General features: G+C 42.9%; 3 protein-coding genes across 8 annotated transcripts in view; 2 read left to right on the top strand and 1 right to left on the bottom strand.

Moving 5' to 3' along the window:
• Positions 1-4,499: 4,499 nt before the first annotated feature.
• ANKRD40CL (ANKRD40 C-terminal like) lies at positions 4,500-11,021 on the top strand. 2 transcript variants are annotated; one of them, XM_025363292.1, is made up of 4 exons: positions 4,500-4,594; positions 5,045-5,184; positions 8,484-8,644; positions 10,558-11,021. In XM_025363292.1, the coding sequence occupies exons 2-4, from the start codon at positions 5,145-5,147 to the stop codon at positions 10,699-10,701; spliced, it is 345 nt and encodes a 114-aa protein (XP_025219077.1). In that variant the 5' UTR covers positions 4,500-4,594; positions 5,045-5,144; the 3' UTR covers positions 10,702-11,021. The 2 variants fall into 2 exon arrangements, with proteins under 2 accessions (XP_025219077.1, XP_025219076.1); XM_025363291.1 differs by having other exon boundaries at positions 4,513-5,184; positions 10,558-11,009.
• A 4,538-nt stretch (positions 11,022-15,559) lies between these two features.
• LUC7L3 (LUC7 like 3 pre-mRNA splicing factor) lies at positions 15,560-50,527 on the bottom strand. 5 transcript variants are annotated; one of them, XM_025361306.1, is made up of 12 exons: positions 50,240-50,527; positions 34,930-34,996; positions 31,595-31,634; positions 30,836-30,980; positions 30,356-30,430; positions 28,268-28,372; positions 27,257-27,418; positions 26,073-26,356; positions 25,051-25,211; positions 21,130-21,270; positions 20,919-21,024; positions 15,560-19,569 (listed from the first exon to the last, which is right to left on the bottom strand). In XM_025361306.1, the coding sequence occupies exons 1-12, from the start codon at positions 50,336-50,338 to the stop codon at positions 19,536-19,538; spliced, it is 1,419 nt and encodes a 472-aa protein (XP_025217091.1). In that variant the 5' UTR covers positions 50,339-50,527; the 3' UTR covers positions 15,560-19,535. The 5 variants fall into 5 exon arrangements, with proteins under 5 accessions (XP_025217091.1, XP_025217094.1, XP_025217090.1 ...); XM_025361309.1 differs by lacking the exon at positions 20,919-21,024 and having other exon boundaries at positions 21,077-21,270; positions 50,240-50,506; XM_025361305.1 differs by having other exon boundaries at positions 15,563-21,024.
• A 10,816-nt stretch (positions 50,528-61,343) lies between these two features.
• ANKRD40 (ankyrin repeat domain 40) overlaps positions 61,344-71,357 on the top strand; it is a 14,627-nt gene continuing 4,613 nt past the window's right edge. The window contains exons 1-3 of the mRNA XM_025361864.1: positions 61,344-61,727; positions 68,459-68,607; positions 69,303-69,788. Of these exons, the coding sequence (XP_025217649.1) occupies positions 61,594-61,727; positions 68,459-68,607; positions 69,303-69,788 (769 nt within the window). The 5' untranslated portion in view covers positions 61,344-61,593. The remainder of the gene's footprint in view (positions 61,728-68,458; positions 68,608-69,302; positions 69,789-71,357) is intronic.

The raw sequence follows: 71,357 nt of genomic DNA on the forward strand, positions 1-71,357 counted from the left end.
ACTAGCCGGGCGAGGTGGCGGGTGCCTGTAGTCCCAACTACTCGGGAGGCTGAGGCAGGAGAATGGCGTAAACCCGGGAAGCGGAGCTTGCAGTGAGCTGAGATCCGGCCACTGCACTCCAGCCTGGGCGACACAGCGAGACTCCGTCTCAAAAAAAAAAAAAAAAACAAAACAAAACACATAGACACAAGAGTATTGATTGCAGCATTGTTTGTAATTGCAAAATATCAGAAACATACTAAATCCCTATACATAGGCTATTTGTTGAATAAACTACAGAATAGCCACACTATTGGATGAGAGAAGTGAGAAAGGTCTCTATGAACTGATATGAAATGATTTCCAGGATACATTATTTTGTGAAAAAAAGGCAAAGTAGAAAAGACTATATGTAGCATCTTTTGTGTAAGAAAGGAATAAGAAAAAAACTGTTTTTGTTTTTGTTTTGATACAGAGCCTTGCTCTGTCACCCAGGCTAGAGTGCAGTGGCGTGACCTCAGCTCACCACAACCTCCGCTTCCAGGGTTCAAGTGATTCTCCTGCCTTAGCATCCCAAGTAGTTGGGAGGTGCCCGCCACTGTGCCTGGCTAATTTTTGTATTTTTAGTAGAGACAGGGTTTCACCATCTTGCCCAGGCTGGTCTCGAACTCCTGACCTCGTGATCTACACGCCTCGGCCTCCCAAAGTGCTGGGATTACAGGCGTGAGCCACCACGCCCGGCCAAAAACGTATCTATTTAATTTTGCAAAAAGAAACATAAAAAGGATAAGTCAGAAACGAGTGAGATTAGTTTCCTACAGGGGATAAATAGATGGGGATGAAATGGAAGGGATAAAAAAGTAAAACGACACTTTTTAAAATATCAATGTTTTGACTCTACCTACAGAACCATTTAATGATTAATATGTTCAAGAAATAATAAATTGACCAGGCACAGTGGCTCATGTCTGTAATCCCAGCACTTTGGGAGACCGAGGCAGGCAGATTGCTTGAGACGTGGAGTTCGAGACCAGCCTGGTCAACATGGCGAAACCCTGTCTGTACAAAAAACACAAAACTTAGCCGGGCATGGTGGTGCAACCTACTCAGGAGGCTGAAGCACGAGAGTTGCTTAAGCCCAGGAGGCGGAGGTTATAGTGAGCTGAGATCACGTCACTGCACTCCAGCCTGAGCAACAGAATAAGATTCTGCCTTAAATAATAAATAAATAAATAAATAAATAAATAAATAAATAAATAAATAAAATCAACTGGGAAAATTCCTCATATACAAACAGAAACAATGAACCTAAATATATTTCAAATGAACAATTCTGAAACTTTCTGTGTATTGGACTGAGCAAAGGAGTAAATGTATCAAAGACGTTAGGAGCCAGATTTCACCCTTGGGAGAAGAGAGTTTCAATATGAAACTGGAGACAGCTAGGCCAGTAACACCAAGGATTTTGGCAACCACCAGAACAGGAGAGCGGCATGAAACAGATTCTTTCTCAGAGCCTCCAGAAGGAATCAACCCTGCCAACATCTTGATCTTGGGTTTCTGGCCTCTACAACTGTGAGAGAATAAATTTCTGCTGTTTAAAATAGAAAGAAAGAGAAAGGGGGAGGAAGAAAAGAAGGCAAGCAAGCCAGCAAGGGAGAACCCTTCGGTGTTGGAATGGAACTGGAAATATGAAGTTGTTCTCTTAAATACACACACACACATAAAAGAGGAAACTAAATAAATTAGATTGATTTTAAAACATATATCTATATACAGAAATAGATGCACGCGTTTATGCGTTTATGTGTTTATGTGCGTATGTGCACGTGTGCATGTGTGCTCCTAGCTCTGCACACGGGAACAGCCTAGAAACACTGACATCTCCATGGGAATGATCACACCTGTGCCTCATGGAAAAGAACCTGGCTCCTTGAAGAAAGGCCTGATTGCAGGGCTGGGGCAGGGAAAATATAGTGGAACCCAGAACATCTTGATGTGCCAGGAAATAAGAAAGCGCTCACAGGCCGAGTGAAGGGGCTCACGCCTGTAATCCCAACACATTAGGAGGCCAAGGAGGGCAGATCATTTGAGGTCAGGATTTTGAGACCAGCCTGACGAACATGGTGAAACTCCCTCTCTACTAAAAACACCAAAATATATTACCTGGCCCTGGTGGTGCATGCCTGTAGTTCCAGCTACTCGGGAGGCTGAGCCAGGAGAATTGCTTGAACCTAGGAGGCGGAGGTTGCGGTGAGCTGAGATCGCACCACAGCACTCCAGCCTGGGCAACAGAGCAAGACTCTGACTAAAAAATAAAATAAAAAAAGAAAGTGCTCACAAAATAATGGGGATATGTCAAAGGATATGGGAAACAGCTGTTAGGACAGAATGCTGGACAACGTTGGGATGATTAAAGCATCAAAATAGATCATGATAGTGATGGATTATGACCCACTGAATAAAATAAGAATCCATGAGTTCACAATGATAATAAATGAATGAATGGATGGGAAGAAAAGCTCTTTCTTTTTTTTATTCTTTGTAGAGATGGGGTTTCACCATGTTGGCCAGGCTGGTCTCGAATTCCTGGGCTCAAGCAATCCTCCCACCTTGGCATGAGCCACTACTCTTGGTACGACTTTCTGTAAGTTTGAAATTATATCAGAATTAAAAGCTGCCTCTCACAGGCTCACACACACGCAAAACTAATACATGGGTAAAAGGGCCCACTAAATGCCCAGCATAATGAATGGAACAAGTCATATGATAAGGCCTGTGTGGCAGTTGATTGTCCCCCCCAACACACTTTGCTTTCTTCCTTCCTAATCTACCTTGATTTTTAGTACCAGTAGATTTTTTTTTAAACTAGAACATGTAATACTTTAATTTTAAACATTAAAATTCATTAAAAGGCCAGGCACGGTGGCTCACACCTGTAATCCCAGCACTTGAGGAGGCCGAGGCAGGTGGATCACCTGCGGTCAGGAGTTAAAGACCAGCCTGGCCAACATAGCAAAACCCCATCTCTACTAAAAAAAAAACAAAAATTAGCTGGGCACGGTGGCACACACCTGTAATCCCAGCTATTTATAGGGAGGCGGAGGCAGGAGAATTGCTTGAACCTGGGAGATGGAGTTTGCAGTGAGCTGAGATCCCGTCATTGCACTCCAGCCCGGGCAACAAGAGCGAAACTCCTTCTCAAAAAATAAAATAAATTAAAAGAAGAAAGTGTGTTCCCCTAAATAAGAAAAAAATGAGTGTTGTTGAGTGAACATGTGAGTGAATGAGTGAATCAGTGAACGGGGAGTGAATGAATGGACTGAACAGGTGAGCAAAGTGAGAATGAACTGAGGCTTCCCCTCAAGTGCCAGACCTTTTTGTCTACAGTTTCCCTGCACCTGTAGCCACACCCACTCAGGGGAGGAGGCCCAGGATGCCTTTTTTATGGCTGACCACACCCTGGCAGCCAGGCTGGCCAAAGTGCATTTTCTCAGAGTCCAGGCCAGGGGATCCCTGCTACTTCCGCCTCTCCATTGCCCCACCCCACCCTTCCCCTGTTCTTGCAGAAAGACACACCAGCGTGCTGGGAAGACAGCGTCAGCCTGGCAGCCAGGTGACCCAGGTCGGGTGCCAGGCCTGTGCCTGACTGGCCACGTGACTAGTGGTAAATATTTCACTTCCTAAGGCCTCAGTTTCCCTGTTTGCTCCTTTAAGCAGTTTGGGCAAATCAGTGGCTCACAGTCTTGGCTGCACATTGAAATCAGCTGGGAACCTTTTGAAGGTTCTGGGGCTCTGATTGCATCCAGACCAACTAAATCAGACTCTTTATAGGGTGGGACCTGGGCATCCACAGTTTTTAAAGCTTCCCAGGTGACTTCAATGCACACCACGTTTGAGAGCCGGTGGGCTACGATCTCCATAGCTGCCTCCGGCTTTTTTTGTTTTGTTTTGCTTTTGTTTTGTTTTGTTTTGTTGTTGTTGTTGGTTGTTGTTTTTTTTTTTTTTTGGTGTTTTTTTAAATTTTACTTATTTATTTATTTATTTTGAGATAGAGTCTTTCTCTGTCGCCAAGACTGGAGTGCAATAGTGCGATCTCGGCTCACTGCAACATCTGCCTCCCAGGTTCAAGTGATTCTCCTGTCTCAGCCTCCTGAGTAGCTGGGATTATAGGCGCACACCACCACGCCCAACTAATTTTTTGTATTTTAGTAGAGACGGGGTTTCACCGAGTTGCCCAGGCTAGTCTCGAACTCCTGAGTTCCAGCAATCCACCCACCTCAGCCTCCCAAAGTGCTAGGATTACTGGCGTGAGCCACCATGCCCAGCCAGCTCCCTCTAGTTTTTTGATGCTGAGGCCCACCCTGATGCCCCGTCTGTTTGCCTGTCTTTTGTCATTGGAGGGTTAAATGAAATGTGAGTGTCACCCGAACATCTGGGTTCCTATCTGTGCACCTCCTCCTGTCTTCAGGCTGCCTTTGAGGCAGCAGCCTCACTGGGGACTTTGACCGGCCCCACCCATTCTTCACTGAACCTCCTGCTCCAGCCTCTGCCTCCTCCATTTTGATGTCTAGAATCAGGGGATCCAGGATCATCAACAAGGTCATTTTCCCAGGTATGGAAGGGTCTTTCTGCTTCTTTCTTGTCATGCACAGCTGCTAAGGAAGGGGCTGGGAGAAAAGACAGCGAAATGGGGAGGAAGATTCCATTCAAACCAAGAAACAAAGTGTTTGGTTTTTCTTACCCCTGATGAAGAAGCTACCAACCTTTTCCAAGGAGGTCCTGGCCTCCTTCTCAGGTCTGACTGGGTGCCTGCTGTGCCTCTCAGGCCTCCCCTCTGAAGGGCACCATTCCCTTGGGTGGGTACTACTGGTTTGCACCATCTTCCAGTGGAGACAGCCTAAGAAGGGAGTCTGGAGCCTTGAACTTCAGTACCTTCCTTCACTGGCCTCACCCTGTGCAAATCATGCCACACTCTGGAGCCTCCTTTTCCCTGTCTATAAAATAAAAATGACCCTGCGCTATCTCACTGGGCTGGTAAGAACACACTGTTGTTGCCTTGCAGACAGGTGTGCTGAGGCTGTAGAAAGTGCTTTTCATTTGGTTGGGAGCTTGTGCATAAATGCGAGAGGGGCTGCACATCTGACGGACTACAGAGGTGACTCATGGCTGAACCGGAACAGGATATCGGGGAGAAGCCAGCAGGTGAGTCTGGGAGTCCTGTTCCCAACATGGTCCTCAAGGAGGATGGGGCAGGGGGCTGGGGAAGGCTGGGACAGGGGTGAGGCTGTTTCCAGCAGTGCCCCGTGTCCTCCCCCACTCTGCCAGTGGGGTAGTGAAAAGCAGAGCAACTAGACCAAAGGTCCTTTCAGAAGGAAGCAAGTGTCTATAGCGACAATAAATAATAATAGCAGCCAGCAATTACTGGTGCTTACCACTGCTAGGAAGTTGTACTTTGTCATCGACTTCTTACGATCTGGTGAGGTAGGATGGTTAACCCCATTTTCAGATCAGAGAGGGTATATAACTTGCCCAAGGTATCAAATTTGCCAAGTGGCAGAGGAATTCAGACCCAAATCTGCCTGAGTGCAAAGGGCATGCTTTGTGACCTCTATGAGACCCTGTCCATTCACAGAGCTGGACACTGATCACAGAATAAAATGCTTTCAAACCTAGTGGAGGGGGCAGGGAAAGTTCTCGGGCTGTGTGTTGGGTGAGTTAGCAGTGAGGCAGGAAGGCCTCCTTTCAGGTCAGGTACAGGTATCTGTATCCGGTATCGGTATCAGGTCAGGTACTGGCAGGTGGGCTGCGGCCCAGCTGCTACAGGGGCTGCCTGAGAAGGGGCCACAGCCCTGAGCCACCTCCAGGGTCCAGCACTGAAAGGCAAAGAGAAGACTGCAGATCCCCGCTCACTAGGGGAGGGGACATTATTCCTGTTCTGGGAAGGGGCTGAGTTGGGCAGGAGCGTCTCTTCTCCTTGGAGGCATTTGGCAGGGTGGCACAAACAGGGCTGACTTCATAAGGCTATAATCAGTGCAGTTGCCCAGGGCCTTGCATTCAGAAAGGCCCTGGCTTGGGGTTCAACATTCTGTGGTTGTTGACTTGAAATGTATCATAATTTTAGCCTTGAACGTGTTTTGTGAGTGGAGTCAGATGGGACAATGGAGCATGTGCCAGGGTTGGGAGTTGGAGCCTCAGCTCATGCGTATGGTCTCCACACCCAGACCAGCCCCACCACTGCTGTAACCCTCTGCCAGAGTCCCTCATTCCGCTGTCACCTTTGCCCAGGCAAAACAAGGATCAGAAGTTGAGGAGTGGCAGGCAGCCCTGGACACACTCACCCACCCCCATCCAGCTAGTTGGCGCGTTCCAGTGGGGAGGTCGCAATACCTTGGGCGTCACCCATTTGCCCTGGGTTACAGCAGCGGCTGTGAGAAGGGGAAATTGGTTTCCTCTTCATTTTCCTTTTGCACTCGGCTCTGCAAATTATGTAGTTGGCCCTGGTCACATCCATGTCTGGCCATTTACCAACCTGAACAAATTACTTCCCCTTTCAGCCTCAATTTTCCTGTCTGAAAATGAAAATAATAATGTCCATACCCCACAAGATTCTTTTGCGGACAGTGAGGATTTTCTCTTTTCCAGAATTCAAGTCTGATTATGACAGCTCTCTGCTAAAAACTAGAATGGCCTGGTGGTGTTTTAAGACAAAGACCAAAACCTTTCGTCTAGACCAATGCTGCCCAATAGAAATGTAACGCAAGTCACATATGTAATTTAAAATTGCTAGTAGCCACGCTTTAAAAAGTAAAAACAGGTGAAACTAATTTTGATAATATACTTCGCCCACTATATACAAATCATTATATCAACATATAAGTATGAAAATTTTTTATTGCCTCCAAAATCCAGGGTATATTTTACCTTATTGCGTATCTTATCTCATGTGACAAGGAGCTACGTAATTGGACTAACTGGCCCCTGCCAGCCTGTCTGACACTCAGTCCCCCTGTGCTCTCTGCCCTGCAGCCATCCTGAACTCTCCACAGGGTCCTGTGAAAAGCTCTTCACCTCCTCTGCCCTCTGGATCTAGTTAAGCCTATTCGTCCTTCAGATGTCAGCTCCAATAATCAACCTTCACGGAGGCCTCCCTTGACCCCTAACATGCTTTCAAAGTATTGTGTATTGCACATTCATCATGCCCCCCCACAACTGATTTCCCATTTATTAACATCTGTCTCTTCTACTAACCTGCAAACTCCAGGAGGACAGAGACATCTTTGGGATTTTTGAATATTATTTCCCCAGGCCTTAGCCCAGTGCCTGGTGCAAAGCAGGCTTTCAACATGTTCAGTGGATATTGTAAGAAAGAAAGAAGTACGCAAAAGGCCTGGCATATGCAAAGCGCTTTAAATATTCACTCCTTTCCCTTCCCTCTGGGTGAGAAAATCTCTCCTTATAAAGGCACCCTCCTCACTGTGTATCTCTGCTAGAGAACTGAAGACATAAAGCACTCTGTGCCAAAAATATTTAAGTAAAAACTTGAGCTAAGCACAGAGATTATAAATATTTCTTCCCCAGATTACGCACCATTTAAAAATACTGTCTCAGCTCCTTTTCATGATTTGGGTGGTGATTAAAGAAAATTACTCTTCAAGACTGAAAGTCATTACTGCCCTTTTCCTGACTTGCCTTTCCCCTTGAGAAGGGGAGGATAAGCTGCAGGGCAGGAAATGGAAGTGGGGCATCCTTGTCCTTTGTCCGGCGGACAGCCAACTAGTGAGGTACTGCTCCTTCTCAGCTCTCTCCTGATTCTTTCGCCAGTGAATATAAACAACAAGGCACAAATCCACACTTGCCAATGGATCCAAGTGATAACAGGAAACCCAACGACATCTGTCTAGGTGAAGACTCAGCCCCTACGTGACCATGTAGCAAAGCCAAACTGACATTCTGGTTTCCATTTGGACTTTTAGTTCATACTGTATCTTCTCAGGACAGTTAAGTTGGAATACAATGCCATTGTCCTAAAAGATGCTAGAATTATCCTATTTCTGGAGGAGTGGGGGTGGTGGGTAGGAATCTCAAGAGCTATTTGCTCCTCTGCACAGTAGCTTCTTTAAGGACACCAGGGCCCCCAGGGCTATACATTTCCCTGAAGCTTACCAGATAAGGTATGGGCGCCTGCTATGTATTGCCCAAGGGTGATGTGTTTAAATATCCATTGCATATTTTAAATCCTTGGCTGGCTTAAAGCTGCAAGCTTTCTGTTTTCAGTGGATATAATGGGGGCATACATCCTGGAGCTTGCCCAACATTCCAAGAAAAGAAGCCTCAGCTAATGCAAAGTGTGTATGTGCCCGTGAAAGCTCCATGTCTACTTAACATTCAGTTTTTAGGATTATTTATGCCATAATAATAGATATGAAAATCTCTAACGGGTATTTTGTTTCCTTTACAAATTGTATTTGAATTTATGGGTGATTTAGAGCTTGTGCTTAAAGTCAGAATTCAGAACCCCAAAGAAAATGACTTCATTGAAATTGAACTGAAGAGGCAAGAACTGAGTTACCAAAACCTACTAAAAGTGAGTTGCTGTGAACTGGGGATTAACCCAGAACAAGTGGAGAAGATCAGAAAGCTACCAAACACACTGCTCAGAAAGGTAAGAGTTAAGAGTTTCTAAATGCAGAATCACAGTGGGTGACATCATGTTCTCGGAGCCAATCGTTTACACTTTTGCATTTCATGACACCAGAAATCCTGGCTGCAGAATGGCCAAACATGGTAGCTAGGTCATTTTCAATCCCGCGCTTTTAAGATTTGCACATCTAATCCATAAACCTTTTGAAAACCTCTGAATGGTCCGATCACAGTGGCTCACGCCAGTACAATCCCAGCACTTTGGGAAGCCAAGGTGGGGGGATCACAAGGTCAGGAGATGGAGACCATCCTGGCCAACATGGTGAAAACCCGTCTCTACTAAAAGTACAAAAATTAGCTGGGCATGGCAGCGGGTGCCTGTAATCACAGCTACTCAGGAGGCTGAGGCAGGAGAATTGCTTGAACCCAGGAGGCGGAGGTTGCGGTGAATGAGCTGAGATAGCACCACTGCACTCCAGCCTGGTGACAGAGCTAGACTCTGTCTCAAAAAAAACCAAACCTCTGAATGACAAGTGACTCCCCAATTTAAGACTTTAGTCGAGTGCTTTTGGCCCTACCGATCTCTGCAAAACTGACTGGTTAACATAAAATGACATAGTCCTCAGGAAAGAAAACACAAACCCGTCCTTGTTTGCTTAGCAAAGCGTGGGTTTGCTAAGCATTTGAAATATTAGCAAACAAAAATTGTTTTGCATTTTTATATATTTCCCAGATTCAAAATACAGATCTTAATTTTTAATTTTGGAAAGGAAATCTTATTTCTTTGAAAATTTTTCTTTAAAGCTTTCAAAATTCCTTTGGCAATTTTTTTGTTTTTTATTTTTTTGAAACAGGGTCTCACTCTGCCACCCACAATGGAACGCAATGGCATGATCATAGCTCACTGCAGCCTCGAAATCCTCAGCTCAAGTGATCCTCCCATCTTAGCCTCCAGAGTAGCTGGTACTACAGGGACACACAACCACGCTCTGTTAATTTTTTTTTTTTTTTTTAGAAATGGGTCTTGCTATATTGCCCAGTCTGTTCTCAAACCCCTGGTCTCACCCTCCTAAGTACTGGGATAACAGGTGGTGAGCTGCTGTGCCTTTGGCAATTCTTACTGGCTTCTTGGCTGATAGTGTATATTCCTTGTAAACATGTCAAAGGATGATCATGCCTTCCAGATACCTTAACAATAAAAATCTGCTGGGTGTGGTGTCTCATGCTTGTAATCCCATCACTTTGGGAGGCTGAGGTGGGTGGATTCCTTGAGCTCAGGAATTTGAGACCAGCCTGGGCAACATGCTGAAACCCTGTCTCTACAAAAAGAATACAAAAATTAGCTGGGTGTGGTAGACTTGGGAGGCTGCAGTGGAAGTGGAAGGACTGCTTGAGCCCAGGAGGTTGGAGCTGCAATGAGCTGTGACTGTGCCACTACACTCCAGGCTGGGTGACAGAGCAAGACCCTGTCTCAAAAACAAAAAAAAAACAAAAAAACCAAAACACCAGAATTGTCTTATAGGGATCGGGCGCAGTGGCTCACACCTGTAATCCCAGCATTTTGGGAGGCCGAGGTGGGCAGATCACCTGAAATCAGGAGTTCAAGATCAGCCTGGCCAACATGGTGAAACCTCCCTACTAAAAATACAAAAATTAGCTGGGCATGATGGCGTGTGTCTGAATCCCAGCTACTCAGGAGGCTGAGGTTGCAGTGAGCAAGTGAGGCAGGAGAATCACTTGAACCCAGGAGGCAGAGGTTGCAGTGAGCCGAGATTGCATCATTGCACTCCAGCCTGGGTGACAAGAGCAAGACTCCGTCTCAAAAGAAAAAAAAAATATGGGTTCAGAACCCAAGATGCTGAACAATATTAATATTAAGTCTTTCTATTACATTCAAATTTATTAAGTATGATATAATTTCTTTTCCACATTAAGGATAACGACATTCGAAGACTGCAGGACTCTCAGGAAGTGGAACTCATTTTAATGAAAAATGGAAGCTCCGGATTGACAGAATATATACCATCTCTGACAGAAAGGCCCTGCTATAATAGCAAAGCTGCAAAAATGACTTATTAAAGAATCCCAGGAATGGCCGGGCGTGGTGGCTCATGCCTGTAATCTCAGCACTTTAGGAAGCCAAGGTGGGCAGATCACCTGAGGTCAGGAGTTCTAGACCAGCCTGGCCAACAATATAGTGAAACCCCGTCTCTACTAAAAAAAATACAAAAATTAGCTAGGTGAGGTGGCACACACCTGTAGTCCCAGCTACATGGGAAGCTGAGGCAGGAGAATCGCCTGAACCCGGGAGGCAGAGGTTGCAGTGAGCTGAGACTGCACCACTGCACTCCAGCCTGGCAACAGAGCAAGACTCTTTTGAAATAAATAAATAAATGAATGAATAATCGATCCTAGGAATAAAAAACTGAAATCATTATTTCATAAATAATGAAGTCTGGATGTATATACCAATTTGCCTAACTTCATGTTTGAACTGTGAGAAATTATCATGTTTCCTCATCTCCAATTTCTCTGGGCTAGGAGAAGAGTTAAGTTCAGGGTTTTGACAAACAGCTATAAAAAACATCGCAAGGTATATTTACAACAAGGGTAGTTTATTTTGTAGAGTTGTGCCCCAATCCTGATGAGTATAGGTGTGCTTTATGAGATTCAGTCAGGACAAATGGCCAGGGTCTCTTCACGTGAACCCACATGGGCAGGGTGAGCTGATGGTGCTGGGAAAGCCAGGACCCACTTGGCAACACAAGTTCTATTAGTGTTCCTTTTTTTTTTTTTTTTTTTTTAAGACAGAGTTTTACTCTGTTGCCCAGCCTGGAGTGTAATGGCATGATCTTGGCTCACTGCAACCTCTGCCTCCTGGGTTTAAGCGATTCTCGTGCCTCAGCCTCCCGAGTAGCTGGAATTACAGGCATGAACCACCATGCCCGGCTAATTTTTGTATTTTTAGTAGAGATGGGGTTTCACCATGTTGCCCAGGCTGGTCTTGAACTCCTGACCTCAGGTGATCCACCCGCCTCAGCCTCCCAAAGTACTGGGATTACAAGTGTGAGCCACTGTGCTCAGGCCCCACTAACTTTTTTACTTTTTTTTTTTTTTTGAGACAGAGTCTTTTTCTGTCATCCAGGCTGGAGTGCAGTGGCGTGATCTCGGCTCACTGCAACCTCTACCTCCTTGGTTCAAGTGATTCTCCTGCCTCAGCCTCCTGAATTGCTGGGACTATAGGCATGTGCCACCACACCCGGCTAATTTTTGTATTTTTAGTGGAGATGGGGTTTCACCATGTTGGCCAGGATGGCCTCGAACTGACCCCAAGTGATCTCTTGGCCTCCCAAAGTGCTGGGATTACAGGTGTAAGCCACTGTGCCCAGCCAATTGTCCTCATTTTTAAACGTGTCCCCATACTATCACTTCCTGTTTACACTTTTTAAAATTCATCTACAAAATGGCATGATTTCTGAGTTGAGTAAATAATGCCTTTTTTTTTTTTTTTTGAGATGGAGTCTCACTGTCACCCAGGCTGGAGTGCAATGGCGCGATCTTGGCTCACTGCAATCTCCACCTCCCAGGTTCAAGCAATTCTCCTGCCTCAGCCTCCCAAATGGCTGGGATTACAGGCATGCTCCACAATGCCTGGCTAACTTTGGTATTTTTAGTAGAGACGAGGTTTTGCCATGTTGGCCAGGTTGGTCTCGAACTCCTCACCTCAAGTGATCTGCCCGCCTCGGCCTCCTAAAGTGCTGGGATTACAGGTGTGAGCCACCGCATCTGTCCAAATATGTTTTAAATTTTATTTTTTAAGACGAGGTCTTGGCCAGGCACAGTGGCTCACATCTGTAATTCTAGTTACTCAGGAGGCTGAGGCAAGAGAATTGCTTGAACCTGGAAAGTAGAGGTTGTAATGAGCCTAGATCGCGTCACTGCACTCCAGCCTGGGAGACACAGTGAGTCTCCGTTTCAAAAAACAAAAAAAGGACAAGGTCTCACTATGTTGGCCAGGCTGGTCTGGAACTCCTGGGCTCAAGTGATCCTCCCACCTCGGCCTCCCAGAGGGCTAGGATTACAGACATGGCCACTATGCCCAGTCAACAACGATTAACACCTTTGAGACTATTTTTAACATACCACTTACAGAGTAGGCGAGGCACAGCCCATACCACTGGTCTGTTAAATAAACCGAAACACCAGCTGGTGCCCTCACATACGTCTAAAGTGAGCTGTCATCACATCCCATGCTACATTCCTCCCTAACACACTCCCTAGGATCCTTCCAGGTCAGCTTCCTTGCCAAATTCTAGTTAATAACTCTGCTTGCACCTTGTACAGGCTCATGCAATGGCTTGACCCTATCTACCCACTTTTATTCACACACACCACACTGTCATTTCTTTACATACCTGTTCCTCCTAGACCATGAAGTCATCTCTAATCCTTGTGGGAGAGGTATACATAAAATACCAAAACTCCTTATGGCCAAAGCATAATGTCTTACTTGCATCCCAGCACATGCCGTCAGCCACTGTTCCTTCAACTCCAATTTCTCAGTAGTTCAACTTTGATGAAGAGCAGTGGACACATAGGCAGCACATCAAGATTTATCTTACCCAACTGTTCAAAACAGAGAAAAATGGTTCCAATAATAATAAGCGTGTCCTGTTTCATTCAGAAAATGTCATTTGAGACCATCTGCAACTTGCTCATTATTTGCGGCCTCCGGGAACAAGGTGACAGAAGCACTTCAGCAGAGTGCAGCTCAGTGTCTAAACTCCATTTTTTTAACTTTGAGGCCAGGCACAGTGGCTCACGCCTGTAATCCCAGGAGTTTGAGTTTAGCCTAAGCAACATAGCAAGACCCTATTTCCTTAAAAAAAAAAAAAAAAAAAAAACTTTGGGGGCACATATCACTGTCACCCAGGCTGGAGTGCGGCGGCACGATCTCGGCTCACTGTGCAACCTGTCTCACAGGTTCAAGTGATTCTCATGCCTCAGCCACCCAAGTAGATGGGATTACAGGCATGCATCACCATGACCAGCTAATTTTTTAAAAAAAATTTTGGCAAGGTTCTGTCATGTTGGCCAGGCTGGTCTCGAACTCCTGGCTTCATGTGATGTGTCCGCTTCAGTTTCCCAAAGTGCTGAAATTACAGGTGTGAGCCAACGCGCCCGGCCAAAACTCATTTTCTATAACACAAGTAAGTCTTAAGGCTGCAGATTATCAGTAAAACAAAATTTGAAAAGCTTTAAGAGTAATTTGATTAGTCTTCACCTCATGCATTGATTATAAAAAACTAATCCCTGAGTAGGGTGCAATTCCACTGATTTTATTTACTTATTTATTTAGAGACAGAGTCTATGTCACCGAGGCTGGACTGCAGTGGCGCGATCTTGGCTCACTGCAACCTCTGCCTCCTGGGTTCAAGTGATTCTCCTGCCTGTCTCCCAAGCAGCTGGGACTACAGGGGCCCGCCACCATGCTCAGTAATTTTTTTTTTTTTTTTGTATTTTCAGTAGAGATGGGGTTCCACTATGTTGACCAGACTGGTCTTGAACTCCTGACTTCATGATCCACCCACCGCAGCCTCCCAAGGTGCTGGGATTACAAGCATGAGCCACCGCACCCGGCCAATTCCACAGATTTTTAAAATGGCCTTAAGTGAAATTAATCAGGTACCAAAATGCCATCCTGAGAAGTCCCAGAACTATTTAGGTTGAAATATGAAATGACCTAGAATTCTTAGTTGTTCATAACCTCTGTGCACTTTTAATAGGGTGATTAGTAACTCACAGCCCTACCCCTTTCCACTCCCCTTTCAGAAGTCCTACGTACAAGGCACAGCCCTGAGGGTGCCACTGCTGCAGTGAGGACAGATTCCATAGTGGAGGGGGCTGAAGCTGCACCTTGGTGTATCCAAAGGTATCAGTTACTCCACAGCACATAGGAACACTCAGGGATGTGTGTTGGACGAACTCACAACCAAGCCCTATGCTCATACTGAGGGGATCCAAGTTTTACCTGGGGCATAGTTGAGGGGTAACAGGGCTACTGTGAACTGACGTAGGGCCTTAGTTATATAAGCCTTATGAATCTGCAAGTGCAATTCAAATTTCCATCACTTTCCTCTTTTTAAAGAGTAAACATTTTTGTGTTCACGGTACCCCTACTAAAATTAGAACAAGGCCAAAGCAGCAGCCTCTCTGAAGTGACAATCTAACTTGGGCCAGGGAAAGGAGTACAGCACAGTCCAGCAGTTTTCCTTCCCAGAATGGCATAAATCTGAGAAAAGCTTCTTTGGAAGCTGCTTAGACAGGAAAACAAAAGCATCAGCTCCCTGGCTGGCAGACAAGTAGAAATTATGTTAAGATGAAAATAAGATATCACACAGAAAACATACATTTAGGTCTTGTTTCTAGCTTTTTTTTTTTTGGAGACGGAGTCTTGCTCTTGTCGCCATTTCTAGCTTTTTAAGAACTACAATTAAGACCTCAATTTGAAGACTGGGCACAGTGGCTCATAGCTGTAATCCCAGCACTTTGGGAGGCCGGGGTGGGCCTGATCATTTGAGGTCAAGAGTTTGAGACCAGCCTGGACAACATGGTGAAACCCTGTCTCTACTGAAAATACAAAAAAAAAAAAAGAGCCAGGTGTGGTTGCACGCACCTGTAATCAATCCCAGCTACTTGGGAGGCTGAGGCATGAGAATGGCTTGAACCCTGGAGGCAGAGGTTGCAGTGAGCTGAGCTCGTGCCACCGCACTCCAGCCTGGGTGACAAGAGTGAGACCCTGTCTCAAACAAAATAAAACCTTAAATTGGGCACTCAAGAAACAGTATCTTTAAATTTGTCACTCACTGATGGTTTTATGAAATACACTACAGCTTATATATCTATTAGTAACTACCTGCACCAAGACTTTTTCCCATTCTTTTTAAATTTTATTAAGAAATATCGTACATACAAAAGCACATAAACATACAGCTTAAAAAAGAAAATGCCCACAGGGCTTCAGAAACAGACCCTCGCCCGTTCCTCTGAAGACCCCTCTCTGCCCTCATGATCACCTCTCCCTCCGTCAGAACGGCTAACATTACATGTTGTCTTAATCATTTCCTTTTATCATGTATTTGACAGCCTGTTTTTGACTTTCATCGAAATGGAACCACAGTGATGTCTTCTTCTGACTTTGCTTTTTTTGATCCTTCTGTTGTTGAGTTTTGTCCATGTTCACATACAGAGCTGCAGTTCAGTTTCACTTCTGTGGAATTCCACTGTTGGAATATACCCACAGTATTTATCCAACGCACTGTTGGTGGACACTTAGGGTCTTCCCAGGTTTTTTCTTCTTTTCTTCCTATTACACGCAATGCTTAAATCCATCCCCTGGTACACATGTGTAAGAGCTTCTCTAGGGTATGTATCCGAGAGTGAATGGCTATGAGAGGTTATGGCACACCCACTTATGCCAAATTGTTTCCCGTTTCCCAAAGTTGTTGTTCCTAAACATTCTTAAATCTGTTGACAAATGACCTATTTGGGATGGCTGAGGGGAGGAAATAGATCAGCTACAAAACTCTTGAATTTTTAAAATAGTAAATTCAAAATTCTGATACAACAATGAAAAATACATTTACTTCTCTGCTTTGGCTTACTTGAAATGTACTTTTTAAAACTACAGGTTCAACTTAAAAGTGCTGTCTCCTTTATCTCAAAATAAATGTTTCTAAATATTACCAGGTAAAAACAGCAAGACTCAGAAGATATGTGTATACCGTCATATATTTTGAAAGATCTATACATAAATGTTTATATTTTCTCCCACCTCCCATCTCCCCACAAAGAAACTACTTGGAAGAATAACTGTTAACAGCAGCAAGCTCCTGCAGAGGAAAAACAGAGGGATAGGAGTAATAGGAGACAGATCACTAAACACTTTTTTTTTTAACCATGGGCAACATTACAATTATAATACAAAATTTCAAAAGTAGACCTGGGGTTCTTTCACAAACAACTAAAAAATCCCTCAGGAAATCAAACTTGAAAACTAACCCTGAATGAAGTCCCATCCCACAGAATTGTATACATAATAATAACTTCAGGTGTTTTATGTTTCATGCACATAACATGTTTAAAAACATATTCACATAGCCCATCGGCAATGCATTTTTAAAAACAGAATGGATGAGGGCTCAGAGAACTTCCACCATAAAAATGTTCAGTTCTTACAACTCTGAAAACTTCAATCAGAAGGTGGCTGAGCTCAACCAATGTGGTCAAGTGTTCTCAGACCTCGGAAATAAGGTTGATTATCCTCTGTGACACTAACTATATTTAAGGAACCAGAATGCCTAAGGAGAGGGGGTAAAAATATCTGAGCTGAGCAGTATGACTAGGTTATTATAAGCTCAAGATCAAGAAAACAAGAAGGATGTTTCAACCCAAACTGAAAAATGACTGGACTGTGTTTGAAGGGGGAAAAAAAGTGTTTTAACAAAAAGAAGCATGATATGTATCATCTCTACATTCCAGAGGAGAGGATGTCTTGAACAGCAGACTGGTCGGTGCTCTTGAAAGGCTCAATGGAAATTAAACTATTGGACCAGTGCTATATAGTTTGATGACTGACAAAAGTTTACCCAATTTGTTTTATACTAATGAACTGTTATTTAAGAGGTCTTTGTCTTTTAGAGTTACATGTTGAATTATTTACAGATTAAATGGTGTGTCTGAGACTTGCTCAAAAATAATAGGGGACAGTGGATACAAATACAATCACTCATGAAGTATAAGAATGGTCATGAGTCTTGTTGGTGATGAGTTAATAGAGGTTAATTATATTGTTCCTCTTTAGTGCATGTCTTTAAATTTCCAAAATAAAGTTGTTGGTTTTTTTTTTAAGACCAACTGATTGCAGATTTCAAACTTCCCAAGCAATCTGATTAAAACTGGTTTGCTCCCCTTAAAGACTTTCCAAAGAGAAAATATATATTCCCCAACTAATAACTTTTTGGTCTGCAAGGCAGAAATGTTTGTTTCTTCTACTGAACTGGTCTCAATACTGGATTCTTATGAGATGGTTACCAAGAATCAGTTCCTCTTCAGCCACATCAATTTTGGGTATAAAATTCAACTTCTAGGTCTCTCTCCATACTAAAGCCAGGTCTTAGTCATAGCTGCCCTGAGGAGGCAGGTCCTCCTCCCACCGCCCCCAAATCCCAGGTAACTTCAATAGTTATAATAGATCTAAGCGTCCATAGAGGAAGCCTTTTCATATGAGCTCATTGATTATACTTCATTTAAGTTAGACGTTGATTCTAGAGGAGACAGAGCAGAACAAATCTTGTATTTTAATAACTTCCTAGATTTTTTAATACTTAGGGACGGAATATGGTTTAAAAACTATCATTTTAAGTCCTTTGCTACTACAACCACAATCTTGTCAAACTACACAAAGCAGTGCCTGGGAGCTATCTTTGTGTTTGTTAGATTTTACCTCCCATTTTATCTTAATCCTCATGGGAATCATCTCTTACAAATTCAGAGATAACCCACTCATCTACTGCTGCATCTCCAGGATCAGCTGGGGAGCCAGGAGGGCTCTGTCTCCACAGCATTGTTTCCAACAGAGCCTCTAAAGTGGGGGCTTCATTATTTTTCAAAGTTTGGTGGAAGAGATTTTAGTAAATTCTTTTAACAATTCATCATGCCTATTAGAATCAACACACTGTCTTAACAGTTAGGCAGTGGACCATGAGACAGAGACCTAGCAAATCCATAAACATGAAGCCACAAGACCCTCCCTGGGTACATCATTTAACACACTCAGTTTCTTTACCTATAAACTGATAGCAGTATTTGAAAGTTATAAACCACAAGGAATTGCTATGATATATATGTGCGTGTGTATATACGTAGCTGGAGAGAATACTTTTATACAGTTGAAGAAGCTGGCTATAGATAGAAACATGCTGCCAGTTTTCCTAGATGTGACACAAAAATAATCATTTTGGGGGGGGAACCCTTGCCATATATACTACACACCCTATACACAAGTACATTTATAAACTGACACGACCGGGTGAGAAGAAATCTTGATACAGGACTTAACAAAAACTAGCACTTGAAAGCTTTTCTACATCATTATTTCATAGCTAGCTAGCTAAAGAGTGCTTGTCAGAAGGATACTTGGAATTTTCTACTAAAGGAATTTCTCAGGGATGTAAAAATATATTCTAGTTCACTGTACATCTTTGCTATTAAAAGCAAAATTCAAATTTATTCATAACCACCTAAAATTGAAGCACCATTATTTAAAACATTAGAAACTCTATAAAAATTAGTCTTAAACAGAACAAATTAGATAAAACTGTACACCAACACCTCTAGTGATAGTGTAACTCTTGTATTTAAAACAGGGGACTAGTTCAGAGTCAATAACTTTATTAGAAAAAGATTAATACTAAAACCTTTCAATGACAGAGACAATCAACTTTGTAACAGAAAGTCAGATATACTTTATTTTTACTTCTAAATCCAAAGGCTAAGTAGAGCAGAGTTGTAAAAATGAAATCCCACTTAGTCTGATTCACACGAATACTAACGTTTAATCCTGTTTTCAAAGTCCAAGAATGAAAACTTGCAATTAAACACTGAGCAAGCCACATGTTTAAGTAATATTTCTTAAAAAGTCTTAAAGAAAAAAGTATGATACAGGACCTAAGTTTTCAGTGGCATATATACTATTAACACATGTTCTGAAATCTGGTAGGTCACATCAGTCCTGAATTAACTTTTAATAATAATAATAATAAAAAAACTAACTGAGCTTTATACTTTTTCTATGCCACTATAGCTTTCTTTCACCTCATTTTTTAAATGTCGATCTTCACTTTATGCCGTTCTCAGTATTCTTCCAAAAATCTTCGAACAGTAGTCCTACAACGCAAAATTTGGGGAAAAATGATAATTAGACAACATGTAAAAGGCCAATTTTTATGAGAAAGTGTTGGCCCAGTCACTAACTGCTAATTAACATGTGTATATGGAATGCTTGTATTCTTTTTAATTATCAAGGCATCAGTGTGGTTCTTAAAGCCATGTGCCTGTGTATGCTCCCCTACGTGTGAATGACACACACAGATATAATCTTACATTGCTTTCCCAAAAGAGGAATGCCATCAACAAATAAACTAATTGGTACTTCCTTTCATTAGGAATATTTTGTCCCACGCCACTAGCCCACAGAATGAAGTTTACAGGTTTTAAGAACACTTACAGTACCTAACTTTTAATAGTTCTTAAAAAACCCAAATTCATTCTATATAGTGCATCAGTTCTTTGATTTCACAAACTGAAGGTGTCTGTTCTTGCTATTCACCCTGCTGCTTTAAATGTATCAGCCAGTGAGTGACTATTCCTACATACCTATGGCTGACTGCAAATTCTCCTACACAGTAGGAAATATTAAGCACATACCTCTTATAGACTTGAGAATTGCATTGAGTGTAACAAGGCGAATAATATGAAGTGTTTATTGTATTTAAAATTCTTTAAAGATATCTAATTCTGGCCACCACTGCAGCCCTACATACAGTTGAAAAAAAATTCCATTCTGTTAACATTTGGTAAGTTTTCACGCAATACACAAAAAACCCCTCTGCACTTCTTGTAAAGAACAAAAAAGATACACAACAGTTAAGCGTAAAGATCACAGGCAATAGCATTCAAACATGGATGTGGGTAGAGAAAGGAGTACCTGGCATGAGTACCTGCTTAGTTTGACTGAATCCTTGATTTTTAATTTGGCTTTTCATGGGCCGCTCACAACACCAACGCTGTGTGAGGTATGGTAGTCAGCTGCAATAATTCATAAACCCTACACTTCCATCAATCCAATGCTACTGGCTCTCGAGTTACAGAACAAACTGCATTAGAATGCAAGGCAATAAAGCAAAAAACTAGAAACATCCTTGACAAAGAAATACTAGCAGTTTAATTAAAACAAAGTAGTCCAACATGTGCCTCCGAAATATTTAAGTTTTTAAAGCATATGTCTCTGCCAATGTACCAACACAAGATGGACTTAATACCAAAAAGAAAAAAAAAAAAAAAAAAGTTAAACCTTTTTTTTAAAAAAAAAAAAAGAAATGACAGCAAAATCCCTAAAAAAAGGATAATTAACTTTTCAATGGCGACTATATTACAAATGTGGGCAATAATTTCCAAAGAGGCACACTAATGGGGGCACGAGTCTGCTACAAAATAGCTGAGACAAAACAATGTACCTCAAAATGTTTTGCAGGACTACACTGTCTTTTCCTTCAGAAGAGGCTTTTGTATGTCTTCTTACTCGGCTTAGTTCCATCTTCATCTGTGCATACTTACGCTGCACTGTCAAACAGTAACAAAAAGCCCTAATCAAAGTGAGAAACAATACACTTACCTCTGTCTGATCTGAGGTCTTATCAGATCAGTTTTAATTGGACTGAGTGTCACCTTCAGATTTAATGTCTTCACTGGTCCCATTGACCTCATTCTTAGTATCACTTTCCTTCGATTCAGTGTTTGTGTCTTCACTCTGCTTTTCTCGACTACCGGACTTCACACTACTTTTTTTATCATCAGATCCCCTCTTTTCTGCCATAAAAGAAGACATTGACCATGGATTTTAAAGTAAAATACAATAAAGACATGATTTTGAAAAAAAGTGAAACAACCGAGAGATGAGAGACAATCATTTCTCACAGACTGCAAGCAACAGTTTGGTGAATTTACCAAAGGGACAAAATTTGCAATATATGGGAGAGAAGGCAGGAAGGGGAATTCAAGGAAGCAAAAGGTAAAATAGTGGGCAAATTCTCTCAATTGCTGAGAAGCTATTAAGCACACTGCAGAATGTAATATTTAAATAAATTTCATTGTGGGTAAAAAACATCAAAAAGCACTGGGAAAGGTATAAAAGACAGCATACAAAACTATGTTCACATGAGGTTCAATTATTAAGTTAGAAGGGTAAAAATGGTGACCCCAAAAGGTGAGAAAAAGTTGAACGTTTATAACAGGCATGTTTTTAAAAATACAATTACATATTTTAAAATGCAAAAAACATGTGTGTGCATATATATATATTTGAATATCCAAGAAGGATAAGCCTAATGAAAGAAAATGATCTTAAATCCCAATCTAAGCAACTGAACTTTTGTGCCTTGCTAAGAAAAGTCATATATATGCCATCTGAGAGTTGTTTTTCCAAAAAGAGAAATTAAAATTCAACTCAGCTGCAAACGAAGAATGAAAAAGGTAAACAACTTTTTCCTCTACTATTCTTTGGATGGGTAAGACCTCAGACTAGAGGTAAAAGTGGTACACAGAGCAAGCATAGTCTAGCCTTTTCAGTTCCAAGTATTCCCCCAACAAAAAATTTCTACAGAAAATGTTAAAGTCAACTAGAAACTTTCTGGAAAAATTACTTTTCCCCTTACTAAGAATAGCTGTTCTGGCAGAGTAGTTAATAAGACAAAAAGACATTTTAAAGAGAAACAGAACCCTCTACATAATTTCTGCACAGTTATGAAGACACACCACCAAATATCTAGGAAAGAGAGATGGTAATGAAAACAAAATATGGTATGGGAGGGGCACCCACTCAAGAGAACTGAAGATCTTATGTAAAAGAGCATATTTAGTCCATAACACTTGCAAAATACACAAGCCACGTCCAAGTAGTTAAGTGCAAGACTTGCTTCATGTCTGTCTGTCCACTTGTGAGAACTGTGCCAGGACAGTGGGCTCTAACTGACCTTGTGGGAAAGTCCTCCCTTTGTGCCTTATGGGCCTCTCCGGTGCACAGGTAGCTTCAATGAGGAAGAGTCGTCTTGTTGTCCCGTAGAGGACTAGTAGTCAGTCCAATAATCTTATCTTCTGCCCTATGTAAATATGGTAGATCTTAATAGTCCTAAGGACATCCACAATTTGTGGTGGATTTTAGGGCTATAGATGAAAAAAGGACACTCTCTTGACAAAGAGAGCACCTTACACTGGTTGCCGACAGCTTTGTGTGAGAAACCACTTTTCATTTGTGGAGTGAGATAAACTGCTTCTATCATAGCACCTGGAGTAATAAACTTGCTCTTTCTCATTTGCCATTATTATATGCCCACTGTGGCTCACAACTGGTTCCAAAGTCCAGATCTTCAATCATTTATAAGAGTGCCTAGATGGCTACCTAGATGGCTACGTGGTAGTTTCTTTTCTGTATTTTTTTTTTCATCCACTCATCTGCACACTGATTTTTAATTAATTAATTTTTACATAGCATTTTCAAAATGCCAATAAATTATATCACTTCTAAAAGAGATTCCAATGTTTAACTCTATCATAGCATACCCAATTATGGAAGACAAGACTGATACAGTTTTCTCAGTATCTTCTCTCTTTCCACCAAGTCTCACATGGAAAATCCCTGTCTGTTGCTAATCTAAACATAACTCAGCTTATTCTGCTTAAACAAAAGTTTTGCTAGGGGCCAGACATGGTGGCTTACACCTATAACCCCACCACTTTAGGAGACTGAGGCAGGAGGATTGCTTGAACCCAGGAGATCAAGATCAGACTGGGCAACATGGCAAAACCCCATCTCTACCCCCCACCCCCCGCCAAAAAAAAAAATTAGCCAAGGATGGTAGTGTACACCTATAGTCCCAACCACCCAGGAGGCTGAGGTGGGAGGATCACCTGGGCCAGGGAGGTGGAGGCTGCAGTGAGCCGTGATCGTGCCACTGCACTCAGCCTGGATGACAGAGTAAGACCCTGTCTGAAAAAACAACAAACAAAAACCTTTACTAAATTTCATGTCATCATCATTACAATTTTAGGATTAAAGGTAAGCAACTCTGGACGTCTTTTTGCTCTATCCAGAAATTACACAAATATGCCTGTTTTGAGTCAGGCCAGTGTCATTTACTACTCAACTTTGACTTCAAGTAGTTATGAAGGCTTTTTATCCCTAAAAATCAACCCAACAATTTTAAATGGCACAAATGATAACACAGAATAGAGCAACTAAAGCTAACAATAGGAAATGTAAAACTAAAAACTTTCTCAAGACAAATATTATTAATTTGACCTGACAGTCATACCTGGCTCTTGAGAGTTGACCTCTCAACCCAAAAATAAATTACACAGAAAGTCTTGCAAAAAGATTGGGTAAAACATTCTTAAATCTAATGTTAAATCAGTTAACCCATTGTAGCAATTGCCTTTTGAATCAGAGAAGCGAGTTCTCAACTTGAATGGCAAACACTAGCACGTCTGGCAGTAAGTTTTCAACATTTTCCCACATTACAGAAAAAGCCAATATATGTTAAATATTTCAGAAAAAGACTGCGCTTATTTTAAGAAAACAAAAGCAGAGGCCAAAAAATATATCCATGGTTTGTGCCGCTAGTTCTAGCTGAGTCTAGAGGAAAAACAAAAACAAAACACCAGAACAGTTCTATTGAAGGATATAATAAACAACATATAAAAGACTAGTATAATAAACCTAAATAGCAGCACATATATTATTGCTGGTGATTAAACATGGAGACAGGTAGAATGAAATGAAACAAGGAGAGCTGAGAAAATCAGAAATAGGCCCCTTCTCTCATTCCTAAAACCATGCAAAGCACAACAGCTCATTCAGTGCAAAATAAAAGACACTAAAAGAATCTGGAGAACACAAAATTCAGAAAGGAGAGCCTAATGGCTAACAGAATTATCTTCCAATAAAGGCTAAGTTAGATGAGAATATTCTTGTGAAAACATTCCACACAAAATTAAAAAGTCCATTAAAAGTGCTAACAGCACAGTACATCAGCTAATGGGATGCCACAAAAAAAAAAAAAAAAGAAAAGAAAAAGAAAAAGAAAAAGAGGGAAAGAGCATGTTGATCCCACTGAAAACATGGTTAAGATACATATAAGCAATTCAACTTCCAGGGACTTAGATGTTAACTACTAACTTAAATGAATGCTACAAATGAAGACTAATGCAACAATGTACACTTACTTTTATAAGACACATTATGAAACACTGCAGTGTGAAGAAAAGAAAAAGGGTAGCCAACAACCAAGGTAATATAATCCTACGCCTAATAACCCTGAAAGTTAATATAATACTTAAAAGAATCTACATGAAAAACCTTCAGGTTATCAACTGAAAGATGCGGTTTAACATCAAAACACCAGATAAACTGTCATTTTCACAAATCTAAGTAGGAGACGGGGAAAGAATGCCTGTCTCCTACTGAATGGCGTTCCTCACAGTAAAAAGGAGTATGAATGAAATGGATCTTTGCCTGTGTCTGGAGAAAAGTGAGTGGGGCAATTAGGGTGTGAAAACAGTTTCTTAATGAACTGAATTCTCATATAAACTAACCTTTCTCCTTGGATTTTCTATCTTGTTCTCTGTCCCGACTTTTGCTCCTGTGCTTATATGACTTTCGATCCCGGCTTTTTGATCTTCTTCGATCCCGACTTCGAGATCTATGTTTTCTTTCTGATCGATCATGGCTTCTGCTTCTTCGTCGATCTCTACTTCTTAATAAAAAACCAAAAGGCAACTTCAGCCAGTATTACAATGAGTAAAGGCCTTAAAGTAGATATTATTAATTAACAAGACTAAGCAAAACTTACCCTTTTTCTAAAACTATTTACATTAGAAATCTTAAGAACTAAAAATTATTGAAAATATTTCTAAATTCATCTCCAATAGTGCTAAGATGGTTATCGTTGTGCTCTTTAAGACTCTTCTTCGGCCGGGCGCGGTGGCTCAAGCCTGTAATCCCAGCACTTTGGGAGGCCGAGACGGGTGGATCACAAGGTCAGGAGATCGAGACCATCCTGGCAAACACGGTGAAACCCCGTCTCTACTAAAAAATACAAAAAACTAGCCGGGCGAGGTGGCGGGCGCCTGTAATCCCAGCTACTACTCGGAGGCTGAGGCAGGAGAATGGTGTAAACCCGGGAGGCGGAGCTTGCAGTGAGCTGAGATCTGGCCACTGCACTCCAGCCTGGGCGACAGAGTGATACTCCGTCTCAAAAAAAAAAAAAAAAAAAAAAAAAAAAAAGACTTCTTCAATTTGTAGTTATAATTAAAACAGTATGGCTGATTTCATATTTTATTTCTTGGAATGAGTAAGACAAGCACTTAAGAGACCATCAGGTACACTAACTGTAAAAAGATTGTGTGAAATTTCCTAGACAGGTGGGAAATAGCACAGAACTTGCCCCGAAAATGGAACTATTTTATTCACTGATTCTGCTCTCACAACCCATTCTATCACTTAAAGATGCTTAAGAGCTTCCCAACTACCATTCTGAGGAATAATACTAGTAATTATTATTGTTATTGCACACTCATTATGAGCTGGACATCAGTCTTAGGTGTTCCATATATACCTGCTTCGCCTTCTTTCTCTACTTCGTGACCTTTTGTGGTCCCGAGACCTGCTGCATCTTCTGTCTGATGTTCGGCTTGAGTGTCTACTTCGTGAACGACTTCTCTTTCTTCTTTCTCTGTCACGAGCCCTTTCTTTTTCTCTTTCTTCCTCTTCCCTTCGTCTTTTCCTTTCTCTTTCTTCCCTTTCTCTCTCCCGTTCTTTTTCTCTTTCTTCTCTTTCTTGCTTCTCCTTTTTTAGACGCTCATCACGATCAGGTTCTTCGGTTCTTTTCCTTAACTTCTCCTAGAAAAATCAAGTTGGATTCTTATACAAATGTAACTAACAATGGTCAACTAATGTGAAGTAATCTGTAGACCAACTTATGGAATTGATGCCCTTAAGGGAAATGTAGACATTCCAACACCATGTACATACACAGGGTATTGTTTGTCTAAATCCTCAGGATATATTCTTCCCAAATTTCTGGCATGCGAGAGTTAAGAAAATCAAGTGCTTTCATAGTTCGATAAACAGCAAAAATTCACAGGAACTCACAATGCTTCAAATAATTACACATAGGAAAATATCAATAAGAGGGTCATATCTCCATTTAAGCCATATTAAAATATAGTTATTTTTATCTATAGCTAGTGATGGCTAAAAGCTGTAGCTATAGCTAAAATAATTTTTTTTTTTTAAATAGCTAAAATGTATCTTTAGAAGAAACTTAACGTTGGCCGAGCGCAGTGGCTCAACACTTTGGGAGGCTGAGGAGGGCGGATCACCTGAGGCAGGAGTTCAAGACCAGCCTGGCCAACAGGGCAAAACCCCGTCTCTATTAACAAAGCACAAAAATCAGCCGGGCATGGTAGTGTATGCCTGTAATCCCAACTACTCGGGAAGCTGAGGCATGAGAATTGCTTGAACCCCAGAGGTGGAGGTTGCGGTGAGATCATGCCACTGTACTCCAGCCTGGGTGACAAAGTGAGATTGTCTCAAAAACAAAACAAACAAACAAAAAAACAAAAATTAGCCAGGCCTCGTGGCACATGCCTGTACTCCCAGCTACTCAGGAGGCTGGGGCATGAGAATTGCTTAAACCTGGGAGGTGGAGGTGACAGTGAGCTGAGATCACGTCACTGCACTCTAGGTGAACAGAGCAAGAATTTGCCTCAAAACAAACAAACAAACAAAAAAACTTACTTTTAATTCTTCTACAGTAGCTTTAATTTTGGCATAGCCCATGTGTTGTTTTCCCATCAAATGGTCATCTACCCGAGACTGGGCATCTCCTACTATTAAAAAGGCTCCACACACTTCACAAACTTCCATTTGTTTTTCTTGTGCAGCAAAACTTTCAATTGTCTAAAATGATAAATCAGTTACAAGAACATCTGAGGAAGAGAAACAAATCTCAAGCAAGTACTCAACATTTAGAAAAGATTTCTAATGTGTGTGAATTGCTCTTTCCCATTTCCCCAAATCAGTAATACTGGGCTACAAGTGGTCAACTTTTTTTAAAGAGAGACGTTTAAGGCAACAGCAACTAACTTGCTGAATCACCCAGAAAAAATGTTGAGACCCACTGTTTAATGTTCAACACACACATTACCTTACGAAATTTAAACCACCTTTCAGAAAGCCGCCTATTTTAGTATGAATTCATTCCTTGCTTAGGGTCAAGGGATATGATGTCCATACACAAAACTAATTAAGGAACTAAGCACATTGACTATAATCTGAATATATCCTATTCAATATGGAGGAACCAATGACCAATTATATTCTGCAATCAATAGTATCTGAAACACATATATTCTATTCTTCAATTAAAATAATAAGATATTTTAAGGGTGTATTAATTTTTAACAAAGATATAAGTATGTACTGAGTAATTAATTACAACAAAAATGAAAATAAAACCAGGCTCATATGGAAATTTATGGTTTAAGGCAGTGATTGGCAAGCCAGGGAGGCCTTTTTCTAACATTTTATTGGGATACAACCACACCCATTTGTTTCTTGTACTATCTAAAGTTGCTTGCATACTGCACAAAGGCAGAGCTTAGTAGTTGCCACAGACCTTGTGGCCTACAAATTGTGCTGACTCTAAGTTTAGAACATCAGAATAATTTTCAAAGGTTCTCAGATAAAAATGAGTTCCTACTAACTGTTAACAGACAGGTGAGATAATGTGAAATAAGATTTACTTACCGAGGTTGTGGACCTAAGCAGTTCTCTCTCTTCTTTTAATTGTTCAACTAATTTCATCATCCCCTGGGCTTCTTCTACTTTTCCTTCAGACCCTAATTCTTCAATCTTAGAAGAGTGGGGGAAAAAAACAGTTAAGATTTCTTTCAAACCCAACTATTTCCTTTTTTCCCCATGGTTCATTAGTGGTTTTATCCATCTTTTTGTTTGGTTTTATTTACAAAAGCCTCTTTGGGTTTAATTCATCCTAGTTTTTTTTATACTTCAATAAAGTATAACTGATGTGTTAAGAAAAATGCACTTTCGGCTGGACGTGGTGGCTTATGCCTGTAATTCAAGCACTTTGGGAGGCCAAGGTGGGCAGATCACCTGAAGTCAGGAGTTCAAGACCAGCCTGGCCAACGTGTTGAAATCCCATCTCTATTAAAAGTACAAAAAAAACATTAGCCAGGCATGGCAGCGGGCACCTGTAATCCCAGTTTCTGGGGAGACTGAGGCAGGAGAATCACTTGAACCCAGGAGGTGGAGGCTGCAGTGAGCCGAGATCGTGCCACTGCACTCCAGCCTGGGTGATGACATGAGACTCTGTCTCAAAAACAAAAGGAGAGAGACAGAGACAGCGTCTCACTATGTTGCCCAGGCTGGTCTTTAACTACTGAGCTCAAGCAATCCTCCCACCTCGGCCTCCCAAAGTGCTTGTATTATAGGTGTGAGCCACCTACTCTTTTCAGTACCTCCTCCAGCCTCAATCCCAAACACAATCCCCAGGCAACCACAGATCTGCTTTCTGTCACCATAGGTAAATACGCGTTTTCTAAAATTTTATATAGAGCCAGAGTCTATATTCCTTTTTTGTCTGGCTTCTTTCACTCAGCCTAATTATTTTAAGATTTATTCATACTGTCTCATGTAGCTAATTCCTTTTCATTACTGACAGGTATTCCACCATATGGATACATCATGATTTAATTATCCACTCACCTGCTGACGGATATTTTAATTGATTCCAGTCTGGGTTTTTTTTTGTTTTTTTAGTGCTATTATGAATACGGCACTCATGAACACTGGAGTGTAAATCCTTGTGTAGACATACGTTTTCGTTTATCTTGGATAAATATGTGGGAGAATGGCTCATGGCACATTTTTAACTTTTTAAGAAACAGACTCCAGGGCCAGGCACAGTGGCTTACACCTGTAATCTCAAAACTTTGGAAGGCCAAGGTGGGTAAATTACTTGAGGTCAGGATTTTGAGACCAGCTTGGCCAGTACGGTGAAACCCCGTATCTATTAAAAATACAATTAGCCGAGGATGGTGGCGCACACCTGTAATCCCAGCTACTCGGGAGGCTGAGGCAGGAGAATCACTTGAACCTGGGAGGTAGAGGTTGCAGTGAGCTGAGATCGCGCCACTGCACTCCAGCATGGGTGACAAAGCGAGACTGTCTTAAAAAAACAGTAACAACGACAACAAAACAGATTCCAATATGATCTGCAGGAATATGAAAGAAAGAAAAAAATGAGACTATTTTTTCCAAAGTGGTTGTACAGTATCATATCCCAGTTCCAGCTGACTCACATCTTTGCCAATAGCTGGTATGATCAGTTTAATTTTAGCTATTCTAATAGGTGTCAAATAGGTATTTGATTGTAGTTTTAATCTGTATTTCCCTAACGACTAATAATGTTGAGCATCTTCATATTTGTCGTCCTTTTATATACACATATACATACATGTACACACACACACAAGACAAGGTCTCACTCCATTGCCCAGGCTGGAGTGCAGTGGCGCAGACACGTCTTACTGCAGCCTCACCCTCTTAGGCTTAAGCAATTCTCCTGCCTCGGCCTCCTGTGTAGCTGGGACCACAGGTGCACATCATCACACCTGGCTAATTTTTGTAGAGACTGGGTCTCACTTTGTTGCCCAGGCTGGTCTCAAACTCTTGGGCTCAAGCAATCCTCCCACCTCGGCCTCCCAAAGTGCTGGGATTATACACATGAGTTACCATGCCTGACCCATCCCTGTATTTTTGCTGGTTACACATCTGTTTCAAGTATTTCCTGACATTAATGCATACAATTCTCACCTGTTGCAGAAGTACATCAATTTTGTCTGTTAAAACCTGAATTTTTTCTTCATTTTTGCCTGTTGGGCCAGCGGCCTGTTGAAGACAATAAAACGTATTACCAACAAGTTGAAAACAAAGATAAACATGCAAACTCGCACATACCATACATAGTATTTCTATTTAATAATTAAAATGCTTAATTGAAAGGACAGTAATTCAATTATCTTCAACTTCTGGTGGTCAATCACATATTGTCAGTTACTACTATTTAAGAGAAAAATCTTGGCCTCAAGAAAAAAAGAAAGAAAAATCTTATGTTTAGCAAAATCAATGTTATGTTTGCTAAGAAAGACTGGAAAAAATGAATGCCTTATAAATTTCATATCATTTTAAAAGAACAAAGTAATGAAAAGAAGACAAGTTTCAAAAATATTAGGGAGGTCTCTGAATCTCCAGAAAACAAGGACCCTTTACAAAGACTGAATTGATTTCACTTACCCCGGAAGACTGCTGGTTTTGAGATAATGCCAAACGAGCATGGCCTCGTCTGATCCTACGTTCTACTTCTGCAAGTAAGCTCTGCAAGTATCGCAAAAAATCTCTCTCATAGCCAACTTTCATGAAACGAGAGCTCTTCTCATACCTGGTAACATGAAAATAAACAAGTATTCATTTCCAAATCTTCATCCATTACAACTCTAATATTCTATCTTAACTAGCCTCAACGACTATTACATTTAGGCTGCAGGGTAAACCAGGTGTATTTGAAGTGCCTTTCTGACTGCCCCTCACCACAGAGCTTTACACAGGGGTTTAACCACTAGCGTTACCACTGTACTGGATCTATGACCCTGGACCTGGGACAAGTCTCATGTATAAAATTGGGGCTGGCCACGGTGGCTCACACCGGTAAACCCAGCACTTTTGGAGGCCGAGGTGGGTGGATCACTTGAGGTCAGCAGTTTGAGACCAGCCTGGCCAACATGGTGAAACCCTGTCTCTACTAAAAATACAAAATATTAGCCAGGCATGGTGGTGGGCGCCTGTAATCCCAGCTACTCGGGAGATTGAGGCAGGAGAATCACTTGAACCCAGGAGGCGGAGGTTGCAGTAAGATAGAAGTTTCTTACTACCCCTAGCCAGTGACTGGACTTCTCTCAGACACTCATTTTACAATTAATTCCAATTATTCCTCAACCCTTGTCCCCCTTAAACCAAATAATAACTGGGAGGGAAATGACAACCAAAATAACTTACTGTTTTCGTAAATTTTCATCATGAATTTTTTCACATGGACCTGGGGGAAAAATACAATTGTATAAATTATCTGTGATTATTAGCAACCGTTTCTTGCCAAAAACAAAAAGTTATTTTTCTTTTTAAAAAGAAAAAGAATTTACTTTATCACTGAGTAGTTTGTAGACATCTAAATTGATCCTACTGAATCATGAAGCATTATAACCAAATAGGACATAAAACTGATCTGCTCAGTCTTCAAAGTCAATATAATGGATAGCAACCATATATGGTTAAAAGAGAAGTAAGGGAGGGAGAGAGAAAGGGAGTGAAGGCGAAAGGAAATTGTTCTTTATTGCCACTCAAGAAAACTGATGGGGATAGACACCGAACTGAACCATTGCTGACTTTATTATTTTCAAATCTGTATATAAAGTCAAATAGCACTAGACTAGTACCCAACTCCTACTTCTTCCCACCTCTAAAAAGCAATTATCTTAACTCTTCTCTATTTCTTCTTGAATTTACCTCCACCTTTTAAAATTCTATGCTTATTTTGCTATTTATCAATCCTAGACATCAAAATTTTGGGATAAATAAACACTTAGTGTTTATATTATGCAAATACTATTCACTGTCAGGCCAAACAAAGGTGCGTTATGAGACACTTCTGATGTTTTTTTTTTTTTTTTTTTTGAGACAGAGTCACGCTCTGTCGCCCAGGCTGCAGTGCAGCGGCGCAATCTTGGCTCACTGCAACTTCCGCCTACCGGGTTCAAGGGATTCTCCTGCCTCAACCTCCCAAGTAGCTGGGATTGCAGGCACCCACCACCACGGCTGGGTAATATTTTTGTATTTTTAGTAGAGACAGGATTTCACCCTGTTGGCCAAGGTGTTCTTGAACTCCTAATCTCAAGTGATCTGCCCTCCTTTGCCTTCAAAAGTGCTGGGATTACAGGTATGAGCCTAGTTTTTTCTCTATATTTTCAAATTCTTCTCAAACACTTCAACTCAGCTATAGAAACTATCTCAATACTAATTTCACATATGAGTCAAAATACATCAGATCATCAGTTTCATTTTCTTCCATTGGCCTTCTGCCTTACTTCAATCTGGCATACTTATTTTCTAAGCTCACTATAGAACTATTATCCTGATGAATTCCTTTCCTGCTCTGCAGTAGGTGAGAATTACTGGATCTCTTGTTTTTTCTTTCCTCTTTCTCAGTTTATGGACATGTTTTGGTGGAGTTTCCTGAGAAAAAGTCCATGGGAGATAAATCTGTTGAGACCCTGTATATCTGAAAATGTCTTTTTTCCCCTCATATTCTGATGTTTGGCTACATAGCTAAGCCTGGTAGACACGTTTTCACTCAGCACCCTGAGGATGTTTCTCCAATATCTTCAACTTTCCCCATTGTTACTGACCAGTCTTAGGCCATTCTGATTCATAATTCTGTGACCTACACTCACCCCCACCACCCCTACGTTCTAAAATTTTACAGGGGTATGCCTAGGTATGGATCTTTTTCATTCACTGTCCTGATCACCTGTAGGGCCTGCTCAACCTAAAGATGAATGTTCTTTAGTACCGCAAATTTTTTTTCTTAAGCAATTCCCTCTGCTTTTGTTCTGTCCACAACTATTAAGTTGGTAGTACAGTTCCTGGACTAAGTTTTAAAAAAATCCTTCTGTCATACTGCCCAACATTCCAGTAAACGTCCTCAATTTTATTTTCAAATCTTTCCGGCGATTTTAGTTCTATTTCTCCAGCTTTAATTTCTAAGAGCTGTTTTTCAAAAACTGTTTTCCAAACTTTTTCCACAAGTTCCCTCTTTATGGCATCCTATTATTGCTGATGAATATAGTATCTTCTCATATGTCTCTGAAGATACTAAATTTCTTAAGATTTTGAGGAATCTCTCTCTGCTTTCCCCATTATCTCCAATTCCACTAAATTCTTCTTTCTCTGTTGGTTTTCTTAATCTCTTGTGTTGAAGGCTTTCTTCGAATGTCTGGCTGGTGGTCCTTGGCAGGCAACTAGTTTTTTAAAAAGACACTTCCAAAATCTGACTGGAAGTTAGTAGGGATTAGGCAGGGTTTGTCAGCTCACGAATGGGCTTTATCATAGGAAAACCAGGCAGTAAGACTTTCTTTTAAGAGATTCCCCAAGGGTCAGTACCTGTAGAGATCACTTCTCAGGAACTGTTCACTTTCTCTAGAGAAGAATCCTCTTTTCTTCTGCCTGGGGAAAAACATCTGGCTGTATCCTTCTAGGAACAGGGCAGAGGAGAGCCCCACCAATAAAAATATAGATTCATTTACTCTCTTTTACATTTTTTTTTTTTTACTTACTACTGCCCCTGCTGTGTCTGAAATCTCAAGATCTAGACTGGTCCTGCCTTAATACGCTCCTAATGCTCTAAGGCAAACATTGTACATAATGAATTGACTTCTTTTATATATCCAGAATGATCCTGGTTATGTACCATCCTTGAGAGAAATAAGGAAATTGTCAATCATTTTTTGTTTTGTGGTTCAGATAAACTAGTCTCTCTAGCCCAATTTCTCCTGAAAATAACCCTCTCTTCTCCTGGGGTCTATGGGTGGGAGAGTAAGATCAACAGATGTACAGAACCGCCTACACTAGTGGCAATTTTGCATCCTGGGGACATCTGGCAATGTCTGAAGACATTTTTGGGTGTCACAACAGGGGGTGCTACTGGTTATCTAGTGGGTAAAGGCAGGGATGTTGCTAAACATCCCACAATGCATGAAAAGCCCCCTCCAAAACTGGCTCAAAATGTCAACAATGTCAAGGCTGAGAAACCCTGAACTAGACTACAGACTAATCTCTCTCATTTTCAGCCCCATGACTCAACCCTGCCTTCTGTGGTACCTGGTGCCTCCAAATCCTGAGCCTGTCCAGGGTTCTGCTGATCAAACACTCGCTTCTGTTTAGTATCCCCTTCTGCAGGCTTTTAGGGTACAGGTTGTTCTGCTCTGTTGCGTTTGCTGCTACTCCTCCATCCACTTGTCATCTTCCAAAAATTTGCTGACATCTCTAACGTTATCTCCTCTTCCATATACATCTTTTTAAAAATTTTTTCATTTAAGTGGAGTTTTGGGAGGGAGTGGAAATAGACATGTATGTTTAATTAAGCCACCATGTTTAATCAGACTGACATTTATTAATACATTCAAATATCTAAACCAAGTAAGAAATTACTTATTAGCAAATCTTTTAAGAAAAAACTTTACAGAATTAGAAAGAACCAGTTTTTTTCCTCTCACCACTCCTATTCAACATTTTAAATATCATAAATTTGATAAAAGTTACACAGAAAATTCACTTACCAAGATCAGAACGTGTATTTGTGAACAATTCCGCAGGACAAAAACCACAGAGATAATATTTACAAACCTAGTAAAGAAAAACAAAGGTACTTAAAAAATTGCTTGGTTTTAAAACTGTATTGGAGAAGGATGCCAAATAACTATTTTCTCATTTCTTGAGGTATGTATGCTTCAACCAATATAAGAACTTCATTTGTTGAATCATATTAGGTAAGTTAGTGACTTTCAGACTCCTGAATTTCGATAGAAGAAAAAATATACAGTACTTGTATTACTAGTATTTTCTATTATCTATTTTTAATCACCACCTGCTGACCCCTCAGTAGCAAAAACAAATATGGGAAAGACATCCCAAAATAAAGGGCAATTTTTATATTTTTAAAAACTCTTACACTATTCTTATCATTTCAACTCTTTCGCAGATTAGGGCCTACTTACAAATTAGGATTTGGAAATAACCATCTAAATCACAGATAACACTCATTTAAAGCAATTCAGCTCCATCTTTTTGTTTAGAAGATCCTTAACACACCAGCCTCTCAAGTAACTACAACTACAGGTGCAAGCACCATGCCTGGCAAATTTTTAAAAATATTTGGAAAGATGGGGTCTTGCTACATTGCCCAGGTTGGTCTCAAACTCAAAACTCTCAAACTTGGAGCCCACCAAGCAATTCTCCCACCTCCGCCTCCCAAAGTGTTGGGGTTACAGGCATGAGCCACTGCTCCTAGCCACTGGATATTCTTTTTTTTTTTTTTTTTTTTTTTTGAGACGGAGTCTCGCTCTGCTGCCCAGGCTGGAGTGCAGTGGCCGGATCTCAGCTCACTGCAAGCTCCGCCTCCCGGGTTTACGCCATTCTCCTGCCTCAGCCTCCCGAGTAGCTGGGACTACAGGCGCCCGCCACGTCGCCCGGCTAGTTTTTTGTATTTTTTTAGTAGAGACGGGGTTTCACCGTGTTAGCCAGGATGGTCTCGATCTCCCGACCTCGTGATCCGCCCGTCTCGGCCTCCCAAAGTGCTGGGATTACAGGCTTGAGCCACCGCGCCCGGCCCAGCCACTGGATATTTTCATACATGCCAACACAGTAGACTCTTGGTGGGTTCCCACGGTATGGGGAAAAACTATTAACATAAAACCAATGTTTAATTCTCTCCCACTGGTACTTTTGTAACTCCTTCAGATATATTCCAAAACTGCTCTATCCTGAATTTAATTTTATAACACTACAAACCATGTAAATCAAAATTCCAAAATATCACCTTTCCTTCACACAAAACTTCACTGTTATTAGGTGGATTATCATTATATAATTTTTTGAAACACAGTCTTACTCACTCTGTTGCCCAGGCTGGAGTGCAGTGGCGCCATTTCAGCCCACTGCAAACTCTGCCTCCCAGGTTCAAGCACTTCTTCTGCCTCAGCCTCCAAAGTAGCTGGAATTACAGGTATGTGCCACCATGGCCAGCTAGTTTTTGTATTTTTAGTACAGACAGGGTTTCACCATGTTGTAGGCTGGTCTCGAACTCCTGACCTCAAAACATCCATTTTGTTCAACTTTGTGTTCACTTTAAGTGCATCACAACAAAATACCAAGGCCAATACTCAATTTTTAAAAAGATTTCTTAGAGAATTTCTTTCATTTGGGGGAGGATACACAACCATTATGCCACTTTTACTGTGACCTAGCCTTTCAATTATATTAATCTTGAAGACCCAGAAATTTCACACAACTATATTTAGTAAAAGTTATTGCCAAAATCTGCTATAATTTATAGCCATAAACTGTATGGTTGTAAAATAATTTTAAAACTAAATTTTGTGTGCCATCCTCACAGACATGAAAGTTTTACTATGAACTGGCCGGGCACGGTGGCTCCCGCCTGTAATCCCAGCACTTCCGGAGGCTGAGACGGGAGGATCACGAGGTTAGGAGATCGAGACCATCCCGGCTAACACAGTGAAACTCCGTCTCTACTAAAAAGACAACAAATTAGCCAGGCGTGGTGGCGGGCGCCTATAGTCCCAGATACTCAGGAGGCTGAGGCAGGAGAATGGTGTGAACGGTGGCGGGGGAGTGGGGGCGGGCGGAGCTTGCAGTGAGTCGGCCACTCCACTCCAGCCTGGGTGATAGAGCGAGACTCCGCCTCAAAAAAAAAAGAGAAAGTTTTACTATTATTGTGAATTTAATCTTCACTTATAAACATTTCATTTCTATTTCCTATTTTTACAAATACATTCTAGGGTTTTGGAGATGATTCTATTTAAAGATTAATTTTATTGTTTTTAATAGGACTTCTACCGGCCTCATGACCAATTTAAGTGTTCCGTAAATTTAAGCTAGGCAAGACACAATGTCTATGATCCTCAGACAGGTTCACCATTAAAACAAAAACAAATAGACACATCTCTACAGTCCCTCCTGACTCTCGAAGCACGTGAAATAGGTACACTGCAACATGGCACAGTTTAAATCTGCTTATCTGCTAAAGAACCAGGGGTACCTGATGGGGCGTGGTGGCTCATGCCTGTAATCCCAGCACTTTGGGAGGTTGAGATATGAGGACTGCTTGAGCCTCGGAGGTAGAAGTGGCAGTGTGCTGTGATCACACCACTGCACTCCAGCTAGGGTGACAGAACGTAACCTGTCTAAAAAAAAGAAAAAGAAAAAGAACCAGGGGTCGTAATTCTGCCTTGGTTTCTTCACAGTATTACAAAAAAGGAGATAGGCTGGGCCCAATGGCTTATGCCTGTAATCCCAGCACTTTGGGAGGCCAAAGCAGGAGAATCATTTGAGCCTAGCCTGGGCAACACAGTGAGACCTTGTCTCTGAAAAAAAAAAAAAAGAAAAGAAAACAATTAGCTAGGTATGTGTCACACACCTGTGGTTCCAGCTACTTGGGTGGCTAGGGTGGAAGGGTCATTTGAGCCCAGGAGGTTGAGGCTGCAGTGAGTGGCGATCATGCCACTGCACTTCAGCCTGGGTAAAAGAGCAAGACTCAATTAAATAAAAAAAGAGGTAATAAATTTCTTATAGTGGGATTGTAAAGATTAAACTGTATATATTTGCTAAACTGAAAGAAAAAGCTGTTGGCTTATGTAAAAGCTAAAGCAACTCCATCTTGGGTGTTAAACTGCCAGGCTGCCTTCCGATTAACTCCAATTCCAGGAATGCTCCTAAGATTTCTATTTTATCTACTGCTCCCTGTGTTAAGAACACGTACTTACTGTAAATCCTGCCCTTAGGTCAAAACAATTTTGATGATTGTGTACTTAACATAAATCTTGCCCATAAGTAATTATCCTACACATGCCTTCTGAAGCAGATACCCTTTCCCTATGGTACATAGGCCCTGGGTCTGGGGAGATGTCATCTTGTCTTGCCACCAGCAGCTGCCCGAGACAGACCTGACTTCTGTTCATAGGTTCCTATTACATGTCTCCAAGAAACTGGATTTGTCAGCCTCTTTCTTCGGCCTCTCAGACTTTGGGGATAGGTTTCCGTAGACCTACCATAGACCTGTCCACTGCAGATTATTATTTTACATGTTTTTCTGCACTGTGTAGAACAAATAACACATGCCTGTCTGTGGGCTAACCAGGAGCTACCTAATCAAGTCCAATCACCCCATTGGAGACCACATGACTTGCCCTGAGAGCATCCAGCTATATCTACAGAATCCAAACTAGAATCCATTTCCCCAATCCAGTTCTGAGTGTTCCTTCCACTTCAACTCTCCTGCTTTACCATTTAATGGTACATCAAAATTATCTGTTACTCTATGCAATAAACTAGCTACCCGGACTGCTTCTTTCAACTCTCTCCAGAGTCTGATTTTAACTAAAAATATTAACAAGGGATCCAAAAAAACGGGAAGAACATATTTGGGTGCTTCAAATAAAGTCATCAATAATGATAGTAAGAATAAACCCAGAGAGGCCAGGTGTGGTGGCTCAGGCCTGTAATCCCAGCACTTTGGGACGCGGAGGCGGGTGGATCACCTGAGGTCAAGAGTTCAAGACCAGACTGGCCAACATGGTGAAACCCGGTCACTACAAAAATAGAAAAAATGGCCAGGCATGATGGCGAGTGCCTGTAATCCCAGCTACTTGGGAGGCTGAAGCGGGAGAATCGCTTGAACCCAGGAGGGAGAGGTTGCAGAGAGCTGAGATCGTACCACTATAGAGACAGACTGTCTCAAAAAAAGAATAAACCCAGAGAATTCTTATCTTACTTTTGGACATAATCATGACAACTGCTCAAGTTTTGGAATACTAGCATTCTTCATTTAATAGTAATCCCTAAAAGACACAAATGCTTATTACAGATTAATACCCATGCAAATTCTCTAAATACCGACATAATCGTGACTTATCCTCTTAACAAATTTAAGGCAACACTAGTGACAACAAGTGTTCAATCTCATTAACAGTTTTATTTTTATTTTTTTGAGACAGAGCCTCTCTCTTGCCCAGGTTGGAGTGCAGTGGCGCGATCTTGGCTCAATGCAACCTCCGCCTCCCAGGTTCAAGCAATTCTCCTGCCTCAGCCTCCTGAGGAGCTGGGATTACAGGAGCATACCACAACGCCTGGCTAATTTTTGTATTTTTAGTAGATGGGGTTAAGCCATGTTGGCCAGGCTGGTCTCGAACTCCTGACCTCAAATGATCCGCCCACCTCAGCCTCCCAAAGTGCTGGGATTATGAGCCACAGCACCAGGCCCATTAAGGACATCTTAATGATTTTTGTCTTTCCGTATCTACTTAGATCCAACACTAAGCAATACAATTCTCCCTTGAGCTAATCAAATATTTTCAATGCCCTCTGTACTATTTTTACGTCTTTTTTTTTTTGGAGACAGAGTCTTACTGTCGCCCAGGCTGGAGTGCAGTGGTTCGATTTCGGCTCACCACCTCTACCTCCCAGGCTCAAGCAATTCTCGTGCCTCAGCCTCCCAAGCTGGGATTATGGGCAACTGCCATCATGCCTGGCTAATTTTTGTATTTTTAGTAGATATGGGATTTTACCATGGTTGATCTTGAACTCCTGGCCTGTCTGCACTATTTTTGTTAAACTACTTATCATAAAGATAACAGACTGGAAGTGGTGGCTCACACCTGTAATCTCAGCACTTCGGGAGGCTGAGGCAGGTGGATGGCTTAAGCTCAAGAGTTCGAAACCAGCCCAGGCAACATGGCAAGACCCCATCTCCACTAATACAAAAAATTGAGCCAGGGGTGGTGCGAGCCTACAGTCCCAACTACTCGGGAGGCTGGCGTGGCAGGACTGCTTGAGCCCAGGAGGTTGATGTTGCAGTGAGCCGAGATCGTGCCACTGCGCTCCAGCCTGGGTGACACAGCCAGACACTGTCTCCCCCCCCCCCCCCCCCCCAAAAAAATATATATAAAATGTATTTATATTCACTATCTACTTTGATTATCTAAATACTGGCAACACAACTCATGTTGTAAACAGTAAAACTGACAGGGACTTAAATTTTAAAAATCTAAATAGCCAATCCTAATTACTATATACAGTAAGTCCTTGAATAATGTGATGAGGCAAAAAAAAAAAAAGATTCCCAGTTAGGGCTGTGTGGGAGTATGCAAGTTCTCCCCATGTCTGTATGGGTTTTCTCCCAGTACTCTGGTTTCCTTCCACATCCCAAAGCTGTGCACAGTAAGTGAAATGGCATGGCTAACTCCCAGTCTAGGTGAGTGTGGGTGTGTGAGTACGGGAGGGCATCTTGTCCAGGGTTAGTTCCCGCCTTGCATCCTGGGCAGCCGGGATTAGCTCTGGCCACCCGCCACCCTGAACTGGAATAAGGAGGCTGGAAAGGAATGAATACAAATTATTGTAAAACAAAAGTTTGTAAAGCATATGATAATCACACAAATGCATGACAATAAACAGCGTAGTCCAAAAGTGGTTGGTGAGTTTATCAAATTTATTATTGTGTTGGAACTGAATGGAGGTAGGAGGTGCTTCTGACAATGTTCAAGTTGTAAACATTTATTCCTTGACTTAACCCACCACCACAACTGCCATCACTCACTGATTCACCAAAAACTGGGTAATTATCTCGCTTTTATTCATCTTTCTTAAATGTATGTATAACTCAAATTTATCTCAATGTTTGATGTCAGAAATGTTTTGGGTCTTTTTTAGTTATGTTTTTGTAACCAGAAATGTGCCATAGAAACCAGGGTTCTTTATATTAACTAATCTATGGTAAAACTTTTGTTATATGTAATTTCAACTGAAGTCACAGTTTCCAAGAAGCCATTAACAACGTTAAATGAAGACTTACTGTATTCTGAAACAGGACATATTACTGGAATACTTCAAATGTCACATATACACAAATATTGATTAATTTAAAATCCAGGAATACCTGGAAATTTTATTAGCTAAAAAAAGGAACACAAGCCAGGTGCAGTGGCTCATGCCTGCAATCCTAGCACTCTGGGAGGCCGAGGCAGGCAGATCACTTGAAGCCAGGAGTTCGAGACCAGCCTGGCCAAAATGGCAAAACGCCATCTCTACTAAAAATACAAAAATTAGCCAAGCGGCCAGGCGCGGTGGCTCAAGCCTCCAATCCCAGCACTTTGGGAGGCCGAGACGGGTGGATCACGAGGTCAGGAGATCGAGACCATCCTGGCTAACATGGTGAAACCCCGTCTCTACTAAAAAAATACAAAACAACTAGCCGGGCGAGGAGGCGGGCACCTGTAGTCCCAGCTACTCGGGAGGCTGAGGCAGGAGAATGGCGTAAACCCAGGAGGCAGAACTTGCAGTGAGCCGAGATCCGGCCACTGCACTCCAGCCTGGACGACAGAGCGAGACTCCATCTCAAAAAAAAAAAAAAAAAAAAAATTAGCCAGGCATAGTGGCACACGCCTGTAATTCCAGCTACTCGGGAGACTGAGGCACAAGAATCGCTTGAACCTGGGAGGCAGAGGATTGCAGTGAGCTGGTATCGCGCCACTGCACTCCGGCCTAGACAACAGAGCAAGGCTCTGTTTCAAAAAAACAACCTTTCACGCTGTAGTCTTTTGTCACTTCTGCCTTAATATTAACACAGTTTAATTCTATAAGTAAATATTTTCTTTCTAGCTAAAAGAGTTCAATTCATTGTATTTAAGATAAACCCCCAAAGAGATAATTTTTAATAAAAGAATTTATAACAAAAATTATGTCCCTGCCGGGCGCGGTGGCTCAAGCCTGTAATCCCAGCACTTTGGGAGGCCGAGACGGGCGGATCACAAGGTCAGGAGATCGAGACCATCCTGGCTAATAACACGGTGAAACCCCGTCTCTACTAAAAAAATACAAAAAACTAGCCGGGCAAGGTGGCGGGCGCCTGGGAGGCGGAGCTTGTAGTGAGCTAAGATCCGGCCACTGCACTCCAGCCTGGGTGACAGAGCGAGACTCCGTCTCAAAAAAAAAAAAAAAAAAAAATTATGTCCCTGATAACATATAGTTTTATGTTTCAGCTATACCACGACCACACATTCATTTCCATGCCTTTAATTTTATTACATGTACCTTTGCAGGCATGATTCACTATTTATTGCCTACACAAACTTCTAGTAAAATTTCAATCAATCTTCCACAGCAGCCAGTTAGTCATCAACTCTCTTCTGCTTAGAAGCCTTCAGTTATTTCCCAATGTAATAAAAGTCTAAACTTTTAACAAGGCTTATAAAAACTACTTAAAACCAAGTTCCTGCCTACCTATCTACACTCCCCCACCCAACAAAAAGAAACACACTACAATACTATTTAAAATTTGCCAAATTCACTGATTTTTCTCCAGCTCTTCCTTCAGGCTGGTAAGGTGTCTTCTCTCTCCTCTCCCTCAGGCTAATTCCTACCAATCTTTTAGGTAACTGTATTTAAAGACCGCTTTGTCTGAGAGGCCTTTCCTGGTATCCATCCCAGTCTGGGTTATGCACTCCTTTCCTGTGTGCACTGTACAGTTGACTTTTGAACTCAGGGAGCTAGGGGCACTGCTATGGTTTGGATATGCTTTGTTTGGTCCCAAAAAAACATTCTTGTGGCAGTGAATTGCCATTCTTAGTTGATTGGAAAATTGGTTGAACAGTGTCTGGCACTCCTAGCCATGCAATCTTTGCACATGCTGGCTCCCCTTCTGCCATGAGTGGAAGCAGTCTGGGGCCCTCACCAGATAGGTGCCAGCTATCATGCTTCTTGTACAGCCTGTGGAACTGAACTAAATAAACCTCTTTTCTTTATAAATTATCCAGCCTCAGGTATTCCTTTATAACAACTGAGAGAGTTACTGACCCTAACTCCCCCAAAACTAATAGCCTACAACTGACTGGAAGCCTTATGATAACATTAATAGTTGGTTAACACGTATGTTGTAAATTATGTACTATATACTATATTCTTTTTCTTTTTTTTGAGACAAAGTCTCGCTGTCAACCAGGCTGGAGCGCAGTGGCGTGATCTCAGTTCACTGCAACCTCCACCTCCCGGGTTCAAGCAATTCTCCTGCCTCAGCCTCCAGAGTAGCTGGGATTACAGGCACCAGCCACAACACCTGGCTAATTTTTTATTTTTAGTAGAGACAGGGTTTCACCATGTTGGCCAGGCTGGTCTCCAACTCCTGACCTCAAGTGATCCGCCCACCTCGGCCTCCCAAAGTGCTGGGATTACAGACGTAAGCCACCATGCCTGGCTATATACTGTATTCCTACAATAAAGTAAGCTAGAGATGTGCATTATAGAATGTTTAGGGAAAAAAATAACTATAAGTAAGCTAGAGAAAAAAATGTGAAAACACATTTACAGTGCTACATTTATCAATACCCTAAGTTTAGGTCATCTGTATACAAAAGATGAATTGCCTAAAATGCCAGCAACCCCAGGTGCAGATCTCAGTCTATGTACATATAAAGCAATTTAACTTCTTGTATTGTCATGACTTTTCTGCTTCTTGGGAGCACTTCCAATACGAGCTGCACTCGTATGGGTCTCAGGGCATTATTCAAAGTTTATGGTATGGTACATAGGCCAGGTGCTGTGGCTCACACCTATAATCCCAGCACGTGGGTGGATCACTTAAGGCCTGGAGTTCGAGCCCAGCCTGGCCAACCTGACAAAACCCCATCTCTACTAAAAATACAAAACTTAGCCAGACATGGTGGTACACACCTGTAATCTCAGCTACTTGGGAGGCTGAGGCATGAGAACTGCTTGAACCTGGGAAGCAAAGGTTGCAGTGAGCCGAGATGGCACCACTGCACCCCAGCCTGGGTGACAAAAGCAAGACTGTCTCAAAAACAACAACAAAACACAAAACAACAAAAGTTTATATGGTATTGCAATAAACATAATGAAAATACACAAGAACCAAGGGATCATTTTTTACTGTGATAGGCAATTTACTATAGACACCAACTGCTCATGCAGAGATTGAGTCACAGGTCATAGGGCATTTTAAGTGGATCCTGGCAACACTTGAGCTCACTGTAATAGCAACAGGTGGCTACGAAATTATTACAGTATTACAGTATGTACTATAGTTAATTTTGTGCAGTTATTACTTAATCTTTACTTTCTCTCGACGGCTAGTGGCACCATGTAGCGTGTGCATAAGTTTTCATAAAGTTTAACTTTTTATGATTAGTATGTATTTTCTGGTAGGAAAATAATAAACTAGTATATACATCTATTTTATGTATTTGTGATGCACTTTTCTTATATTTAAAAAATATTTCTAGGCTATGTGATTTGTCTTCAAGTTTTTTCAAATTGTTGCAAATCTCCAAAAAATTTTCCAATATATTTATTGAAAAAAATCCACGTATAAAGCGAACACACTCAACTCAAACCCGTGTTGTTCAAGGGTCAATTTTACTTTTTCCAATGGTGGCATTTATCATATTCTGTTATGGAAATGCATTTACATTCAACTGGAATAATCCCTACTGGGAAAAAAAAAAGTGCATTTACTCCTTCCTGTCACCAATACCTGATGGCTCTTTAGGACCAAGCGCTATACCTGTACTATCCTGCTGTTATCTACCTAAGGGCAAAACATTTTTCTTTTTTAAATGGAGTCTCACTCCTGTCGCGCAGGCTGGAGTGCAGTGGCACAATCTCGGCTCACTGCAACCTCCACCTCCCAGGTTCAAGCTATTCTCCTTCCTCGGCCTCCCAAGTAGCTGGGATTACAGGCATGCGCCACCATGCCTGGCTAATTTTTGTATTTTTAGTAGAGATAGGTTTTCACCATGTTGGCCAGGCTGGTCTCAAACCCCTGACCTCAGGTGATGCACCCGCCTCAGCCTCGCAAAGTGCTAGGATTACAGACATGAGCCACTGCGCCCGGCAGAGCAATACTTTTTCATTGGATAAATGAATACAACAATGTTCCTAACCTACTAGTAAGAAATGAAGAGAAGGACTGGGCACGGTGGCTCACACCTGTAATCCCAGCACTTTGGGAGGCCTAGGGAGGATCACTTGTTGTCAGGAATTCAAGACCAGCCCAGTAAACATGGTGAAACCCCATCTCTACCACAATACAAAAATTAGCCAGGCACGTAAATCCACCTACTCTGGAGGCTGAGGCAGGAGAATCGCTTGAACCCGGGAGCTGAGATCACACCACTGCACTCCAGCCTGGGCAACAGAGCAAGACTCCATCCCAGGTGGGGGCCGGGGGGGGGGTTGGGGAAGAAGAGAAAATATTTCATAAAATGAAGAACTGTATTAGGAAAAAGTCAATGTTACAAATTTAAGCTACCTTCTCCTTTCGTGAGGAAATCAAGTCTAATAACATATATAATGACAGACACACACACACATTTTCCTAAAGCAACCAAAGATTTAGTAAATACCTTACTATTATTTTCAGTGTGATTATGGTATTGTGGTTATTTTATTCTATTTCTTTTTTGAGACAGAGTGTCACTCTGTTGCCCAGGCTGGACTGTGGTGGCACCATCTCAGCTCACTGCAACCTCTGCCTCCTGGGTTGAAAGGATCCTCTCCCTTCAACCTCCGGAGTAGCTGGGATTACAGGCATGCACCACTTCGCCTAGCTAATTTTTTTTTATTTTTTAGTAGAGACAGGGTTTCACCATGTTGGCCAGGCTAGTCTCGAACTCCTGGACTCAAGCGATCCGCCTGCGTTGGCCTCCCAATGTTGAGATTACAGGTGTGAGCCACCATGCCTGGTCGGCTATGTTTTTTTAAAAGTCCTTATATTTTACAGATAAACAATGATGGATTTAAGGCTGAAATACAGAATTGCTTCAAAATAATGGAAGGGATACAGAGGAAATAATATTGACCACGTGCTAATATTACTGAATTGGGTATGGGTACATGGGGAGTTCATTATATTATACTATTCACTCTAATTCTGTATGTTTTGGGAAGAAAAGCAAACAGTAATTACATACACATATAACACATGGACTGCTGGCAATTCTGAGAAGCCAACACTTACTATGTTACTATGGAGTAAGGTAGGAAATGAGGAAATGCCAGACGGGCACGGTGGCTCATGCCTGTAACCTCAGCAACTTTGGGAGACTGAGGTAGGCAGATCACTTGAGGTCAAGAGTTTTGAGACCAGTCTGGCCAAAATGGTGAAACCCTGTCTACTAAAAATACAAAAATTAGCCATGTGTGGTGGCGCACACCTGCAATCCCAGTTACTCGGCATGCTGAGGCCAGGAGATGGAGGTTGTAGTGAGCCAAGATCATGCCACTACACTTCAGCCTGGGCGACAGAGAGAGACTCTGTCTCAAAAAAAAAAAAAAGGGGGGGGGGGGGTGGGGTAGAAAATGCTTACTTTTCTATCTTACTCCACTGTAACATAGTAAAGTTACTATGAACATTTTGGTGACTCTGAATGAAAACTAGTAAAATACATATTAATAGATGCCATCATGCATTACAATTACTATTTTTTTGCTTTCGATTTTCACTCCCAAATTCTGAACATTTTTAAAGCAAAAAGAAAAAGTTTACAAGTAAAAAATGTGGACAGAAGCCTTAACTGTTTTCCCTTTTCTAAACAATTTTTCAGTGTCAACGACAGTATCTGCTAACATTCCAAAGATTTCAGAAAAGAACATTTAGTTCTATTTCCTTCATAAATTATTAAACCTTCATGTTAAACCTTCATGGAAGGGAGGGTAGGCTTGAGTTTGATAAATGGAAGAAAACTCATTTCAGATATTAGAATCAGTGTTAACAAAATTAAGTAATTTCATTTTCAGGTCGAGATCTAGAATATAAAAACCTCAATTTGAACTACAAAATTTCTGTCTTGCTACATAAAAAATAACAAAAGCTCCAGATCAGACTTTACAATTTACTTACAATCTTCTGATAATATGGCTACTAGTGCCTTCTCTGGCAAACACTGAAATTAAACCCTCACTGAAAGGTACTCCCCCTAGGCAGTCAGTTACAATCACATGCTTCCCTCATCTCTGTAGTTGTTTAGGATTAACCAAGCAACTGCTTAGTGTAAAACACCAGAACAATAATCTCAAACAATTGCAAAATACAAACAAACAGGGTGGGAGGGTGTACCAATGAATCCATGAAACAGTATCAAACTCGATTTGACTTTAGCTGAAAAGTTTCTCAGATCCAGAGGTAGCAATCTACAAAGTTGAAAATGCCTGTAAAAGCACTAGCCCTAGTAAAACACCTTGGTGAAGGTTACATACACACCATTACAAATAAATGGTCGATGATTCTGCATCACAGATGCATCCTTCACTTTAAACTGAGCTTCGCAAGTGCTGCTTGTTCACATATCACTCATCATGAAAAGGAGAAAAAAGTATAGTAGTAGAATCTACTACCAAATTAATACCAATTACGATTTAATTGTGCAGATACGCACAATTAAAAGCCCAGGACTAATCAGGATGGGTCAGGAAACAGTAGGTCACAAACTTTAGAATGCCTAAGAGGAGCCATTTTAAAAAATGCAGATACTGGGACCCTTCCCCAAGACTGTTGAATCAGACTCCCTGGGAAGGGGAGTTCAAGGCGTTGAAGTACAGAAATCTGCATTTAAAACAAATTCCACAGGTCAAATACAGCTATCTAGGGACTACTTTTAACACTAAGCTAAAGTCACCATTTTGACTGTTAAATACCTACAGATGCCTCGGCAACTGTCGTTTTAATAAATGGTTCCTTCCTTTCCTTATTTTGGTATTCATCTCTATTCCAAAGAAAAAACAAGGACCTAATACAGCTGAAATGGCTTCTTCCATTTAATGCAAGTATGGCCAAGAAAAATTTCCAGATGTAATAGGAATGCAAAAATATGTTAAAATATCAGACTATAGTGATGGTGAATCCTTTTCAGCATATAATGGGTTTGACCATCCCTGCAGGTTTAGCACTAACAGCCAACAGTACAAGAATACGCAGATGACCCGGAAACGATATAAAGAGCTTCCCCAGCTTTATTACACAATAATTCCACTTATTTAGATGAGACCATGTGCTTTGTTTTTGGTCAACACTACCAACATTTTCCCTGCAGATATGAATCTGAAATGTCAGTAACTGATTTGAAACCCTTCAATCTAGAATGAAGTGCAATTTGTCATTAAGGCATTAAATAATTTAGTAACAAACACTGAAAGTTAAAATTAGTGAAAAGTACTAAAACTGAAAGCAAAGCAGATTATGGCTGAAATGACATAAAACCTAAATTGCTATTCTGAGGGCCTCATCATTGCAGAGTCAAACCCATCGCATACAATGTAATCTGGCAACAAATTACCCCGGGAAAGAAAACAGTTTCTCTAAAACGTGTTCAAAGCCAAGGGCGCAGAGATACAAGGCTGCTCCAACTGATAAGCAGTGCAATGGAAAACATTTTTCTCTTGAATTCAAAATGCACAAATATCCTATTGCATATCAGCTGAATCGCCATAATGTTTTGGTTTGTTTTTTACCTTCCTTAGGATTTTGAGCGTTATTCCTAACACCTTTGCAAAGTTTAGACTGAAAGGTTAGAGTTAGGTAGTTAAAAAAATTTTAAGTTACTCCGCTGTAACAAAGATGCCTACAAAAGATGGTCAAGATAAGCAGTTCCTTAGTCTCCTACTGTGACAAATGGGGGGGAGTGCTGTGGGGAGCCTACGTGTTAAAAACAAAAACAAAAAACCTACCTCTTAAAAACAATAAATTCTACTCTAAGAATGTTTCATACTACTTTGGAATCAGGTAGCACCCCAACACAACTTGAGCCATACTTACTCTTTCTTAAGGTACTAAAAGAAGTCATCTAGCACCAACTTGCTTTCCTACACTGCAAAAAAGAAATTGTACCTTCACCAAAGCCTACGTTTAAAAAGAGTTAAGAAAATAGTTTTCTAAAGAAGCATGCATTACCTGAACGATTCCTTCATACTTTGATTAGCAATTGTTTTTAAATTAGCATGTTAGATTACAACCGCAAAGTAAAATTAAATTCTGTATCTATTCTCCAGGTAAGACCTAAAGTAAACATTACACTGCATGTTCAAAACTAGATCAAAATACTTAAAATGTTACAGTATGTGCAGAGAAACTGTTTCATAGGATTGTGGAAAGCTAACTACAAAGATTAGTTTCCTCAGTTGCCAAGACTTTGGGTGAGCCTTTTTAAGTCTCACCAGTGAAACTGGGGTTATAATATTTACCTTTACTCACAGGGCTAAGGGCATCAAATGAGTCTGATGTTTTAGAAAAAACCTTGACAGCTTATTAGAATACTGTTAACGAACAATATTTGTAAATCATCACGGTAACCCCTAACAAGTAAACTACTTATTTTACGTTTCTATCTCCCCGTATAAGCATCTTGCTGTAATTACTGAAATAAAATACCGTCACGATTTTTACCATGAATCCTAGTCAGAAATTTCAGTCTAAATACGACGTTCAACCCAAACTACAGAAGAATGTGCCCTTCTCCCTATTTCACAATGAGGTGAAACCTCGGAGCCGCTAGATTTAATAAGATGCTGCTATACTTCTTTCCCGCGTTTCCCCGCCTCATCAAGGTGCTTTTCAATTCTGCCAAGGGTTCTCCTGGACCCCCTTGATACTAGAACAACAAAACCAAATCACCCCCATCCCCGGGTCCGGACACCATCCTCCCTCCTGGCTCCCTGGGCACCGGATCAGACGCTCGACCCCGGTGAGGCCCTGGCCCCACATTGCGCCGCGGCCCGGCGGGCCACAGCCCGCGCCCGCTCCCCTCCCCCACGGAGCCCGGCCTCAGGCCCAAGGCCCGCGGGACTTACGCTCTCGTGGTCCCACCGCACGTTGCTGCGCTTCTCGTCCGGGGCTAGGTTTCGGTCCCGGCCCATTAACTCATCCAACAACTGCGCGGCCGAAATCATGGTGCTTCCTTCGGGCGGCTGTTCCCACCAGCCCAGGCACCCGCCAACGAAAACACGGGCGACACCGTCGCCAATCTCCTCGGCCCGCTCTCAGGCCGAAAACCCTCCTATACACAGGAGCCGACAAGACAAAATGGCCGCCGCGCGGACGCCTTCCCAGCATGCCGTGCGCCTGCGGGACACGCCCAGGCCCGGGCGGAGAGGGCGGGCTCGGCTTCCGCCCTCTGGGGGCGGGGCCCGCGGTGGCCGGGTCCGGACTCCGCCCCTGCCTAGAGGCCGTGGGGCCAGGTAATGCCTGCCCGCGCACTTCCGCCAGTTCCCAGTTTTCCCGAGCTTCTTCACAGTGAGAAATTGGAATCTGGGTCTTGAAGCCTGGACACCGCTTCAAAATGGAGAAGACAGTGTCTCCTTTAGTCCACGTGGTGCACATGGTGCCTCATGTAGCGGGGGAAACTGAAGATTCCGGCTTCCAGCTCCGTTTTGCTAGTCGCTGCGCTCGCGCCTCTTGCACCTGGCTTTGTCCTCCCACCCTAAGTCTCCTGATTAACAGGATGGGAAATCGAGGCGAGAAGAGACAAGGCAGCTTCTAAAATATTGGGATTCAGTCCTACATCAGATTCCTCCCAGTGAGGAATTTTTTAAAAAGATATTGATCCAGTAGGCCAGGTGCGGTGGCTCAAGCCTGTAATCCCAGCACTTTGGGAGGCCGAAGCGGGCGGATCACCTGAGGTCAGGAGTTCAAGATCAGCCTGATCAACATGGAGAAACCCCGTCTCTACTAAAAATACAAAATTAGCTTGGCGTGGTGGCGCATGCCTGTAATCCCAACTACTCAGGAGGCTGAGGCAGGAGAATCGCTTGAATCCGGGAGGCGGAGGTTGCAGTGAGCGGAGATCGCACCATTGCACTCCAGCCTGGGCAACAAGAGCAAAACTCCATCTCAAAAAAAAAAATATATATATATATATACACACACACACACACACACACACACACATATAGATAGATCCATTTATTCAACAAATGGTATGTGCCAGGCACTGTGCTTGAAGCTAAACTCAGAACCTTTCAGACAGTCCATGCTCCCGCAGACCTGTGCATTGGCGAGGGAGATAATCGCTGAAGAAATAAAGTCACAAATATATCAACATAAATTGGGATAATGCTCTAGTACAGTTAAGGGTATGGTCTCTAAAGCCAGATTGCCTGGGTTCGTAATCCCAGCTCTGCTGCTCTGTGCCTGTGTTTCCTTTTCTTTAAAATGGGGTTTACAATTGTCCTCCCCGGCCCCCAGCCACCATGCTATTGTGAAGATTAAATGAGTTGATACAATGTAAGGCACTACACATTGATAACAACAAGTCCAAAACTTTTTTTTTTTTTTTTTGAACTGGGTCTGGCTTTGTCCCCCATGCTGGAGTGCAATGGCACGATCTCAGCTCACTGCAGTCTCGACCTCCTGGGCTCAGGCGACCTTCTCACCTCAACCTCCCCAGTAGCTGGAACTACAGTTTCTCCTGCCTCGGCCTCCTGAGTAGCTGGGTTTACAGGCACCCGCCACCACGCCCAGCTAATTTTTGTACTTTTGGTAGAGACGGAGTTTCACCATGTTGGCCAGGCTGATCTCGAACTCCTGACCTCAGGTGATCCACCTGCCTCGGCCTCCCAAAGTGTTGGGATTACAGGCGTGAGCCACCACATGGGGTCGGAGCCTTTTTTAAGATAGGAAATTAGAGGTTAGACATGGTGACTCACGCCATAATCGCAGTACTTTAGGGAGGCACAGGCAGGGAGATAGCTTGAGCCCAGGAGTTTGAGACATGCCTGGGCAACATAACAAGACCCCATTCTCCACAAAAAGGGGGAAAAAAAAAGACCAAAAAAAAAAAAACAACCAAACATAGGAATATAGAGTATGTTTAATGTTGGGGATATTCCAGTAGAGAGGTAGAAAATAAAAGAAGGGGATAGTTAATGACTTAAAATCTTAAAAAGGTAATGGGTTAGGCTCCAGGGCATATTTGAAACCTCTGGCCTTTGATAGGAGAAAGTATCTTCTCCACTGAAACAAGAAAGAAGAAAATCAATTTACAGATTTAGCAGTGAGATAAGGCAGTTCTCAGCTGTTGGTTTCAGTTTTCCCAATGAAGCATTTATTGAGGGCTCTCCACTGTTACTACCACCAAAAAAAAAAAAAAAAAAAAAAAAAGGCCAGGCTTACTGGCTCACACCTGTAATCCCAGCACTTTGGGAGGCAGAGGCAGGCGGATCACAAGGTCAGGAGATCAAGGCCATCCTGGCTAACACGGTGAAACCCTGTCTCTACTAAAAATGCAACAAATTAGCTGGGCAACAAATTAGCCAGGCCTATAGTCCCAGCTACTCCAGAGGCTGAGGCAGGAGAATGGCATGAACCTGGGAGGCGGAGCTTGCAGTGAGCCAAGATTGCACCACTGCACTCCAGCCTGGGTGACAGAGCGAGACTCCGTCGAAAAAAAAAAAAAGTGAACCACAAACAAACAGGACTGCACACATCATGAACCACAAACACACAACCAGATTGCAAAATTACAGCTCCTGCCCATCACAAGTTCTTAATCTAATTATCTCATTCTTTCCACAAACTATAATGTGCATGTGTTCTGTTCTGAACCTGGGTTACTGGCTGGGAATACAAAGACGGATGTATAAAACCAGGTTCTCCGGGAGCTCCTGACCTATGGGAGACAAAAGCATCACAACTACAATTTGGTCTTGAAATGAAACTACTTGGGCCAGCCGTGGTGGCTCACACCTGTAATCTCAGCTCTTCGGGAGGCCGAGGCAGGCGGATTGCTTGAGCCCAGGAGTTTGAGACCAGCCTGGGCAACATAATGAAATCCTGCCTCTGCAAAAAATACAAAAAATTAGCTGGGTGTGGTGGTGCATGCCTGTAGTCCCAGCTACTCACGAGGCTGCGGTGAGAGGATCACTTGAGCACAGGAAGTCGAGGCTGCAGTGAGGCGTGGTTGCACCACTGCACTCCAGCCTGGGCAATGGAGTGACACCCTGTCTCAAAAAGAAAGTATTAAATGCCTTTGAATCACAGAGGTGAGAGCTCCTGGCCCTGTCAAACACCAGGTAAGTCTTACTCTACAACTCTCTTTTTCATAGGGTCTGAGGACAAGCCACATTTCAGTGTGCGTTACCACTACAGATAATGAATTCCTTCATTCATCCTCCATTAATGCAGTGAGCCCTAGTGTGATCTGTATCAGATTCTCTGCTGTGTCTTGGGATCCAGAGGTAAAAGTAGTCTTTATTAATAGATCACAAAGCCCATTTTACAGATAATTTTGATGGACTACAGGAGTTGGCTATTTCCTAATGATGGAATGGGAAATGACTTAATCTTATCAGCCAGTGGTGTCCACACCCCATTCCATACCTGTTACCGATAGAAAATGTTATGGGCTTTGGGCACGGTGGCTCACGCCTGTAATCCACCACTTTGGGAGGCCGAGGCAGGTGGATCAGGAGTTTGAGACCAGCCTGGTCAACACAGTTAAACCCACCTCTACTCAATATACAAAAAATTAGCCGGGTGTGATGGCAGGTGCCTATTCTCCCAGCTACTTGGGGGGCTGAGGCGGGAGAATTGCTTGAACCCGGGAGGTGGAGGTTGCAGTGAGCTGAGACCACACCATTGCACTACAGCCTGGGTGACAGAGTAAGACTCCATCTCAAAAAAAAAAAAGAAAAAGAAAATGTTATGGGCTAAATTGTGTTCCTGTCACCTCCAAACTCATATGTTGAGGCCTAATTCCTGGAACCTCAGAATGTGACTGTATTGGGAGATCATGCATTTGAAGATGACAATTAAGTTAAAACAAGGCTGTTAGGTTGGGCCATAATCCTATCAGACTGGTGTCCTTATACGAGGAAATTTGGACACACACAGAGGCACCAGGGATACACTTGCACAGAGAAAAAGCTATGTGAGGACATGGTAAGAAGGTGGTCATTTACAAGCCAAAGACAGAGGCTTCCAAATAAACCAAACCTGCCAACACCCAGATTGTAAACTCATAGACTCCAGAAAATAAAAATCTCTTTTGTTTAAGCATCTAGTCTGTGGTATTTTTGTTATGATAGCCCTATAAGCTAATATAGAAAGGAAGCTGCAGTTACTACAGGTCTTCTGACTGCTTCCCAGCCTCCTAGCCTCCAGTGTGGGCCCCTTGACCCCATCCTCCATCTATCTTGCTGCCCCAGTTACCTTTCTTTTTTTTTTGAGACGGAGTCTCGCTCTGTTGCCCAGGCAGGAGTACAGTGGCACGATCTCAGCTCACTGCAACCTCTGCCTTCCGGGTTAAAGCAATTCTCCTGCCTCACCCTCCTGAGTAGCTGGGACTACAGGCTCACACTGCCATGCTCAGCTCTTTTTTGTTTTTGTTTTTGTTTTGTATTTTAGTGGAGACGGGGTTTTGCCATGTTGCCCAGGCTGCTCTCGAACTCCTGAGGTCAGGCAATCCACCCACCTCGGCCTCCCAAAGTGCAGGGATTGCAGGCATGAGACACCACGCCCGGCCATCAGTCATCTTTCCAAATGTAAATCTAGTTGTGTCTCACCCCTGCTCAAAAGCCTCCAACAGGCCAGGTGCAGCGGCTCACACCTCAGCACTTTGGGAGGCCGAGGCTGATAGATTGCTTGAGCTCAAGAGCTTGAGACCAGCCTGGGTGACGTAGCGAAACCCCATCTCTACGGAAAATACAAAAATTAGCTGGGCGTGGTGGCACGCGCCTCTAGTCCCAGCTACTCAGGAGGCTGAGGTGGGAGGATTGCTGGAGTCCCAGGAGGCAGAGGCTGCAGTGAGCCAAGATGGAACCACTGCACACCAGCCTGGGTGACAGAGTGAGACCCTGTCTCAAAGCAAAACAAAACAAAAATGCCTCCAACCTTGGAGGCGATGACTCCCCATCATCTCCACTCTAAGGTTCAACCACCACAAGGTGGTCCATGCTCTGACCTGCTTCTCCAACTTCATCTGCTACTGCCTCCAGTACTTGGAAGACCCTTGCTTCCTGCATTTCACCATCTACGTTGCTCCAGGCATGGAAAGCTCTTCCACTCCAGCAGCAAGCAACACCTACTCATCTTTCTCTCAGAGACAGGGTCTCACTCCTAGCCGGGGTTACAGATATGAGCCCTTACTCATCTTTCAGCTCACAGCCCCAGTTTCAGCAGCTCCACAATGCCATCCTGGACCCTGGCCCTCCACCTGCTACACACTGATCACTTTCTTCTTTGTGCCATCATTTTACCTGAAGCATCTTTGCACATTTTTGGGTTTGTCACACAATATTGCAAATATCAATTTCTTCCCTTAGAATGAAAGGTTTTTTTTTGTTGTTGTTTGTTTGTATTTGTTTTTTAGGTCAGGTGCCAGCCTGGGTGACAGAACAAGACCCTGTCTCAAAAAAAAAAAAAAAAAGAGGCAGGACCTTTCGGGTGTGATTAGGTCATGAAGGCAGAGACCTCAGGAATGGGATTAGTGCCATTCATAAATGAGGTCCGAGAGAGCTCCTTTGCCCCTTCTGCTATGCCATGTGAGGAAAAAATGAGAAACTGGCAGTCTGCAACCCAGAAGAGGGCCCTCGACAGAACCTGACCATGCTGGTACCATGATCTTGGAATTTCAGCTTCCAGAATTGTGAGAAAAAATTTTCGGTTGCTTATAAGTCACCCAGGTTGTGGTATTTTGTTATAGCACCCCAAATGGACTAAGAAAGTCTGGTGGCTACCTGTATCACTTCACTGCACCTTTCCTCTTCAATGGCACCAGCAAGATTGTGATGGTTAAACCCATTTTATACGTTTCAGCCCTTTCTTTCTTGCCCTTTCTGCAGCATTTGACCCTGTGGATCACACCCTTGTCTCCAAACCCTCCCACTACTTTGCTTTTCCTCCTGCTAGTCTATTAATAGCTGCTCCTCTTTAGTCTCATTTCAGAATTTCTTCTCTTCTGTCCATCATTAAAATGTTGACTATAGATGCTCCTCATCTTACAAAGGGGTTAGATCCCAATACGTCCATCATAGGTTGAAAATGCATTTAATGCACCTAGCCTACAGATACAGTTTGGCTCTGTGTCTCCACCCAAATCTCATCTCAAATTGTAATCTCTATGTGTCCAGGGAGGAACCTGATAGGAGGTGATTGGATAATGGGGGCAGCTCCCCCATGCTGTTCTCGTGATAGTGAGTGAGTTCTCAGGACATCTGATGGTTTAAAAGCGTGGCACTTTCCCTTCGCTCTGTCGCTTTCTCTCCTGCCACCTTGTGAAGGTGTATGGCACCTTGTGCCATAATTGTAAGTTTCCTGAGGCTTCCCCAGCCATGTGGAACTGTAAGCCAATTAAACCTCCTCACTTTATAAATTACCCAGTCTCGGGTAGTTCTTTTTTTTTTTTTTAAACAAAGTCTTGCTCTGTCGCCCAGGTTGGAGTGCAGTGGCACAATCTAGGCTCACTACAACCTCTGCCTCCCAGGTTCAAGTGATTCTTGTGCCTCAGCCTCCTGAGTAGCTGGGATTATGGGCTTGTGCCACCACACCTGCCTAATTTTTGTATTTTTTAGTAGAGACAAGGTTTCTCCACGTTGGCCAGGCTGGTCTCGAACTTCTGGCCTCAATTGATCCACCTGCCTTGGCTTCCCAAACTGCTGGGATTATAGGCATGAGCCACTGTGCTCAGCCTTCGGTAGTTCTTAATAGCAGTGTGAAAACAGACTAATATACTTACCAAACATCATAACTTAGCCTAGCCTTAAGTGTGCTGAGAACACTTACATTAGCCTACAGTTGGGCAAAATCATCTAACACAAAACCTATTTTATAATAATGTGTTGAGTATCTCATGTAATTTATTAAATACTGTACTGAGAATGAAAAACAGAATAATTGGTTATACGAAGTAAGGTTTCTACTTACTTTTGCACTTTTGTGTATCACTTTTGCACTGTTGTAAAGTAAAAGAATCCTAACTGCAACCATCATAAGTTGGGAACCATCTGTATTCTTCCGTCTTTGGCTGTCTTCTTTTTAAAAATTATTTATTTACTTACTTATTTTAAGACAGGATCTCACTGTCAGGGTTTCACTGTGTTGTCCAGGCTAGTCTGGAACTCCTGGGCTCAAAGGATCCTCCTGTCTCAGCATCCTGAGTAGCTGGGATAACAGGAACAAACCACCATTCCTGGCTGTCTTCAGCAGTCTTTTTTTTTTTTTTTTTTTTTTTTTTTTTTTTGAGACAGTCTTTGTTGCCTAGACTGGAGTGCAGTGGCACGATCTCGCCTCACTGTAACCTCCACCTCCCAGATTCAAGTGATTCTCCTGCCTCAGCCTCCTGCGTAGCTGGGAATACAGGCGTGCACCACCACACCCGGCTTTCTGTATTTTCAGTAGAGACAGGGTTTCGCTGTGTTGGCCAGACTGGTCTTGCACTCCTGACCTCAGATGATCCACCCTCCTCCGCCTCCCAAAGTGCTGGGATTATAGGTGTGAGCCACCGCGCCCGGCAGCAGTCTTCTCTCAGCACTCACACAGACTCCCTTGGGGCTATCTCTTCTATTTCCATGACTTCAGTTAGCACCCTTTGCTGACTGCCAAAATACAAATCACCAGCCCAGATCGCCTTCCTAAATGCAATACCCATTCACGTAACTGTTTACTGGTTTACTGAACATTTAAATGAAAATCAGAAGAGAAAGCTCAGGCTCAGAAATTGAACTTGAGTTCAAAGCCTTGCTCCATCACAAACTACCATGTATGGCATTGGGCAAGTTTGTTCGTTTGTTTGTTTTTGAGAAGGAGTCTCACTCTGTTGCCCAGGCTGGAGTGCAATGGCATGATCTCGGCTCACTGAAACCTCCGCCTCCTGGGTTCAAGCGATTCCCCTGCCTCAGCCTCCTGAGTAGCTGAGATTACAGGCACCTGCCACCAGGCCCAGCTAATTTTTGTATTTTTAGTAGAGACGGGATTTCATCATGTTGGCCACGCTGGTCTCAAACTCCTGACCTCAGGTGGTCTGCCTGCCTCAGCCTCCCAAAATGCTGTGATTACAGGTGTGAGCCACTGCGCCTGGCCAGCATTGGGGCAAGTTAATTACCTCGCTAAGCCTCAGATAATAACAATGGTCCTGTTTTACAGAGGGGTTGTTGTGAGGATTAAATGAGATAATCCACGTACAGCAGTTCCTGCAGTGCCTGGCAATGAGTTGATAGTAGCAGATAGTAAAGAGTAGTAGTAATTAAAAGGTCCTCGGAAAGCTCAAGTCAGCAGATTCAAAAGTGAATTCATGACCAAACCTCAAACCTTCTCAACATCCTTTGTCTCAAATCTCAATAAATCACACCACCATCTAATCAGCCAGAAACCCGAACATTATCCTTGTTTCTTTTTTTTGTTGTTGTTGAGACGGAGTCTTGCTCTGTCGCCCAGGCTGGAGTGCCGTGGCCGGATCTCAGCTCACTGCAAGCTCCGCCTCCCAGGTTCACGCCATTCTCCTGCCTCAGCCTCCCGAGTAGCTGGGACTACAGGCGCCCGCCACTTCGCCCGGCTATTTTTTTGTATTTTTTAGTGGAGACGGGGTTTCACCGTGTTAGCCAGGATGGTCTCTATCTCCTGATCTCGTGATCCACCCGTCTCGGCCTCCCAAAGTGCTGGGATTACAGGCTTGAGCCACCGCGCCCGGCCGGTGGGTGCTACTATTATTCCTATTTCGCAGGTGCAGAATTTGAGGCACGGGAAAGTTGAGTAACTCATCCAAGATTATATGAGTGGCAAAGCTGGCATACAAACCCAGGCAGTCTGGCGTCTATCTCCATGCTCACTACCATTATGCTACGTTGTTTCTATTGTAATGCATAGCACATTCTATTGTTCGCCTTGTCTCCCCTGATAAACTTTTCTTCGAAGTCAAGGACTCTGATTCATTTGCAGCAGCATCCTCAGTGACTAGAACAGTGCCTGGCAAACAGTACATGCTTAATACAGTTCAGTGAATTAGGTAGTTCCCTAGAGACAAGACAGAGTAGAGATAAATGGACGTAGTAATAGAACAGCCAGCAGGTTACATTCAGTTATATCCAGAATCAGAAGTTTTGTTTGTGGATAAAAAAAAAATTTTTTTTATCTGAAGATAATAAACAGAAGACTGAACTCAGAGTAAGTAGAGGTTGAGTTTAAGAAGATCTACTAATATTCATGGATACAGCAGTTGTGTAGGGTACATGCTATAATCCTTTTAAGGAAGGGACATTTGACAAACTCTCATAAAGAGAACTCATAGTCTTCGGGGTGCAGTCATGAACGATTTTTTAAACTGCATTAATAAGAAACAACAACAACAACAACAACCAAAAAAAAAAAAAAAACAGTCCAGGCGCGGTGGCTCATACCTGTAATTCCAGCACTTTGGGAGGCCAAGGCTGATGGATCACATGAGGTCAGGAGCTCGAGACCAGTCTGGCCAACATGGTGAAACCCCATCTCTATTAAAAATACAAAAATTAGCCAAGCATGGTAGCAAAGGCCTGTAATCCCAGCTGCTCGGGAGTCTGAGGCAGGAGAATCGCCTGAACCTGGACGTAGAGGTTGCAGTGAGCCGAGATCGCGCCACTGCACTCCAGCCTGGGCAACAGAGTGAGACTCTGTCTCAGAAACAAACAAACAAACAAAAACAACACGCCACTACCTACTCCCATGTCACTCAAATTGTGTTGAGGACTCCATTCCAGTGCCATACACATCACTTTCAGATGGAGTATCATGCTGGACGTGAGAATTAAAATTTAAGTTGGGGGAACAAATGAAAATGTAAGCTCAAGCAGGGTTACAATTTGCCGTGGGGGTCAATTTCAGTGTGCAGTCAGTTTATATTCAGCACCACCTGGTGTGCACTGCATACTGTGTAAATTACTGTATTATACTAAACAAACAGACATTGGTTTTTCTTAAACTGTAGCAGGAAAAATGCTTGCTGTGCAGATCCTAGCAGTCCCAAGAGACGGAAATGAAAACTCCATGCCTAAATTTATCCCTTCCTATTTCATCTCTCCCTGTTCAGGCCTTCCTCCCTTCCTCCCCAGGGCTATTTCCTTAATCCTGACCCCATCTGCAAAGTTCCATCCTGTGCCACATCAGAGGATCTCTTTGGGGCACCTGGGCTCAGCAAAACAATATTTCCTTTTTCTCCCACTGGGTATAAAACAGTGCCAACTGAGGCTCTGAGCCTCATTAGATAGATCGGGCAAGATGTCAAGCAAAATGCTGTTTACATGTACACCACAGCTCTTCCCAGAGCACTTGGAATCAGGACCAGGACACCTCCAAAGCCTCTTAAATGTTTTTCCTTTCTTTTCTCCTTATATGGCCTTCATGAAGAGTAACTAATTACAATCTGTAAGCAGTAATCACAGTTCATAAACTGTGAGCACAATATAAATATTTTTCCTGAAAGCCAGGTTAGAAGAAATCCTGTCTAAAATGAGATGTAAAACAACAACAGTTGAATTAAATATTCTAACTGAATTGTCCCCAAGCACTGTCAAAAAGAAGAGTGTAATCTATCTCTGTAATAATGGGCGTATTATAGTAGGATCGTTTTCAGCCCATTTCCCCATCCTGCTGGGCAAGATACGGAAAAGGAGCCAACCAAACAGGGAGAAAATAAACAACAAAAAACCCCCAAATCCCAACAAAAAGAACCCACCAATTATTTTGGATGCCTGGTAAACAGCCTGCACCAGAGGATAAGGCTTTTCTGGCTCTCAACTATGCTTTTTTCTCTTTTCATGTGCCTTGTCCTCCTCCCTTGAAACTGCGGGGTGGGGAGGTCTAAAAATAGTCAATGAATCATGGCAGATAATATTGTGCAGTAGTTACATAAACAGCCAGCCTGGGCGCCTGAGCCTTAGGTCGGAACGGAAAATATCTGGGTCAGGGTTGTCACACTGAATAGGGTCCCCCGGAGCCGGCCTTCGGGAGGCGCGGCTGGGGAGGAGGCCTGGGCCTGCGGGCCGGGAGGTGCAGGGGCGGCCTGCGGGAGGGAGCGGAAGTCCCGGGACGGGCGCGGGCAGCGGCGCGAACAGGGCGGACAAGCTCCACGCTCCCTCCCCATGGCCGGGAGTGGGCCGCGGCGACGGCGGCGGCGCTGACAGGCCCCGGGCGGGGCGGGGCAGGCGGGCCTGGGCGGGGGCCTGGGGCTGAGGGGAAGATGAACGCCCTCCTAGAGCAGAAGGAGCAGCAGGAGAGGCTGCGGGAGGCCGCGGCCTTAGGGGACATTCGGGAGGTGCAGAAACTGGTGGAGAGCGGGGTGGATGTGAACTCCCAAAATGAGGTCAACGGCTGGTAAGTGGGGAGCGGGGGAGGCCTAGGGTCAGGGCAGCCGGTCCGAGGCGTGGGGCAGTCAGTCGTGACCTAGGCCCAGAGCTGTCCCCGGACGCCGGGGCTACGGCGAGGCCTGCCACCTCGGGCCTCCGAGATTGTGCCCTCTTGAGGCCAGCCCTGGCCCCCATGCCTCGTGCGGTCAGGAGCGCGTCCTGCCCAAATCCAGGCCCACGTGGTCCACTCGGGGCAGCGCCCGCTGGGACTCTGGTGCCCTACACCCTTCCCCCGCGCCCCCGGCTCACTTGGTCAGAGCGGTGCTGGAGGCTGTGATTCTCAGCGACTAAGCGTTGGAGCTCACCCCAATTCGAGTGTTGAGTTAATTTGCCGTAGGTGCTTCTGGAGAACACATCTTGCAGAGCTAAAAGCATAAGCAACTGATCAAATACGAATTTTATAAACTAGCACGATTTCCTTAGCCAAGACCAGGAAAAAAAAAAAAAAACAACACACATTTGCATCACCATTCTGCTTCTCTTTTGTTTCACTGCAACCGAATTGCGGCTGCTGCCTACAGTTGCCTGTTTGAGGGAAGACTCATTTGTTTATCCTGTCCAGTGTTTTCTTTCTTTTTCTTTTTCTTTCTTGCTTTTCTTTTCTTTTTTTTTTTTTTTGAGACAGGACTTGCCCTGTCGCCCAGGTTGGAGTGCAAGGGCACGGTCTCGGCTCACTGCAACTTCTACCTCCCCTGCTCAGGTGACACTCCTGCCACAGCCTCCCAAGTAGCTGGGAATATAGGCGGGCGCTACCACACCTGGCAAATTTTTGTGTGTGTGTGTGGTATTTTTAGTAGAGATGGGGCCAGGTTGGTCTCAAACTCCAGGCCTCAAATGATCCACCTGCCTCGGCCTCCCAAAGTGCTGGGATTACAGATGTGAGCCTACTGTACCCGGCCTGTTTTCTTATTACAATTTCAAATACAGAATGTCATCCAAGACTTTAGATGTCTGCCTGCAGATTGAATTCTTCCCAATTAAATAAGGAGTCTTATCTTAAGATGTTGCTGGTGGTCAAAACAAGTTACTGAATGTGGCATTATTCCGCCCTCTGTATTTAAAATTTAAAATTTTGATTCAGGTAATGCTTAGCCAGACTATTTTGCTAGCTTAGAGTTGAAGTGAGTTGCACTTTGGGAGGCTGAGGTGGGCAGATGAGGAGGTCAGGAGATCAAGACCATCCGGCCAACATGGTGAAACCCCGTCTCTACTAAAAGTACAGAAATTAGCTGGGCATGGTGGTGTGCGCCTGTAGTCTCAGCTACTTGGGAGGCTGAGGCAGGAGAATCACTTGAACCTGGGAGATGGAGGTTGCAGTGAGCTGAGATTGCACCACTGTACTCCAGCCTGGGCGACAGAGTAAGACTCCACCTCAACAACAACAAAAAAAAGTGAGTTTACATTTTTTTTTTAAGTGGAATCATCCATATTGGAACTGAAAGGGGCAATGGAGAGAGGATCAACCCCAGAGAATAACTTGCCTTAGGCCACATAACTATTAATATGATAGTACCAGAACCATGGTTTCCAGACTGCCTCAAAAGTCTATCTACCTGGGCCTGGCACGGTGGCTCACGCCGGTAATCCCAGCACTTTGGGAGGCCGAGGTGGGCAGATCACGAGGTCAGGAGTTCGAGACCATTCTGGCCAACATGGTGAAACCCCGTCTCTACTAAAACTACAAAAATTATCTGGGGGTGGCGGCACGTGCCTGTAATCCCAGCTACTTGGGATGCTTCGGCAGGAGAATCACTTGAACCAGGGAGTCGGAGGGTGCAGTGAGCCAAGATCACACCACTGCACTCCAGCCTGGCGACAGAACGAGACTTTGTCTAAAAAAAAAAAAAAAAAAAAAAAAAATTCTGTCTACCTGGCAGGACCTGGTGGCTCACGCCTATAATCCCGGCACTTTGGGAGGCCAAGGCAGGAGGATCACTGGAGCCCATAAGTTTGAGACCAGCCTGGGCAACATAGCGAGACCCCCAGTCTCAAAAAAAAAAAATTGTCTACCTAATTTCCCTAAAGAAAGCAGCCTGGATAGCTGACCAGAAAGCCAGGAAACAGAGGATACTACCTTTTTGTTCTGTTTTGTTTACAGGTGTTTGCAAACTTGCTGTTGTGTTATGTATCTTTTCTGAGCATTGCTCTGGTTCAAAGCTGTGAATTACCGTTTTGGCACTGGGAGGCGGTGTTGTGTAGAAGGAGCCTGGTCTTTCCTGCAGGGTCTTCTCCATTCCTGCCTAGACGGGACTTTGCCCATTGCTTCATTTTCTACTTGTTCCAGAAGAGTATTGTGAGCCCTTAATGAGATGAAGCATAAAATAAATAGATAACATTTATCTCGGCTCACTGCAAGCTCCACCTCCTGGGTTCATGCCATTCTCCTGCCTCAGCCTCCCAAGTAGCTGGGACTACAGGCATCTGCCACCACGCCCTGCTAATTTTTTGTATTTTTAGTAGAGATGGGTTTTCACCCTGTTAGCCAGGATGTTCTCCATTCCTGACCTTGTGATCAGCCCGCCTCAGCCTGCCAAAGTGCTGGGATTACAGGCGTGAGCCCCTGCGCCTGGCCAGCACAGATGGGGTTCTAAGTGTTTTATGTGTGTTAGCTTGTTCACCACTACCTGGGGACATAGTTACTGTTCTCTCCATTTACAGATGAAGAAACTGAGGCCCAGAAAGAGTAAGTCATTTCCTCACTTTGCGCAGTGCCCCTTCCCAAGGTCATGGGATTGACAGTAACTAGTGGAGCCAGAAAACGAACCTGGTATCTGATTCCAGACCTACCCTCCTAAACACAATGTCTGCCCCATAGTAGGTGTTTAGTAAAGTGAAGCTGAGGTAGCCTGAAGAGGCTTCTTATAGGTTTTGTGTGTGTTTTTTTTTTTTTTGAGATGGAGTTTCACTCTTGTCACCCAGGCTGGAGTGCAATGCGTGATTTTGGCTCACTGCACCCTCCGCCTCCCGGGTTCAAGCGATTCTCCTGCCTCATCCTCCCGAGTAACTGGGATTACAGGTGTGTGCCACCATGCCTGGCTAATTTTTTGTATTTTTAGTGGAAATGGGGTTTCACCATGTTAGCCAAGCTGGTCTCGAACTCCTGACCTCAGGTGATCCACCCGCCTTGGCTTCCCAAAGTGCTGGGATTATAGGCGTGAGCCACCGCGCCCGTCCTTTTGTAGATTTAATTGGAGGAATTGTCTAATAGGCCTGTCAAATTCAACATATCCAAGATTGAATTCCAAGTCTCGCCTCATCCCTCTACCACCTCAAGCCTGCTCCTCTGAGTCCTCAGCCTCTCAGGGGTGCTCAGGCCAGAACGCTTGGCACCCTGCTTGCCTCCTGCTTGCCTCCTGTCTTTCACAGCTGACATTCAGTCAGCCAATTCTATGAGCTTCACCTTCAGATACAGTCAGAATCTGACTACTTCTCACTAACCCTACTACTACGCCTCTGGTACACCATTGTTTCTCTCGCCTGGATTATTGCAATAGCTTCCTAGCTAGTGTCCTTGCTCCTCAGCTGATATTAAACAGTCTTCTTAACTACACAGTAGTCAGAGGGATCCTGACTTAAAACATAAGTCAGATCATTTCACTCTTCTCAAAAATGGCTCCTATCTCACTCAGTAAAAGCCTACAGGGTCCTACAATGTCTACTTCCTGTTCCCACATCTTCCCTCCTTACCTCTGTGCTAATCTCATGGGATTTGCCCTTCTGCTTACCTTTTTCCCCTGGCCTCCTTGCTTTCCCTGGAATACCAGATAGTCCTGATTCAAGATCTTTGTGTTTTTTTGTCGTCCCACTCTCTTAAATGCTTTCCCTCTAGATATCACATGGTTTGCTTCCTCACCGCCTTCAGATTTTAGTTTAGATGTCACCTTCTTGGCAAGGCTTTTCCTGGGCCCTCAATTTAAAGTTGCACAACCTCTGGCATTCCCTAATGCCTTTCCCTGCTTTACTATTGCTGTCACACTTCATCATCACCTAGCGTACTGCATGCTTTGCTTATTTATTTGCTGATGTCTGTTTCCTCTTCTGTAAAATGGGGGGAATGTTGACAATAGTATTACCTCATGGGTTTAGAGGATTAAATAAGTTAATACATGTAATGCCTTTAGAACAATGTCCAACATGTGAAGCGTTATACCTGTGTTAGCTATTGTTGTTATTTTCTTATTATGAAGCAATGTGCTGGGTAATGGAAAATAAGGTTACCCTCAAAAAACGTACTCTCTTGCATTGCCAAGCAGAATGGTGACTGCTTTCAATTCTTAGTTGATCAGTAACCACAATTTCAGCACCAGTGAGTGATGCCCGGTTGATGAATGACACCCAATACCTCAGGTCTGAAATAGTTTCCAACACTAATAAGATATTCTGACTGCAAATATAAAGCTTAAGGAGTTGAAGTTCAAAGATAGAGTAATCTATCAATTAGATTGATCACTAGTCATTCCCCCACATCAGTTGTAATTCAAGTGTCATGCATACCCCTTGGTTTTAAGGACCAAGGATAATGCTTCATGAAGAACTTGAAAATATTACCTGGCTGCAGGGACTCTGAGTTATGGCTGCCCAGAGCCACACAGCTCTGGACTGTAAATGATGATGACTAAGGCACAGGGCTGTGGGGGCCATGCTATGTTGACTTAACACTGCTTTACATGGGTGGTAGTTTAGCAAGTTGGTTTGTCCCAGAGTCTCTCAGACCCACTGGTAGTAAATTACCTCCTTTACGCTCAAGCTTGCCATGAACAAGTGATCTACTACTAGCAAGTGAGCATTTTATTTCCAAAAGGGAGCATCTTTTTCTCATCATGCTTCATTCATTTTTGAGGGCTCACTTATCATTATAATTGCTCACTTTTTAAGCCTGTGCCACAGACATCCACACACAAACACACTCAAGGCTGCAGTTTGCCCAGAATCAAGGATAGATTAGATCCTTCTACTTCAAGCAAGGTCCACCTTATCCTTAGTTTACTCAGTCGGTACATTTTTTTTTTTTTGAGACAGAGTCTTGCTGTGTTGCCCAGGCTGGAGTGCAGTGGCGCAATCTTGGCTCACTGCAGCCTTTGCCTCTTGGGTTCAAGCAATTCTCCTGCCTCAGCCTCCCCAGTAGCTGGGATTACAGACGTGCACCATCACGCTAATTTTTGGATTTTTAGTAGAGACGGGGTTTCACCCTGTTGGGCAGGCTGGTGTCAAACTCCTGACCTCAAGTAATCCGCCTGCCTTGGCCTCCCTAAGTGCTGGGATTACAGGTGTGAGCCACCGTGCCTGGCCCATTCAGTAAATATTAACTAAGCATGTATATGTGCCAAGCAAACACTTCCTTGCCTTCAGGGAGCTTGATCAAGACTCTTTTCTCCCAAACTTAACAAGACTCTTACTTTTCCCAAATTAGTAATAATTTTGTAATTGCATCATGAAATACACCTTAAAGGAACCTGGATAATCTAATTCTAATGAACCATAATGTAGAATGTCACTCTGAGACATCAGTGGAATTGCTCCCAGCCAGCCAGACATGCTAACTTTCTGTGAGTTACTAAAGCTAAGCCCAGGGCAAATCAGCTTTTTCCTAGAACCATATAAACTTTCCAGATAATTATACTTCCCAGGTTAGTGAACTAACCTTCACTATTGAACATTTGTTCCAAGCTTCATTTCTGTATTTGGCTATAAGAGCTCTGAAGATATTTATCTCAGTTCAATTAGAGAGTTGGTGAAATAAGACATTTCAAAACACAGGGGCGAGAAGTATTTTCCTTCCGTAATATACATTCAGCTTTGGCACCTAGGGATGGATTTAGTTGCTCTGAATCTTTCATTTCTGTTAAGATGGAGTTTTGCCTGCATGCTAATTATGTTTCTGTATAGTATGAAAATAGTAGCCCTTCAGAGTGTACAGAATTGCTTCCTCTGTGTACAATATTGAGTGATTAGTTTTACTTAAATGAGTCTGATATGTTAGAAGAGCCTGTTCTTGAAGAATTTTGGTTGTTGATATATATTTTTTAAGTACCTCAGGAATTAAAGTATATGTGCAATGCCTTATGTTTACGCAGATGAGGATATGTTTGTAGCCTTCTGGAGAGAACTAAAGAAGCCAACTTTTTAAAAATGGAAATTTGGAAATCCTTTGTGTGTGTGTTAAGGAAAGAAAAGTAAGAAGGAAAAAGAAAGTGAGCAACTGGGATTCAGACAAGAATATCTGCTGTCATAATAATAATTTAAGTGACAGAGCAAGCTGCTGATAGGAGATAGTTATTAGCCTGATAATATTGAATCTTCAGGTGGCATATGAAGTGAGTTTCCATAGTCCCTGAAAAGGAATATAGCAATATAAAAATATGTTTCAGAGACTGAGATGATCTAATGAGCGATACTCATAGAGTATACTCCACGTTACCATTGGAGTTAGCCAGCCAGTGAGCTTACCTCCTGGAGGCTATTGAAATTAAAACTCCTAGGTTAAGTTAGTTTTTCTCAGGAACCAGAAATGAGATTTAAAAACAAAATTTAAGCATATTAAATATTTTGATCATCTTCTTTGTGAAAAGTTGAGATTACCAGCCCGGTTACCTGGTTCTAGCTGAACTCTAACAGGCTTGTGTATACATTATTTACTAATGTTTAGAATCTGAAATCCCAAATCACTTCTCCTCTTTTTCATTCTTTTCTTTGGAACAGGACTTGTTTACACTGGGCATGTAAACGAAACCATGGTCAGGTGGTCTCTTACCTGTTAAAATCAGGAGCTGACAAAGAAATTCTTACCACAAAAGGAGAAATGCCAGTCCAGTTAACATCAAGGAGAGAAATCAGGAAGATTATGGGAGGTGAGTCTGTGTTTGGGGGGAACTTTTGATTTCGTTAGACTCATTGAAGACTTGTGGTATTATTGGCTACATTCTTAATGCTGGTCAAACAACTGTTCTATTTTTTTTCTTTCTTCCTTTTTTTTTTTTTTTTGAGACAGAGTTTAGCTCTTGTTGCCCAGGCTGGAGTGCAGTGGCATGATGTCGGCTCACCACAACCTCTGCCTCCCAGGTTCAAGTGATTCTCCTGCGTCAGCCTCCCGAGTAGCTAGGATTACAGGCATGTGCCATCACATCCAGCTAATTTTGTATTTTTATTAGAGACGGGGTTTCACCATGTTGGTCAGGCTGATCTCGAACTCCCGACCTCAGGCGATCCGCCCACCTCGGCCTCCCAAAGTGCTGGGATTGCAGGTGTGAGACACTGCTCCCAGCAACTGTTCTATTTCTAAAAGCAAATTACTATGCCAAGGTAGTAATTCCAGGTTGTTTCTGGGGAGGTCAGCATTGTAAGGTTTTATTTTTTTATTTGTAAAATTTAAGATAATGATGAACATGGTAATCATAAACCTAATGAAATATTCTTTTTTCTTCTGACCTGCAGAGGCAGTAAGCACTGACCAATGTCACATACCAAAAGACACCACTTCCAAAAGACACCTTTTTTTGGTAATTTTGAAAGGACTGTGTAAATGTTCTGTTTTCTTCTTTTTAAGTGGAAGAAGATGATGATGATGATGACAACCTCCCCCAGCTGAAGAAGGAGTCAGAACTGCCCTTTGTTCCCAACTATTTGGCCAACCCAGCCTTCCCTTTTATCTACACACCCACAGCAGAGGATTCAGCCCCGATGCAGAATGGGGGTCCCTCCACACCCGCTGCATCACCCCCTGCAGATGGCTCACCTCCATTGCTTCCCCCTGGGGAACCTCCCCTGTTAGGGGCCTTTCCCCGGGACCACACCTCTTTGGCACTAGTTCAGAATGGTGATGTGTCGGCCCCCTCTGCCATACTCAGAACACCAGAAAGCACAAAACCAGGTCCTGTTTGTCAGCCACCAGTGAGTCAGAGCCGCTCCCTGTTTTCTTCTGTCCCGTCCAAGCCACCAGTGTCTCTGGAGCCTCAAAATGGGGCATATGCAGGACCAGCGCCAGCATTCCAGCCATTTTTCTTCACTGGAGCATTTCCATTTAATATGCAAGGTAACCCCTCATCAGCAAACAGCCTCTGCAACAGGGGAGTTGGTGTCCCGAGAGGTGGGATTTAATGAGGTATTTTGGGTATAATTACAAACTTACAGGAATGTTACATGACTAGTATAAGGAACTCCCTTTACTCAAATTCACAAATTGTTTACCTTTTGCCCTTTTACCCTGATACCGTTCAGTATTCTTTCCATTATATCTTTCCTAAGAACAAGGATATTCTCTTTTATTTGTTTATTTATTTTTGAGACGTAGTTTCACCCTGTCACCCAGGCTGGAGTGCAGTGGTATGATCTTGGCTCACTGCAACCTCCACCTCCCAGGTTCAAGCAATTCTTCTGCCTCAGCCTCCCAAGTAGCTGGGATTACAGGAGCATACCACCACACCTGGCTAATTTTTTTTTTTTTTTTTTTTTAGTAGAGATGGGGTTTCACCATGTTGGCCAGGCTGGTCTCAAACTCCTGACCTTAAGTGATCCGCCTCCCTCAGCCTCCCAAAGTGCTGTGATTATAGGTGTGAATCACCGCACCCAGCCAGGTATTCTCTTATGTAATTACAGTACAAATGACCAAATTTGAGAAATGTAATCTTGAGGTAATGCTGTTCTGTAATCCATAGTCCATGTTTAAATTTTGTCAATTGTCTCAACCACTGCCTTTTATATTCCGTCATCTATTATACGTACTGTCTGTACTATTACAGAAATAGTACTATCTGTACTATTGATACCTATCTGGACTCTCTGTACTCCTCTGCCCCCTGCGCCCTGCCCAGGATCGTATGTTGCCTGTAGTTATCATGTCGTTTTAGTTTCCTTTAATCTGGAATCTTTACCCTTTATCATTTTTGATCTTGATCTTTTTGAAGAGTCCAGGCCAATTATTTTTGTGGGATACGATTTTCAATCATTCTTTCTCTACTTATTAGTTGGTATTTTACTGTAAAGAAGGGCTTTCCCTTCTCTTTCATTAATATCAGTATTGACACATATATCTGTATTTTATTCAGTGGGTTATAATCTGTTACTATCAATTTTCAGTTATTCAGGTTATCCCAGATTTGGCCAGTGGGAGCCCCTTCAAGCTGGTTCTTATGTCCCTTGCAGGTGTCTTCATTGTTCTTGGAGCACTGCCTTACTTTCTGGTGCAGCAAGATGTTCCAGGCTCATAGCATAACTTTTCCTCCTCCCACCCTGGAGTCAGTCATTTCTCCAAGAAGCCCTGGTTCTTTTTGGTGGAGAATGATATTTAGGACACACAGCAAATTTGCCTCCCACTTGGGCCCACCAAGAATGGTATTTAGACACCAGGATGTGGGCACTAGGTGTCCTCATTGCTACAGGTATATCATTTCTTCTAGGCCTGCTAAGAGGACATAGCCAGGAAAGATATCCATATTTCTCTATCAGTGTATATCTTTTTGAGAGTATTAAAAACCACAAGTTCATCCTGATTCTTCCAAATCCAGTCAAATACCATAGGGTACAGCTAGTCTTACTTTTCCTTTTTTCCTAGAAGTAACTCTCTCACTTCCTGTTTTTGAGGAGTTAACTACTATAGGTGCTA

Source organism: Theropithecus gelada, chromosome 16, assembly GCF_003255815.1.
Source record: "Theropithecus gelada isolate Dixy chromosome 16, Tgel_1.0, whole genome shotgun sequence".
NCBI lineage: Eukaryota > Metazoa > Chordata > Mammalia > Primates > Cercopithecidae > Theropithecus > Theropithecus gelada.

Excerpts from the sequence above, each read along its gene's own strand:
- ANKRD40CL (XM_025363292.1), top strand. The coding sequence starts at position 5,145 with ATGGCTGAACCGGAACAGGATATCGGGGAGAAGCCAGCAG. Across the intron at positions 5,185-8,483 it reads TATCGGGGAGAAGCCAGCAG|TCAGAATTCAGAACCCCAAA; the intron begins GTGAGTCTGGGA and ends TTGTGCTTAAAG. Across the intron at positions 8,645-10,557 it reads CAAACACACTGCTCAGAAAG|GATAACGACATTCGAAGACT; the intron begins GTAAGAGTTAAG and ends TTCCACATTAAG.
- LUC7L3 (XM_025361305.1), bottom strand. The coding sequence starts at position 50,338 with ATGATTTCGGCCGCGCAGTTGTTGGATGAGTTAATGGGCCGGGACCGA. Across the intron at positions 27,419-28,267 it reads TGCTTAGGTCCACAACCTCG|ACAATTGAAAGTTTTGCTGC; the intron begins GTAAGTAAATCT and ends TTATCATTTTAG. Across the intron at positions 25,212-26,072 it reads AGAGAAAGAAGGCGAAGCAG|AAGTAGAGATCGACGAAGAA; the intron begins GTATATATGGAA and ends TTTTTTATTAAG.